The following is a 70240-nucleotide window of genomic DNA, read 5'->3' on the forward strand; positions in this document are numbered from 1 at the left end:
TGGAGCCGAGGGGACAGCAGGTGCTGGGGAGGCAGGGGAGAGGCACGGGGGTGTACTGAGACAAGGTCACACCCAGTTGCACAGTTTCTCCTCTCAAGGCTCAAGGATTCATCAGCTGCAGGGATCTAGCGTGAAAAGACGTGGGTGCGTGTCTGGAAACAGCCTGAATGTCTCTTCACTGACTGTGGGAAGTGAAGGCTCCTCTCCTCGGGGTGGTTCCTGGCTTGATGGGACTGGACCCACGAGGCTTTTAAGTGGCCAGACTGTGTTTCTCAGGCTCTGAAGAATTTCACCATTCCTATGAATAGTTACTTCCGAATGTAATGAGCTGTCACAGGAAATTCAAGGCAATGGATGTCATTTGCTCTCAAGCGTCTGTCCTAATTTCTAGATCTTCCTTAACTTTTTAAGATGCATTAGAACCAAGTCATTACAATCAATTCTGCACTTTCTAATTTATGGGCACTTAAAATAATTCATTGTACTCTGCCTGGTACATAAGCATTTATAAACACAATTCCCACATGATAACATTAAAGGGTAAAAGGATACTAAAACACTTTATATTCAGAACTGGAAAGATTTAACTCGTTGCTGGAGACTGGGCAAACAACAGCATTTTCTAATTCCTTTACTTAAGCCTAAAATCAAATAAAGGAAAGGCGCTATTCAGATTAAATCCTGGACTTAGACATGAAGAGTCATCCAGCTGGCTTCTATAGCTTTATGTGTTTGTCCTTTAGTCATACGAAGTATTCATCATTTGACCCCTAGGGGCCCTCTCACCTTCCTTCCACTCGCCGCGATATTCCTCCCCACTAGAGTAGGTGAAGGAACCTTTTGTGAGGGTCATGATGCCAGCTTATGGAAGAAAAGTATGAAAACTGCAGGGAACAAGCAGAGGAGAATCGGAGTCACAGGATGGCTGGAGGAAAGGCCAGCAAAGCAATTTTACAGATATATTCTATATACTTACCAGCCTGGTAAGTATATAGATATTACCTTAGATACATTTAACAAATATACCCACCTCTCCAAACCCCACCCGCAACCATCCCCTCTGTTCAAGCAGTCTTATCCTCCTACTGATCTTAAAAGTTATCAGCCAGGGGGCACCTGGGTGGCTCAGTCAGTTAAGCCTCCGACTTCGGCTCAGGTCATGATCTCGCAGTTCATGAGTTCGAGCTTCACGTCGGGCTCTGTGCTGACAGCTCAGAGCCTGGAGCCTGCTTCGGATTCTGTGTCTCCCTCTCCCTCTCTGACCCTCCCGTGCTCTCTCTGTCAGGAACTGAATAAACATAAAAAAAAATATATTAAAAAAAAAAAGTTATCAGCCAGTTCCAATTTTCTATGACCTGGGATAGAAACTGAGGATTAATCTACAAATATTGGCTTGATACCTACTATGTGTTTAGTTGATGTATAAAATATAGTCTCTTCCCTCAATGAGTGTGCAATCTAGTTGCTGAGGCTAATAACTGAACCACTGAACAAGACGAGAGATCATGTAATTAAGCATCAGACTGGATGGCAGAGATGAACAAAGACAAGATGGCATGGACCACAAACAAGCAGTGAAGAGGGCAAAGGGCAGCTGCAGATAGAGAAAAGCTGGGCAATGAACGCACAAGGAGCAATGATGCCTGTATGTTCGGTGGAAAAATATTAATGTGGGTTTTACTGCAGTTGAAGGTTTATTTAAGGAGTAACAGGAAACAAGTTTGTCTTAGGTACTCAGCCGAAATCTGAAATCTGAAAAAACCTTTCAGATTTCATCCAAACGCCCTCATTTTATAGATGGAGAGACAGAAGCCCAGAGAAGTTATAAGCAAGTCTGTGCCCGAGCTGGAACGAGTGCCCTGGCTTCCCCTGACTGCTGCTGGTTCTTTCTCTCTTGTATTGCATGCTCTGCTTTCAGGGCCAGGCTACCTTAAGGAGACCTTCGAAAGCTAGGCAGAAGAGTCTACAGCTAATAAGACGGGGGAAAGGGGAAGGTTCTGGGGGTTTGTGAACAGGGATGTTAATATGAAAGCGGCGCTCATGGAAAATGAATGTGGCAGCGGGAAGCAGGATGCTTTGGAGCAGCAAAAGCCTACAGCCAGAAAAGCTTGCAAGGCGGGAGATGTGCTAATTCGGTAGACTGTGAACATGAGCACAAATTACTCCCCCTCTGCTCGTGCCCTTGTGATGTGACATGGCAGCACCTCCATTAACAGGCAGTTTGTTCCTCCACGCACTGGGTCTGGGTGGGTTCTATGACTTGCTCTGGCTAATGGAACGCGGACAAACGTGATACAGCAGAGGTCTGCAAAGCGCCTACACACTGGGCTTGCCTTCTCACTGCACTTGGAACTGTTCTGCCCCCATGTGGACAAGCCCGGGCTAGCCGGCCGGTGACAAGGGGTCACGTGGAGCTGTTGTACCAACTGACCACAGATGCAGGGTGAGCTCGGGCATGACCAGGGGAGCTGCTCTCGAGCCCAGCTCCAAATTAATGACCCACAGAATCACGGACTAAATACATGGTTGTTATTTTAAGCCATGGTGTGTTATTACCCAGAAAAAGCTAACTGATACACCCAGGTACAAGATCATAAGACCTTAACAGCATAATGGGAGCAGAAGGAAGGAATAAGTAGGACAGAGAAGCTGGCTAGGTATGGCTTCACGGGTGTAGTAAAAGAATGCTTGTATTCGATTCAAAGATATCCAATAAGAAGGGGGTTAAGGCAAACCATAAGAGACTCTTAAATACAGAGAACAAACCGAGGGTTGCTGGAGGGGTGCTAGGTGGGGGATGGGCTAAATGGGTGATGGGCATTAAAGAGAGCACTTGCTGGGATGAGCACTGGGTGTTATATGTAAGTGATGAATCACTAAATTCTACTCCTGAAATCATTATTACACTCTGTGTTAACTAACTTGGATTTAAACAAAATTTAAAAATTAAAAAAAAAAAGAAGGGGGTTAAGATAACCCAAAATATCATTAAATGCATAGACAAACAGAATCATCTGACATATTTTTTAAAAATGCAATCCCTAGTCCTTTTATAATTTCCTATATCTTTTTACTCACCTCATCTTTTCCAGATCTAAGCAATAAAACATTTTTGCAAGTGACTGTGACAATGCAGAGTCCTAGGCCCACAACCAGATCTACTGAATCAGATTTTGTAAGTTAGAGCCTGGGAATCTGCAGTTTCAACAAGCACATCGTTAGACTGTTAAACATTTGAAAGCATGGGAACTACTACTCCAATAAACAGCTATACTATGTGTGAAAGTTCCTTGACCTAGAAATCATCATTGAAAGGTCCCCTGTTATTAACAGCGAAGCTAGAGTCTGACCCTCAAGCATCTGATTGAGTTACGACAGGACAAGTGCACCCCTTCTTCACAACATGGGGGCCAGACCTGGAGGACCAAACAGGAGTGAGATTTTAAATCCCTGCAGGCCTGGCACCAATGGCTAGCTTCTTTCAAGTCCCAGAAAAGCTCAAATCACACACAACATTAAGGGTTGTATTGCTGTCTCCATTATGGAACATCAAGATGGGGTCGCCAAAAGTAGGTTCCACAGTACAAGAGGGATCTGGCATGTTTGATACTAAAATGCTTTAAATGTTCAACTTGGAGGGGCACCTGAGTAGCTCAGTTGGTTAAGCGTCTGACTTTGGCTCAGGTCATGATCTCGCGGTTTGTGACTTTGAGCCTTGCATTGGGCTCTGTGCTGACAGCTCAGAGTCTGGAGCCTGCTTCGGATTCTGTGTCTCCCTCTCTCTCTCTGCCCCTCCCCTGCTCATGCTCTGTCTCTCTCTCTCTGTCTCTCTCTCTCTCTCTCAAAAAATAAATAAACATTAAAGAAATTTTTTTGAAGATAAAAAATAAAAAAGCAAACAAAAAACAGACACCTAAACTCACACATTCACATCGACTGTAATGGAAATTTCTTTAAAGTCTCATTATAAAAATGCTACCAACGTGATTCAAATAACATTTTGGAAAAAAAAAATCAGCCAATGTTGACTAATGAGGTGAAAATTCTAAGGTGAGGAAAAGTAAACTACAATTGCCACTCGTGTATTCTTTATCACCACCCTATGGGATATTTTAATTTTGGCCTCTGTCATGATGCTTTTTGATACAGATGCCGCAAGCCCAGAAATGGTGTGATGTGCAAACAGCTGGGCCTGAACAGAGTGGGGCTCAGTGACATCTTCTGGGCCCTGGCCCTGTCTCAAAGCTCGCGTTTCTTCCCAGCTATGAGGACAGATGAGTTTTGAGAATCCCTTGCTCTCACCCAAACCTGGAGCCGCATTTGTTTCTACCTCCTTAATGAGGCCAGCTTCGGAAGCTCTTCCAGTGATGTCTGGGAGCCCCTTCCACAGCGTCCCCAGGGATTTTCTCGCTGTTGTGGCGACTTGGGAGCTCCATGTCCAGGGTCTCTCACACAGCAGAAGATATCCTGAGACAGGGGCCATTTTCTTCGTGTGTTAAAGCCCCTCAAAACCTCTGGGGCTATCTTCTCTGAGAGATGACGCTGGTTCCTGGTGTGCCATCTCTGTCCCATCAACGTTCCACAAGGTCAGCGTCCAATTTCAGGTCCACAAGCCTCTTGTTGTCAGCCCGGCATCAGTGTGCCTGGGGTAGAGGCCAGCATGACTGTGCTGCAAATACAACATTAATGAGAGGAAGAGAAGCAGTTTCCCACTGAAACTGCCAGAGGAAAACTTTCCAGTCCAGATAGGCTTTGATAACTACAGGCCGTCTTCAGCTCTTCCCAGAACTAGTGAGGTCAGCACGCTGAAAACGCAGCTTATGGCACAAAGCTGAAATATTTCATTCCTTCAAAACAAGTCAGAATCTTAAGGGCCATATCTTATAATAAATCTTATAACTAAACCACCGTTCCAAAACATAAAACACAAAATCATTATTCAGGCAGTAAGATGATAAGATAAAGGCATTTCCTTTTGATGTTTGGCAGCTGTTAACTTGTCTTCACTCAGAGGTCTGGAAGGAGTTCTTGTGGTGTCATGTGAGGAGTCAGTTTGACTGCCCAATGGCTCATGGGGAGAGAGAATCCCAAGCCAGCTCTGCGCTGACAGCACAGAGCCCAGTGCGGAGCTCAAACCCACGAACTGGGAGATCATGACCTGAGCCAAAGTCAGATGCCTAACTGACTGAGCCATCCAGATGCCCCTATTTTTTTTATTTTATTTTATTTTAAGTAGGCTCCATGCCCAACGTGGGGCTTGAACTCAAGACCCTGAGATTAAGAGTTGCATGCTCTACCAACCGAGCCAGCCAGGCACCCCTGTTTGCTTTTTCTCAAGGCTACATGAAATTTCCACATAGTGGCATCCCACTCCTTTCAGATGGACCAGTAGACGGTCCCTGAAAGAAAGTGAACAGTGTTTCTCCAGTTTGAAGACTATCTTTGGACAAAGTATTAGCCGGCCACTCAAACTGTAAACTTTGCCACTCTTTTGGTATGCTGTTAGCTCTTAGGGAATATATCCTAAATTTTCCAGTGAAACTTGAGAGATCATCCTCTACCCAATGGGGCAGGTTGTATTTTCCAAAGACGTTTGCAATCATATCTCTTGTATTACATGTTCTACAATTTGACCTTGCCACTGTTCCATGATAAAGATGGAGTGTAACTCTTCTTCTCTGAATCTGGGCAGGCTTATGAATGCTTCAACTGACAGAACACGATGGAAGCAATGGTGTGTTCTAAGGTCAGATCAGAAAAGGTGATGCATCGGGCGCCTGGGTGGCTCAATGGGTTAAGCGTCTGACTCTTGTTTGTAGCTCACGTCAAGATCTCACGGTTTGTGGGATCAAGCCCTGAGTCGGGCTCTGCACAGACAGTTTGGAGCCTGCTTGGGATTCTCTCTCTCCCTCTCTCTTTGCCTCTCCCCCAATTTGTGCACGCTCACTCTCTCTCTCAAAATAAATAAAACTGAAAGAAAGAAAGAAAGAAAGAAAGAAAGAAAGAAAGAAAGAAAGAAAGAAAGAAAAAGAAAGAAAGAAAAGGTGATACATCTACCCTCTTGCTCAATGGGACACTTATGCTTAGAGACCTGAGCCACCACATGAGAAGTCTGACTACCTGGAGGCTAATGTGCTGTGAGGAAGCTAAGCCACAAAGAGCCACGTGTTGGTGCTCTAGTTGGCTGCTCTCAACTTTGAATCAGCCCAGCCCAGGCGCCAGCTGTGAGCAAAGGAGCGTTCAGATGATTCTAGCTCCCGGCCATTAAGTCAGCGTCCCATCTAAGGTATCATGGAGCAGAAGGAGGTCATCCCCATGATGCCCTGTACAAATTCCTGACTCACAGAACCTGTGAGCATCATATGGTTGTTCTAAGCAGCTAGATTTGGGGTAATATATTATATGGCTATATAGTAAGTGGAACATCATCTCTCCACGTAACCCTGCCACCATCATCTCTCATTTGTTTTTCAAAAATATATTTCCATTCCTTTTTTTACCTAGGGAGACAAACTCCCTTCAACAGCTGGTCAAAATGACGCCCATCCCCAAGAACATAATCAGCAGTGCTAATTAAGGAAACACATGTAGACTCTATGGCCTCAGGCCATGGTTGAACACATTTGACTAGAAACTTCTACCTAGTCCAAATAGTTGATACTGTCACCACCTGGGACAGTGTCGGGATCTTCATTTATAACTTCTGTAACTAGCCATGCTAAGTAATAGTCACTTTGCATATCCAATGACCCCAAAAGAAATCATGGTCATTGAGACAAATCTAGTTCAATACAGTATAGCCAGTGCTAATGAAGACTGAAAACCCAACACTTTAATAAGCATGTAAACCAGTATTCGTGTCAGTTACCATAAAAGTCTTTTTAAAGAGAACAGGTGGCCTAGGAGTTTAGGCTTCAGCTATGCATATGGAATCTAGTCACAAAAGCAAGAAGATTCATGCCTCTAAACAGATACCCACCCTTTCTGCTCTTTTGGTAGATGCGTTGCAAAGGATCAATCCAAACATTTATCTAAAAGAAAATAACTATTTTGTCCCTGAAATGAATACACGATTGGTCTGCACAACAGACTACCTCCCTGCTATCTTTATTTTCTCTTGACCCTGACATTTCCAAATAGAACTTGGAGACAGGAATGTAACTTTTATTTGTATTCCATTTGTCTTTTTTCAGATTTTAGAAATCAAACTTGTTAAAAAAATACTTATGCATTCACAATAACTTGTGTCCAAATTCAGAGGATTAAAAACTAACTAACATAAAAAGGAACAGATTTTCAGTTTAAGAATACTGTTTTGAGGCAGCCAGCTTTTCCCACATATACCTTTACATGGTTCCTCCAAAGCCTCCCCAGAGTATGAACGTCTTGTCAAAGTTCTCTTAATTATAAAGGAAGCAGTCTTAGGCTTTCAGAATCCTAAAGAGAAGAGGAAGAGCTTGATGAACAAAACTTAGGCTTGTAAGAAACCTAGAACAAAAAGTCAAACATTCTTTTTTAAATGTTTTAAATGAGCTTGAAAAAACTGTTTTTTTCTTATAAGTCTGCAAGTCTTTTTACTGTAAATCTCCCTTGAACTCGAAAAGTAAAAAAAAAAAAAAATTTAATAAAAATGTGTTGCTACTAGATAAAGGTCTTATTTAGGAAGACCGGTGTGGCGATTAGATCGAAGAAAGTGGGAAGAAAATCCTGACACTAGAACTGAGGGTAGTAAAAAACGAAACAAAACAAAACAAAACAACCTGGGGGTGATGGGGACGGCCACGATACTATTCTGTTTCATGGAAAAGAAAATGCCTGGACCGGGTTTTAATAAAGCCGAGTTACGCCCGCGGATATCTAAGCAGTTTGGAGGTGCCACTCAGCAGGGGTGCCACCATGAATTGAGGCATCTCATTCCCCAAGCCTCGTTGTGTGGGACGTCTCTCCACCAGAGTGTGAGAGGCGGACCCAGGGCAAACAAAGCCCTAGACCCAACTAACACTTCCTAGTCGATTTCCCACCCCGTTCTTGCATCCCAGCACCGATCCTTCCCTCTACCCGAGCTCTGCTCTCCCGCCTGGGTCAGGTCTCTGCTCACACTGGTCTGCCACCCACTCCGGACGCAGCCCCCACCCACCCGCTAAGCCGGGTACCGTGGGCTCTCTCGGACCTCGGCCCCAGCGGTAGAGACTGGAGGTCTGGGTTTGACACCCTATGGACCCCGCCCTCTGGTCAGCGCGTCCTGGGTGGAGTCACGATCCCCAGCCGGTTATCTCGGGATGGTCTCCTCAGTCCCTTCCTCACCGACCACATTCTCCTGGCCCCCTCCCTCCTGCGCTGCCAGCCAACCTGAGCTCCGCCTTTCGGGATGACAGTCACGCCCCGACGCAGGGATCCAGCTGCCGGGACCGCCGCTCCGCCGGGATCGCCCCTGCCACCTGCCTCTCCACCACCTCCACCAGCGCCTGCCCCACTTGACGCCGCCATCCCCGGCGGCCGCACTGGGCGCAATTCCCGCTGCCCATTGGCTGTTACCTAGGCAACCGGGAGCAACGCCACTCTCCATTGGTCCGGCCCGAACTCTGCGCCATCTTTGTGCGGGGCGGAGTGTCTCTGGATCTCTGGACAAACATCCGAGAGAGGGGTGGGGCTGAACCCATGATCCCACCTTGGCCACCCTGGTGAAGACCTCAGGTCTTACCTACCCAGAGACAGCCTAGCCGAAATGTCACACACACAACAAAACAAAACAAAACCTGGGTCAGAAGCAACAGTGACCACCATCTCAAGGGGCTCCGATCCTGTGCGGACCTTCAGAGTTGTAAATGGCCCCTCCCTGGAGTTTAAGGGCAGAACCCAAATCTGGCTTTTGAGGTTCGGTTTTGTAGATGGTAACATGCTAGACTAGGCAACTGCAGTTGAATGAGCGTCAACCCTGTGCCAGCATTGTGATATCAGGACACTTCCGCATTCATTCGTTGTTAGGATTTGTGTTGTCATTACTCAGATCCTTTGTATTTAAAATATAGTGTTGGGGTGTCTGTGTGGCTCAGTCCTTAAGCTCAGACTCTTGATTTCGGCTTCAGGTCAGGATCTCAGACGATGAGATGGAGTCCCGCCTGTGACTCTGCGCTGAGAGCACGGATCCTGCTTGGAATTCTCCCCCCACCCCCCGGCTCTCTCTCTGTGCCCCCACCCTCAAAAAATAAATAAACATTAAATAAATAAATAAATATAGTGTCAATATTGGAGCAAATCCTCCAAATACCGTGCACACCAATCCGTTTATCCGTATACAGTATTTATTTACTGAACAAAGTGAATGCAGCTAGAAAAGACACAGATCGTTGCCCTCCTGGAACTTACTGCCTCCATGTGGAGAAGAAAAGATTCATGTACATGTAAAATTCAAGATTATATTTCATTATTAAAAGAAGGCAAACGCATGAAGAGAATAAGCAAACTGCTTCTCTGAATTGGGGTTTTCCTCATCTGTGGAATAGAAAATGAAAATGATAATAATAATGATAAAGACTCCCCAGGACTTGCATGACAGTACAGTGTATAAGTGCTCAATAAACACCATTTTTACATTATTTTAAAAGACTTGGATTCTGTGTTCAAATCCCATGCCTGCCACCAAACGTGTGGGGCTTCAAACAAGTTATTAAGCTCTCCAGCCTGTAAAATGAGATTGGACAAGCAGACCTATAAGATTCCACCAGCTCTAACATTCAATGGTTAAACATGCTAAACTGTGTGGTACCGAATATAGATATAATTAGTTGTTGAGAGAATGGAGTGTCAAGAAAATAGATCTTATTGCATTGAAGAATATATATATCGAAATTTGATGAAATAAGGATGGATTGTGGTTAAACTATGGAGAAAAATTAGGGGGAAGATATGTTTTGCAAAATGTAGTGTTTTGAATGGGAAAATTCATAGATACACAAAGTAGAATAGAGGTTACCAGGAACTAGAGGAGGAGGGAGTTACTGTTCAATGGATATGGAGTTTTTGTTGGGATGATGAAAAAGTTTTGGGTATAGGCAGTGGTGATGGTTACACAACGTTGTGAATGTATTTAATGTTAACGAATTGTACACTTGTGAAATGGTTAAAATGATAAATATTATGCATATTTTACTGCAATGAAAATGTTTTCTTTTCAAGAGACCTCATGATCAGGGGAGAGGAGCAAAGGGAGAGAGAGAGAGACAGAGAGAGAGAGAAAGACAGAGAGAGAGAGAATCCTAAGCAGGTTCCAAGCTCATCTCAGAGCTTGATTTGGGGCTTGATTCCATGACTCTGGGATCATGGCCTGAGCAGAAATCAAGAATCCGATGCTCAACTGACTGAGCCACCCAGACGTCCCAAAAATGTAGTTTCTTTTTTCCCCCAAAAAATGTAGTTTCTCTTTTTTTTTTTTAATTTTTTTTTCAACGTTTATTTATTTTTGGGACAGAGAGAGACAGAGCATGAACGGGGGAGGGGCAGAGAGAGAGGGAGACACAGAATCGGAAACAGGCTCCAGGCTCTGAGCCATCGGCCCAGAGCCTGATGCGGGGCTTGAACTCACAGACCGCGAGATGGTGACCTGGCTGAAGTCGGACGCTTAACCGACTGCGCCACCCAGGCGCCCCCCAAAAATGTAGTTTCTTGATCAGAGCAGTGACACAAGGAAACCAGTGTTGTTGTTTTTAATCTTTTAGCTCAGTCTCCTCATTTTTCCTGTTTGTTTATTTTTGAGAGAGAGAGAATGGGGGAGGGGCAGAAAGAGAGGGAGACAGAGGATCCGAAGTGTGTGCTCTGTGCTGACAGCAGAGAGCCCTATGCAGGGCTTGAACTCATAAACCGTGAGACCATGACCTGGGCTGAAGTTGGATGCTTAACCAACTGAGCCACCCGGGAGCCCAAAGGAAACCAGTATTTTAAGAAAATTAATCTGGTAGTGATACTCAGAGATAATCAGAGAGATTGGAAGCAGAGAAACAAATTCATAAGCTATTTTAATAATATAGCTAAGACATCTTGAGAGTCTCAAAAGTAATGTGGCATCCATGAAAATGGACAGAAAGGGGGTTCATATGAGACACATCCCATAGAGATATTTAATAAGAAGCAATATAGTGTTAAAAGCACTGAGTTGGTGTGCCTGGATTTGGATCCAGCTCTGCCACCGACCAGCTGCATACATTACTCAGTTTCGAACATCATAGGAGCTGTAATGCCAGTTACATGTAGTCCATTTACATCCATGGAATATACAAAAAATAATGCCTGGCACGTGTGTAGCATTTGGTGAGTGCTAGCTCTTCATAGGTAATAGGGAATGTATTGATCCCCCCTCCTTTTTTTTCAGTAAAAGGAAAATCAAGTTCTAAGGGGTAGACTCAGAAATAAATTCTGAGAGTTTTCCATAGAGAAGACCCAGAATTCAAAGGAGAACTCTAAATCTTGCAGCTTTCCTTGACAATTTGAAGCTTAGGGGCTAAATGAGATCAATACCAAGAGATCATCTCTGTGACTATGATCCCTCGGACACAAGGGCAAGTACTACTGAATTATTTGATATCTGTATAGGGAAGGGAAATATATGTCTTGTAACTGAAAGGGGAAACTGTACGGACCTTTGCCTAAAATGGGTTACATGCCAAAAAAACATTAAGACATTGTCATACATGTAATTAAATAATAAGTTGTTTCGGGGTGGCTGGGTGGCTTACTTGGTTGAGCATTTGACTCTTGGTTTTGGCTCAGGTCACAATCTCAAGGTTCATGGGTTTGAGCCCCACATCAGGGGCTGAGCTGGCAGTGTGGAGCCTGCTTGGGATTCTCTCACTCCTCTCTCTGCCCTTTCCCCGCCTCAAAATAAATAAATAAACTTAATAAAACAAAAAACAAAAACAAAATAAACAATAAGTTGTTTCGAATCAGTACTTTTACTAGCTGTGGCAATAATTTGATTCAAGAAAGAATGATTATGAAATATTGGTTACTATTTGGCTGGTCATCTCTTGCGAAAACCCATAGTCTAGTCTGCTGGTTATTTTAAGCACAAAACAAATACAGCACCAACAATAAAAAAGCTACCATTTGTTGAGTGTACTAACCACTATGCTAAGTGTTTTACATACCTTCTCTTAATTTTTATTTAATTGAGGAAGGGATAATTCCCATTTTACAGATGAGAAAACACACTCTTAAGTGTTCAGATGGGGTTCAAACTCAAATGACTCTCATTCTCTCTTTTTTCTCTTTTCCTCCAGTAATATAATTACATTATTCCTTCATAGCACACACCCCCTTTAAGGCCTTTGCTGAAGGCCTACCCCCAAATCGTTGAACTTCTATTATGGAGTTTTCAGTTTTCATTGTTGGCTCCTTTTCTGCTGCCTCAGAGGGCTGTGTGTCTTCAGCTTGATCTTCCTTCTCTTTTCCACTACTAAAAATATACTGAGTCCCTATTGTGTCTAGACACTGAGGTTTTACAGCGGTGAATAAAACAGTCATGGACTTTTACCTCATGGAACTTTTTAGTCTAAGACCGTATCTTCCATCAATTAACAAATAAGCATTAAGCATCCGGGCCAGACACTGTGTAAATTGCATTAAGGCTGTGATTTTTAAAAACCTTTTTATTTAGGCAGATTAGGTATTTTTCTTTGCTTCATTTTTGTCTCGCTAGCACTTTAGAACATAGTAGGTACTCAATAAATATTTTATGAATGAGTGCATGATTGAATGAATGCAGATACAAAGACTAGATCTCTCCAGTTTCACAGCTGGTTGGTTCATAGCAGGCACTCAACAAATGACTGATTAGGTAGGCTACTTTATTGAAAGCTCCCAGAGACAGGTCAGCAACAGGAAGCTAGGGGCGGGGCGGGGCTGGTAAGAGCAAGGGGCGTGTCTGACCTGGGGCTGGCTCCTGGAGCATGCGCGGTCTTCATCGACGGTGACGGGCGAAAAATGCGGAGGGCGCGATTACGTAGACAGTGGTTCTGATTGGCTACCGTTCGCGCGCGAGGGGTCGTGCCTACGCGTCGCCAAGTAAACAGGCTAGGTAGGGGCGGGGCTGGCAAGGCGCCGCGACCTGGTTGGTCAGGAGGGGGTTGGGGGTGTCTCCGATTGGTCCCTGCCCGGGGCTCAGCTGTGTGGAGCGCACCGCGACCCGGAGCCGGCGGCCTGAGGGATGGACGAAACGAGCCCACTGGTGTCCCCCGAGCGGGCCCAACCCCCGGACTACACCTTCCCGTCCGGCTCGGGCGCTCACTTTCCGCAGGTGCCGGGGGGCGCGGTCCGAGTGGCGGCGGCGGCCGGCCCGGCCCCCTCTCCGCCGGGCTCGCCAGGCCACGACCGGGAGCGGCAGCCACTGCTGGATCGGGCTCGGGGCGCGGCGGCCCAGGGCCAGACCCAAACCGTGGCGGCGCAGGCCCAAGCCCTGGCCGCTCAGGCGGCGGCGGCGGCGCACGCCGCGCAGGCCCACCGCGAGCGGAATGAGTTTCCGGAGGACCCCGAGTTCGAGACGGTGGTGCGGCAGGCGGAGCTGGCCATCGAACGCTGCATCTTCCCCGAACGCATCTACCAGGGCTCCAGCGGAAGCTACTTCGTCAAGGACCCTCAGGGGGTGAGAGCGGGGTGGGGGCTGCCGCCGCTGCCTTCGGGGAGGGTGGGCCTGTCCGAGGGAATTAGCCGCTTCGCACAGCCACGGGGAAAAGGGGGGTTGAAAGGCTGCAAAAGGGAGAAACTTCACAGTGCAGAGCCCCTTGGCAAGATTTTGGAATGCCCCTGAGGACTGGAAATGGAGAAGCTCTGCGGAATGAAGAAATATATCAGAACCTATTTGGTGGGGGAGGAGTGAGCGGAGAATGAAAAAGAGAAATTGACCAGATACAGGCGAGGGGCCCAGCGGTGTGGTGGGACAATCGGCTTCTCGACAGAGACGCGCGGGGAGATGCTGCTTTCTAGTAGGTTCCTTAGCTTTAAACTACAGAGACTGCTATTCGGCCATTGTCCTGCAGATTTGAGCTTTGGTCTATTTCCTCTTTTTGGACTTAACCAGCGTTGTCCATTGTACTACAGATTTGAGATTTGGGCCCATTTCCTTTTTTTGGACCGAACCAGCGTTGTCGCTGTTTATTGAGAAGGACGGGTGACCCATCAGGGCCTCTGAGGGTTCAGTTCCAGCCTTCTGTGTCGTGGGGATGTCTACCACTGCCCCAGGTCTCTTACTGGCAAACGTCGGTGATGAAGTGGGTGGACTTACCAGTTTCATCTGCCTTGATTATTGCTCACTTCTGGGAAATTGTTCAAATTCTTTTTCATGTCTTCTCAGTAAAGAATGTGGAGTTTTAGAAACACAGGACTACCTGCTACATTTTACTTTCATTTCTCTCCTAGGACTATCAGCAGTTCGCTTTTTAGCTAAGGCAAAGTGTTTGCTGGCCTTTATTTTGTCCCCTGCATGTGTATAAATAGGGGGATGGGGATGAGATGGGTTGGGATGGGACATGGGGTGACCAGGGCAGCTGAGCGGTGACCTTTATTCTTTTGATAGCTGCAGAAGAATTTAAGGCATTTATATAAGACCAGAGGGATCAGAGGAATATCAGTGGGTCAAAAAGTATTAACTTTTCCCTGTCAGAGTTCTTGGATAGATCAGAATGGTTTCTTGGAAAAATGTATTATTGTTATACTTATTAAAATGATGATTGTCAAATCTCCCACAGATTTTCCCTGCATCTCTCCTGTGTGAACTCTTTACATGGCTGGCGTGCTGTTCTGATAGGAGTGCCGAGTGGCCAGGATGGACTGACTTGTAGCTCTTGGTTAGGTTCATTTAATGATCTGGTCATTCTTCCAGATGTTGTCCCTGAATTCTCAAGAACCAGAAAGCAATATACCGTCAACTCAGTTACCATAAACTGAGCTGGGGAAAAGGTGGGGAAAACTTTGAGAATAGTAAGTCTTTGCAAGCCCCTCAAGTAAGGGGAGGAGTGAGTTAAACTGAAAGCTCAAAGGGGAACCATTACTTCTAGAAAAAAAGTGGGTCTCCTGAGGTCTAAATGCTAGCAAGATGCTTTCATCTTTTATATAAGTGGTTTTTATTTTTTGTTTATTTTACTTTTTCTTTTCTTTTTTTTTTAGCTTGTTGGCTGATGTAAGGAGTTGCTGAGTATCTTTGATAGGTATAGGAGCAGTAGGAAGGTTTTTATTTTTCTTTCATGACATTGTTACAGTTTTTTGGAAGTGTGTCAGGTCAGCTGAGAAGTGACCTGGTGCTCTGACAGGTGGGAGTAATAAGATCTTTCACTTCTCCCTGGCAGGTAAAGTATTACCGCCTCTGTGCATGGGCCATGGAGAATAACAGACTGTGGGTATGTTTCTTGGTGATTTGCAGGATCCCAAGGTCTAAAATTTCCTGGCCACTGTCCTTTCGTAGAGAGGAAGTCAAAACACATATGCCCTGGCAAAACTTATTAATATAACCATCTTAGTCCCACTGAGTAAAATATGGTTCAGAGCAGAGGATCACTTCCTCGACGCTGTGGTGGGTCAGGTTAGGGACCACAGACTCACTGTAGTTGTTCGTGTGGTCTTTGGCCCTGTTCCAAATTAGTTTATTTATTTTATTAAACAAATACATAGGTAGCACTTACTATATGCTAGATACTATTTAAAAAAATTTTTTTTTTCAACGTTTATTTATTTTTGGGACAGAGAGAGACAGAGCATGAACAGGGGAGGGGCAGAGAGAGAGGGAGACACAGAATCGGAAACAGGCTCCAGGCTCTGAGCCATCAGCCCAGAGCCCGACGCGGGGCTCGAACTCACGGACCGCGAGATCGTGACCTGGCTGAAGTCGGACGCCCAACCGACTGCGCCACCCAGGCGCCCCGCTAGATACTATTTTAAATGCTTTACAAATAATAATTCACTTAGTACTTATAACACCTTTGAAGGTAGGTACTATTATTATTCCGACAGATGACACTGAGACACACAGTATAACTAATTTTCTTCGGGTCCTAACATCTAGTGAGTGGGAGGCAGGATTCAGGCCTACTGAGTCCAAAATTCATGCTCCTAACCTCTATGCTGGGCTACCTCGAAGTCAGTCATCTGAATTTTTGGTTTCTTTTTGTTTACCATATTGGTTAGGATTAAATTGGGCTATGTGTGACAAAATTTAAAACAACAATGCCTTGAATAAAAGTATGCCTAACTCTCATAAAGAAGTCTATAGGCTGCTTAGGGTTGGCATGGCAGTATGAACAATGTGCCTCCTTCCATCCAGCTGATGGGCCATCCCTAGAATGTGGCTTCCACTACATAATCCAAGATGGCTACTCAGACTGCAGACAACTGGTCTGTTTTTCAGCCAGTTGGAAGAAGGAAAGGATGAGGGAGAGTATGCCCTCTTCCTTCAAGACGTTTCATAGAAGTTGCACCAGACTCTTTTTACATCCCATTGTCCAGAACTTAACTGCAGTAGTGGCTGGGAAGTATAGTCTTTATTTTGCCCCACTAAAAATCAGGAGTCCTATGTCCAAGGAAGAAGGGGGAACAGAGTTTGGGGAAACCAGCTGTTTCTGCCAGAGCTGCTTTTGGAGCTAGAGAGGCTAGAAGGTTCTTGGAGATAATAACCCTGCTTCCCTTTCCCAATTTAGGATGGTTTCTCCCTCAGGGCGAGCAAATGGGGACCTAGAACAGTAAGATGGAAAAGGCTAGATCAGAAGGCCTGATAGAGAACGCTCATATTACCCTTCTCACTTGTATTATTGTGCCTCTGGTCTTAAGCTCAATCACCTGTGAAAATATTTTTAAAGCTTTTTATTTTGCGAGGCTAGTAATATTAGATGTTCATATTCCAAGAATCATAGAATAGCATGTGATTCACGAGTTTACTAAGAAGATTAAATGCGATATCCCACATGAAAGCCCCTGGCGTGGTTCCTGTTGCTTAGCAGGGGTTCAGAGTATTTTGGTTTTTATTAAGTTGTATGCCCACTGACCCCTGGATTAGGCTTTGTTGGACACATGGCATTGAATAAAGCAAAAGTAGTATAATTTTGAGAAGATTTTATGACCACTGAGAATAGTAATTTATTAGCTAACGCTAATTTGTATCTGCTTCAGAATTTTACAGATACTGATCACATGTGCTAGGACCTAGGCCTTGTATCAGTAATATTCAATCTTTTAAACAAACTTATCGACCAAGAGTTTGTCATAAAATGATACAGGTTTTTCTTTTTTCATTTTTCAAATATAAAATTAAGTTATAATATTGAATGTGCTTCTTCCAACTACCTGTGCCCTCCCAAGAAATTCTGATGTCCTTACACGTGGTTGAGAGTAACACTGATAGCCTGATAAAGAATAAAGGTCTCATACAGGATAATTATTGTTTTTTACCTAAATGTTAAGAGGCAGTCAAGTTTCTATGTCATCTTTAGATGTAGTTCCTGAGATTTTTTTTTTTAATGTTTATTTTTGAGAGAGACAGACAGAGCACGAGTTGGGGAGGGGTAGAGAGGGAGGGAGACACTGAATCCAAAGCAGGCTCCAGGCTCTGAGCTGTCAGCACAGAGCCCGACGTGAGGCTAGAACTCATGAACCGGGAAATCATGACCTGAGCTGAAGTCAGATGCTCAACTGACTGAGCCACCCAGGTGCCCCTGAGATTTTGAAGCATCATTACTGTCTGTTCTAGGGACCTGTCCCAGACCACAAGTTGTAATGGATGAGAAAGGTTGGGTCAATGGCAGTGGACAGGAAAATAAATACAGGCTAAATCTCTTTTATTGCCTTCTATTTGGATCCCATCTTCTTTTAGGGTCTCATACATTTAGAGTAGCCCATCCCTCTCTTTTCTGAGAGTTAGCATGTAAATAAGGCTTCTTTGCCTAAATAGCCAAGTCAGGCAGTGCTATTTCTATCCAACTGCTAATACAGAATGCAGCAGTTCTCAGAGTGGGGCCAAAGGACCTATAGGAATCCTATTAGATGTCCACAGGTCAAAATTATTTTTAATACAATTTTAAGACTATTTGCCATTTTCATTCTCACTTCTGTATAAGTATACAGTGGAGATTTCCAGAGGCTACATGATGTGTGATATTGAAACAGACTGAATATTAAGGAAGATGTTAAGAATACAGTTGCCTTTTATTAAGCCAGACACTAGAGAGATTTGCAAAAATGTAAAATAGTGCCTGCCTTCTCACTAAAAATTGTTTCTGAAAATAGTTATTTTTCATAAAAACATATCACTTAGGTCAACATGTAACAGGTCTATTTTTATTATTAAGTTGAATTAATAGTCATAACATTTCAGTTTTAATTTCTAATACAGCAAATGTAGATTTTACATTACCCCCAAAAGTTTTGGGAGTCTTTACTAATTTTTAAGAGTTTAGAGGGATCTTGAGACCAAAATTGTTTGAGAACCATCAGCTTCATGTTTAACAAATTAAACAAAAACTTTTAAAAGTTGTGTCTGTATATTTCACCGTGCAACAGTGAGTGATATGCTTAAACTATCTTTTCTTTTTTTTAATGTTTATTTATTTTTGAGACAGAGACAACACGAACAGGGGAGGGGCAGAGAGAGAGGGAGACACAGGATCCGAAGCAGGCTCCAGGCTCTGAGCTGTTAGCACAGAGCTTGACGCAGGGCTGGAACTCACCAACCATAAGATCATGACCTGAGCCGAAGTCAGATGCTCAACTGACTGAGCCACCCAGGCACCCCAAAACTATCTTAAATGTTAGCACAGTATAATACCCTCCTTTTTAGGGCTGCTGGACAGATGGGAGAAACCTGTGAGTTCCAGGTCTCTTAGTATTTGTTGTGGGTTCTGACACTAGCCGGTGAGTGGTCTCTTCCTGTGCAGTTCTGTTTTTATCCCTAGCTTCACTGACTGCTGTTGCTTAAACTACCTGTACTTCACCCTCTTTATTAAAGAGGGTTAGTAAGGGGATGTTAAGGAAAGCCTTTTTAAAAATAATGGCATCGGGGTGCCTGGGTGGCTCAGTCAGTTAAGTATCTGACTTTGGCTCAGGTCATGATCTCAGTTTGTGAGTTCGAGCCCCGCATCAGGCTCTGTGCTGACAGCTCAGAGCCTGGAGCCTGCTCCAGATTCTGTGTCTCCCTCTCTCTCTCTCTGCCCCTCCCCTGCTAGTACTCTGTCTCTCTCTCTCAAAAATAAATAAAACATCAAAAAAATATATATTGGCATCAGGGGCTCCTGGGTGGCTGAGTTGGTTGAGCATCCCCGACTCTTGATTTTGGCTCAGGTCATGATCCCAAGGTCGTGGAATCGAGCCCCGCGTCAGGCTCTGTGCTGAGCGTGTATCCTGCTTAAGATTCTCTCTCTCTCCCCACCTCTGCCCCTCCCCTGCTCTCTCTGTCTCTCTCTCTGTCTGTCTTTCTAAAGTAAGATAAGATAAAATTACAATAAAATAAAATGAAATAAAATAAAATAAAATAAAATAAAAATAGCATCAAACCAAAGCTTACTACTAAATGTAATAAAGAAATTGAAGTTATAGTAGGGAAGAGAGAAGACAGAAAAATTAGGCAGTAGTCATTTTCTTTCTCAACCAAATAATGGTGGGTATCTTTCTAATTTGAATGGTTCTAGAGTTTGTTTTCTGTGAATAGGAGATATCCTTGAGTATTCAGGAACACAGTTGAAAATGTGAAGTTCACATTAGCTTTGGAAATTAGGCCCAATGCTGTTATGTATCATTTGGCAAGCCTGTAGTGCTCACACAAATGAGGTACTGAGCAAACGTTAACAGAATTGAATTGAACTGAGGTCACACTTAGTCCTGAAAGGCACTTGTCTTCCTTTCTGCCTAATGTCCTTTGGTTCCTCCATCCTTCCCACCCACCATTCCTCCTTTATCCAGTCCACACGTCTTCATTTAATGAAACCTGTGTGATTCCGAGATAATGATGATTACTAATGCTTTTAGAGTTGTTGAAATGCTTTCTGATTCTCTTTATGTTGGAAGGAAATTGAGAAGTTTGAGAGGTCAGTCTGTAAATGATGCTTTGGCTGCAATCTTGGCCTTCGAGTTCTGCTCTTCTTGTTTTTTGTTTTTTGTTTTTAATTTACATTATTTCCTTTATTTTTTTATTTTTGAGAGAGAGAGAGTGAGAGAGGGGAACAGAGGATCTGAATCAGGCTCTGCACTGACAGCAGTGAGCCTGACACAGGGCTCAAACTCACCAACCTTGAGATGATGACCTGAAGTCATGACACTCAACTGACTGAGCCACCCAGGCACCCCAGAGTTCTGTTTTCTTTAATGGAAGTATTTAAGCCTCAGTCTGGGTAGCTGAAAAATACTAATAGAAGGAATGTCTCAGTCGTCCTTCCACTGGAGACCAGCTTGCTGAACTCCACTTTGTACCTCAGTTGAACTGACTGTGGAGTTGTAGGGCATGCCTCAAGTTGTCCTGTGGTTTTACTGCCCAGTTCCAGAGAGTTACAGTGGACTCATGAGTCATCCTGTGAGTGACAGGAGCCCCTTGCTATTGCTGCTGTCTGGTTCCGAGCCCAGGGTTCCAGGGGGTACGGAGACAAGAAGATTGCTGTCCCTTAGGCCTTTTGCTAGCCATTTTGGATAAGAATGTAATCCTGAAGACTTAGGATATGAATATATGCACTTGACTTTTCCCACTGAATATGTAAGGTTGTTTGTGTTTAAGAATAAATTGATTTCCTTTGGAGGGAGGAGACTTCTGTGTTTTTCTTGCTCTCAAATTCTTGCAAGGCTTCTTGAAAGAACTGGCCTCCAGATGGACCAATTATTGTTGGAGACACGCATCCAGCCAGTTCCTAATATGAGTACATACTTAATGCAGGCAGATGGGTGTATGTTTTTTGCTGTGACCTGCCTGTCAGGAAGTGACACCCACAGGAAAATGTCTTATGACCCAGACTAGCTTGAGTTGGCTGTGGGGTGAGGGGAGAGGGAGAGTCATATGATATGAAGATGAATCACTGAGATAGCATATTTACTTTTCTTCCTCTTCTTCATATTTACCAGGTTGGGGACTGGAGGGAATGAGGTAAATGTGAAATAACCTTGGAGGGCTCCCTGGTCTGGGGAAGAAAACCTCAGGAGGGAGGTCCATAGTGTATAGATTGCTTCACTGTCCCATATTCCAAGGACCTCTGAGGATTAAGTTACCACCTGCAAGAGAAGGTGGATTTTAATCTTTGGGGACTCTCATGTCCTGGTCTCTTGTTTACCAGAGTTACTTAAAAGAACCCCATTCTAACCAGGTAGCAGATTCTTTTTCCTGTTGTGATTTTTCCCTTCCATTGCTTTCTTGGTTTGTCTTTCCTAAACTTTTTAAGGTTTTGTTAATACCCTGTGAGTGGAATAGTAAGACTGCTAGAGGAAATCAGCCATTGATGGAGTTTCCTTAATCTCATTCCATAATACTTTACTAATTTCCTCTCAACTGATACTTTTTTGAGTCTTTACCTAATTGATGCAGAGCAACAGTTTGTATGAATGTACCTTGGAAGTTGGGCTTTGAGTCCGTTTTACCATGTATACTAGACTTGGCATCTTCTTTGGCCACAGCCCTTTCCGGCACTGGGTCTCTTAGCTGCACACATGAGCTGTAACTTCCCCTTACAAGCTGGGGAGAAGCTAGTGTCTGTCTATAGCTATTGTCTGCCTGTGCCTTCTCATTTCTTTCTAGAGTCTTGCTGACCTGGTCTATGAGCTACTTGAATCAATTGCCTTTGACATCCTATTTTTCTTTTCTCTGTGTAGAAGATCATTGCTGTCTTCAAACCCAAGAATGAAGAGCCATATGGGCACCTTAATCCTAAGTGGACCAAGTGGCTGCAGAAGCTATGCTGTCCCTGCTGCTTTGGCCGTGACTGCCTTGTCCTCAACCAGGGCTATCTGTCAGAGGCAGGGGCCAGTCTGGTGGACCAAAAACTGGAACTCAACATTGTACCCCGTACAAAGGTCAGTGACTTGTCTCTCCAGGGAACCTTACTGCCTATCCAGAGTTTTCCTGGGCCTAAGTCCTGCTACATGTTAATGGGGCTTAGGTCCAGGGAGGGCTGTTTATGTTCTGAGTCTAGGGTTCCCAGCCTTTTGGGGGGGGGGGCAGATAGTAGATTTAGGCTCATGAGTTGATCATCTGATGGAAGCCATCCTGAGAAGGATACGCATAAAATTTTTGCACACAATTTCAGGAAATTCACTGACTCTCTGATGCACACTTATGGGTTCCCTGTGTTTTTCAATCCCTGGTAACTGTAAACTGGTTAGAAACCTAGCTACTTTTATAGCTCATTCTTTTAGATTTCTGAGCTATTCCATGATTTAGAGATAGTCTAGAATGGACTAGCTTATGTCAGCTAATCACTTATACAAGGTCTGGCAAGGAGGAATCTAGGATGGGATGAGAGTCTGGCTTGAACCTGTGCAGGGAACTGACCTGGAATTCTCATCCATCTTTTTGCTGTGAAATTCTTGTACTTATCTGAACATAGTAAAATCAGGGTCCCAGATCCAGGCAAATCCACACTTAGAATGGATTTGCACATCCCCTATGTTTGTTATAGACTTAGCTGAGGTTCTAAGGGAATAATGATTCCCTCCCCCTCCCCCCAATATGCTGAAATACAGAATTGTTTGCTTGCATTTTCAGGACATTTACCGATGCCAGGCTAAGAATCCCTGTACTGCGGGGTGTTACATGAAACTTTCCAAGAGTTAGGAGGGGAAGGAATCTGCTGGTCAGCACATGAACATTCAAGGACACATCATCACCCATTTAGTATGTGGCTACCTCAGGTTTAGTAACAAGGTGGAGCTCTGATCTGATATGCCCTGAGGCTGCAGGAGCATCTTTGTAGCTATGGGCTTTAATCCTCTGAGAATCTGATGAAAGCTATACATCTTGTTCCCAGAAAAAAAATCATATATTTGCAGTTGTTGTTTGCATAGAATTTCAGGGGGATGGTTCATGGACCAGTTGCAATCTACTCATTTACCTTGTAAGGAGCATGCCTCTAGCTTAAAAACCCCTGCTTAAGATTTTCTTTGAAGGTTTAGATAGTAGACTGTGGGCAGAGATAGAAGATAGAAGCTTTCCTTCAAACCTGTTTTTTTCTGTTTCCCAGGGTGTTTTAGAAGAAATTGTGATTGTTGTGGTTGTTTAACTGTCTGCTCCTTTGCCAGCGAACTCCAAACAATAAGCCAGCTGGTTTGTAAGTTTGTAGAGGTCAGGGACCATTTCTTGAAATTTCCTCTTATATTCAGCACCTAGCAAAGTGCTGTTTTTATAGGAAGTATTCCATAAGTGCCAGTTGAGTCAGTGAGCAAGTATCAAACCAGGAGGGACAATTCTCGAGATCCCCCCGACTCAGGTCCGTGGGGAGAGCGTATGCTTGTAGCTCCCGTGGACATCTGATTCATTGCCTGGTCTTGTACAGTTCATTCCTTCCCTCTATGCTTTAGTTCTCTCTGTACACAGAGTTAAATAGCACACTTTGAACATCTTGTATGATAATTAATGCTTTAAAGATCTCCTGCCTAACCAGAATTCCTCCTATTAGGCCCCTCCTAGATTCTAGAAATTGTTTTAAATACTCCTTGCTCAGCACTGTCATTCCCTTTCTTCACTAGGTAAATAGTCAGCGCCTAGCCATGTGCCTGCTCTGCTTGTGCTTCTGGAGTGCAGTGCCTGAGAATCAGAGGTTGAGGCCACATTCTGACTCTGCAGCTTTTTATTGGGTGACCCTTGGCAAGTCACTTAAAACACCCCCATATCCCCTGCTTGCTCAGTTTCCTTACTATAAAAATAGGGATATAAATAGTTCCTACTTTATGGGGCAGCTATTAAGATTACACAGGATAATCCATGTAAAACACGTAGCCTAGTGCCTTTGCACAATATAAACACTCCACACGTCCTAGCCTGTAGTATTTTTATGTCAGTGCTAATCATAATAGAATGTCACCCCCCAAAATCCCATTCTTCCCCATCTCTGGTGTGGCCTGATGATCTTTTGCATGAGAAAGTCAGCAACAATAAAAAAAATACTTGTCTTCCATGAGACTGAGATGAGCTAGAACGTTGCAAGTTTAACAAAGAGTTGCTAAAGAATAATGAGAGGATGTCTCTCCCCTCCCAGCCTACCCACCCTTCTGACAAGATTCTATCCAGTTGATTAGAGCATCTGTCACTATGGAAACGGGGCTCATGTTGTGATGGAGCTTCAAATAGTAAGGCTCTAGTTCTCATTCAGTAGCTGTCTCTGCTCTGTGTTCCTGTGGGGTTTCAGGTTATGATAGCTTCGTTAATCATACGGAAAAAGTGGGTTGTTAAAGAGAACGACAGAAAATAAATCTGACTGGGGGGGGGGGAAGGGTAGTTTATCACTTGAGAAAAGCAAGGGTTGTCACTGTGGAAACTGGCAAGGTGGTCCCTAGGAAAGCCTTTTTTCCCCTTGATTCCTGTGCATGTGTTTCCTCAGCAGAGAATGCCAACTTATAGGAACTTGCACATCCATTTTAGATACTCTGTTAACATTGGATGGACAGATGGATGGGTAAGGAGGGAGGGAATGATTTCGTCCCTAAGGTTCATAGGCACAATATTTAGTTATTTGTAATGAGTTCTGCAAGGCTTAGGAAAAGAAAGAATTTTCTTTTAAATTTAATTTTATTTAATTTAGGTATTTATATGCTGAAACTCACTTGTTGCTATCTCTGAAAGAATATGCATCTACTTAATAAATATTACATTCACTTAATAAATATTTAATGAGCATGTACCAATCACTTTGTTAGGTACCAAGGATGCTAATGTGAATAATATGATCTCTTTTTCCCCAAATCTCTTTAATCTTAAGAGAGAGGTTAGATAAATGAATGGATAATCGCAAGACAGTGTGATAAAGGGTGATAATGGACACATACGGATTGTAGTGATATTACTATAATTTGACAATCAATCATAGTTATCTTTTTTTTGTTGTTTCATGTTTATTTATTTCTGAGGGAGGTGGGAGGGAGGGGCAGAGGGAGAGGGAGATAAAGAATCTGAAGCAGGCTCTGCACTGTCAGCTCAGAGCTTGGCGTGGGGCTCGAACTCAAGAACTGTGAGATCGTGACGTGAGCCAAAGTCAGAGGCTTAACCAACTGAACCACCCAGGCACCCTAACAACCAAGTGTAATATTGGTGGCCCATTAAAAAATGTTTTTTTGAATAGGCAATGCATACATCTAGTGTAGAGATCAGAAGGCACAGTAGGGTAAACAGAGTAGTTCAGCCTCTCTCCCACCTCTTGTCTTCCAGCCACTCTGTTCCTTCCTTGGAGGCAGCTATTAGTACTAGTTTCTTGTATAATATTCCAGATACAGTCTGCATAAATATGCCTATATATAGTAATCTACTAAAAATTAAAACAAGTTTTAATGTTTATATTTATTTATTTATTTTTATCATTATTATTATTTTTTAAAGTAGGCTCCATGCCCAGTATAGAGCCTAACACGGGACCTGAACTCATGACCCTGAGACCAAGACCTGAGCTGAGATCTAGAGGCAGACGCTTAACCTACTGAGCCACCCAGGCACCCCTAGTGTTTATTTTTTATTTTTTAATTTTTTATTTTACTTTTAACGTTTATTTATTTTTGAGACAGAGAGAGACAGAGCATGAATGGGGGAGGGTCAGAGAGAGAGGGAGACACAGAATCTGAAACAGGCTCCAGTCTCTGAGCTGTCAGCACAGAGCCCGACACGGGGCTCGAACTCACAGAGCGTGAGATCGTGACCTGAGCCAAAGTCGGCCGCTTAACCAACTGAGCCACCCAGGTGGCCCTAGTGTTTATTTTTTAAATGTGAATAATTGTACATAGTACAAAATTCAAAATTAAATATAAGGGTATGGAGTAAATTACAATTTGTTTTTATGTGGACAGAAATTAGGTGTTGGGCCCTCTTCTCCTAACCCAGGTGGTGGCTGTATTAGAGGAATTCATGCTAGCTGCTATAACAAACCCTGGGTCTCAGTGGTTTAATGGATCTTGCTCACATAATAGATCCATGCCAGTTAGTCAGCTCTCCTAGATCCCTTGTCACTCCACGTAGTAACGAGAGATCTAAAATCCTTCCATGATGTGTTTTTGCCATCTCAGAGCCCTTTGTTTCCAGCTGCACAGATGGGAGAGTATGAACTAAGGATCATGGGAGATTTTAGGGGCCAGCCCTGCAGGTGATGTATATATATCACTTTGTCAACATTCCATTGGCCTGAACTAGTCCTTAGAAAGGCTGAGAAGTGCATTCTTCCTGCATGCCCTGGGAGAGGAGCAGCACTGGTGAGCGTCCAGCTGTTCCCTTCCAATGGTGTAGTTCTTTTTTTTTAAATCTTTTTTTTTTTTTTAATTTTTTTTTTCAACATTTATTTATTTTTGGGACAGAGAGAGACAGAGCATGAACGGGCGAGGGGCAGAGAGAGAGGGAGACACAGAATCGGAAACAGGCTCCAGGCTCTGAGCCATCAGCCCAGAGCCCGACGCGGGGCTCGAAGTCACGGACCGCGAGATCGTGACCTGGCTGAAGTCGGACGCTTAACCGACTGCGCCACCCAGGCGCCCCTCCAATGGTATAGTTCTTATACTCGATTGTAACCTAGATATCTCTTCTCTTTCCACTATAGGTAGTGTATCTGGCCAGCGATACCTTCAACTATAGTGCCATTGACCGAGTGAAGTCCAGGGGCAAGCGGCTTGCACTAGAGAAAGTGCCAAAAGTTGGGCAGCGGTTTAATCGCATCGGGCTACCGCCAAAGGTATAAACTGCACCTGCAAAGGTGATGATTTATGGTGGCATAACCATCCAACTGGTGAAACAAGGCACCTAGAGACTTGCATGTAGACATGCGAATAGCCTGCCTTGAGGCTCCTGTCTTCCTCATTTTTAAGGTTTGGGGAATAATTTTCCAGAGAACAGAGCTCCTAACTTCTCACTTTACTCCTCTGGCCCATTTAGATAGGCTTCTTGAATTTGGATTGGGCAAGCACTCCCATGACCTTTTTCTGATATAAACTCCACAGTGCCTTGTGGGTGACCTGGCTTACTCCTGGGCTCTTTGGACTTGAGCTACAGGGAAGTCTCTTTATTCCTCCTCTTTGGCTGCAGGTTGGTTCATTCCAGCTCTTTGTTGAAGGCTACAAAGACGCAGACTACTGGCTACGGCGTTTTGAAGCAGAACCTCTCCCTGAGAACACTAACCGGCAACTACTGCTGCAGTTCGAGCGGTTGGTGGTGCTGGACTACATCATCCGCAACACTGGTGAGCAGCTGTGGGCGGTCCCGGTGTGCTAGATGGCTGGGAGGCGCGGGGAGGCCTGGAGGCCTGCCGAGCTCCATACCTGAGTGCCTTCTCGGGATGAGGTTTGTCTGTGAGTCAGAAGGGCCTCGAAAATAGGTTGCCAAGACACGCTTTGTCCAGTTGTGCAGTCATCAGAGGTAATGAGTCCTGGAGCCAGTAGTGCATTTTATCTTAGCCTGTTTCCCAGTCCCAGACAGAAGACACATTGGCCCTTCCGAAGCAACATCGAGAGTACTTTTGTCCTTGATCCCTAGTCACTCAGAGTAGCAAGACCTATCGTAGGACAGTTTTGTCTTTGAGTAGCTCATGTGCATAGACTCATATGGTAGTTGTCATTTGGTGACTGACTTATTTCACTTAGCATATGCCCCTAAGGTTCATTCATGTTGCGGCATGCATCAGAATTTCTTTCCTTTTTAGGGCTGAATAATATTCCATTGTGTGCATATACCATATTTTGCTTATCTATCCATCGATGGACACTGGGGTTGCTTCCATGTTTTAGCTATTGTGAATGATGCTGCTATGAACGTGGGTGAACAAATATCTTTGAGACACTACTTTCAGTTATTTTATATATATACCCAGAAGTGGAATTACTGGATCACATGGCAGTTCTGTTGAATTGTTTAGTTTTCCTCCTTTTTTTTTTCTTTTGAGAGAGTGTACATGTGTAAGAGGGGGAGGTGCAGAGGGAGAGGGAGAGAGAGAATCTTAAGCAGGCTCCATGCCCAGCTCAGAGCCTGACACAGGGCTCAATCTCATGACTGTGACATCATGACCTGAGCTGAAATCCAGAGTCAGATGCTCAACCAGCTGAGTCACCCTGGTGCCCCTGTTTAACTTTTTTTAAATTGAAGTATAGTGACCTATGCTTAGTCTTTGGAGGAGCTGCCATACTGCTTTCCATTCCAGTGCACCATTTTACATTACCTCCAGTGTTGGACAGCGTTCCAGTTTCTCCACCTTTTCATCACTGTGTCATTTTCCGGGTTTTGTTTCCTTTTGTTTTTATCTTTATTTATTTATTTATTTTTAATTTTTAATTTAATTTAATTTAATTTAATTTAATTTTATTTTATTTTATTTTTTTGAGAGACAGAGCATGAGCAGGGGAAGGGCAGAGAGAGAGGGAGACACAGAACCCAAAGCAGGCTCCAGGCTCTGAGCTGTCAGCACAGAGTCCGATCCAGCACTCAAACCCACAAACCGTGAGACCATGACCTGAGCCGAAGTCAGACTCTTAACCTACTAAGCCACCCAGACACCACTCCTTTTGCTTTTAGATCACAGTCATCCTAATAGGTATAAAGGTGGCATATCATTGTAGTTTTGATTTGCGTTTCCTAATGATTAGTGATGTTGTGAACATCTTTTCATGTACTTTTTGGCCATTTGCCTGTCTTTGGAGAAATAACTATTCAAGTTCTTTACCCATCTTTGAGTCAGGTTGTTTTGTTGTTGAGTTGTAGGAATTCTTTATATATTCTGGACATTAATTCCATCTCAAATACATGACTTGCAAATATTTCCTCACATTCTGTGGGTTGCCTTTTTATTCTGTTGGTAGAATCTTTTGATGTAACTAATTTTTATTTTTTTAATTATTTTTTTTTAAGTTTGTTTATTTTGAGAGAGAGAGGGACAGAGCACAAGCGGGGAAGGGGCAGAGAGAGAGGGAGAGAGAGAATCCCAAGTAGGCTCTGTGCTATCAGTGCAGAGCCCAACTCAGGGCTCAGTCTCACGAACCATGAGATCATGACCTGAGCCAAGATCAAGAGTCAGACACTTAACCAACTGAACCACCTCAATGAAATTAATTTTAAAGTTTTCATGAAGTCCAGTTTGTCCATTTCTTAATTTTTGTCTGTGCCTTTGGTGTCACATGTAGGAAATTACTGCCAGATCTAATGCCATGAAGCTTTTGTCTTATGTTTTTGTCTTAAGAATTTTATAGTTTTTGGTCTTAGATTTAGGTAATGGATGAATTTTGAGTTAATTTTTTGTGTATGATGTGAGGTAAGGGTCCAACTTCATTTTCTGTGTGTGGATATCCAGTTCTCCCAGCACCATTTGTTTAAAAGACTGATTTTCCCTGCTGAAGGGTCCTGTCACCCTTGTTGAAAACCATTTGATCACATATGCAAAGGTTTATGTCTAGAATCTGTTGTTTTACATTTATCTATTTAATTTACCTATATGTTTGTCTTTATGCTAGTACTACACTATTTTGATTACTATAGCTTTGTAGTAAGTTTTGTAATAAATATAGTTTATCGTAAGCTTGAAAGTTTTGGAGGAAGTATGAGTCCCCCAGCTTTCTTCTTCTCTTTCTGGATTGCTTTGTCTATTTGGGGTCCCTTGAGATTCCATATGAATTTTAGGATGAGTTTTTCTGTTTCTGCAAAAAACATCATTGGGATTTTGATAGTAATTGCCTTAGATCTCTAGATTGCTTTGAGTAATATTGACGTTTTAACAATATTGAGTCTTCCAGTGTATAAACATGGGGTGTCTTTCCATTTATTTATGTCTTCTTTAATTTCTTTCAGCAATGTTTGTAGTTTTGTTTTTTATTTTTTGTTTTTTGTTTTTGAGAGAGAGCAAGTGGGGGAAGTGGCAAAGAGAGGGAGACAGAATCTCAAGGCAGGCCCCGAGCTGCCAGTGCAGAGCCTGTCACAGGGCTCGTACCCACGAACCATGAGATCATGACCTGAGCCAGAAGTCAAGAGTGAGCACCCCGGCGCCCCTTGTAGTTTTTATTATACAAGTCTTTCACCTCCTTGCTTAAATTAATTCTTAAGTATTTTATTCTTTTTGATGCTAAGTGGAATTGTTTTCTTAATTTGCTTTTTTGGATTGTTCATTGTTGGTAAATAGAAATGCAAATGATTTTTGTGTGTTGACTTTGTATTCTGATACTTTGCTGAGTTTATTTATTAGTTCTGGTGTTTTTCTGGTATGTCATCTTTAGACTTTTCTATATATAACATCATATTACCTGCAAACAGATAATTTTACCTCTTTCAAATGTGGATGCCTTTTATTTCTTTTTCTTGCATAATTACTGTGGTCTTCCAGTATTGGACAGAAATGTTGAAAGTGAGCATCCTTGCCTTGTCTAGATCTTAGAGAAAAAGCTTTTAGTCTTTTACCATTGAGTATGATGTTTGCTGTGAGCTTTTCATTTATGACTTATATTGAGGTAATTTTCTTCTATTCCATTTTAAGTGTTTTTATTATGAAAAGATATTGAATTTTGTCAAATGCTTTTTCTGCATCAGTTGAGATGATCATGTGTGATTTTTATCCTTCATTCTGTTAATGTGGTATATCACACTGATCAATTTTCATATGTTGAACCATATTTACTTTCCAGCAATAAAACCCACTTGGTCATGGTATATAATCCTTCTAATAATGTTGCTGATTTCAGTTTGCTAGTATTCTGTTGAGGATTTTTGCATCAATATTTTTAAGAGATATTGGTCTGCAGTTTTCTTGTAGTATCTTTGTTGGGTGTTGGTACCAAGGTAAGGCTGGTCTCATAGAATGAGTTTAGAATGTTGCCTCCTCTTCAAATTTTTGAAAGTTTTGAGGAGAATTGGTGTTAGTTCTTCTTTAAGTGTTTGGTAGACTTTACCAATGAAGCCATCAAGTCCAGGGCTATTGTTTGTCAGGAGACTGGTTACAGATTCAGTCTCCTTACTGGTTATAGGTCTATTCTGATATTCTATTTCTGCATGATGTAGTCTTGGTAGATTTTGTGTTTCTAGGAATTTGTCCATTTCATCTAGGTTTTCCAGTTTGTTGGCATACAGTTTCCTATAGTTCTCTCTCTCTCTCTTTTTAATTTAGAAAGAGCGTAATGGGGACGGGTAGAGGGAGAGGTAGAGAATCTTAAGCAGGCTCTGTACCTAATGCAGAGTCCCATGTGGGGCTCTATCTCATGACCTTGAGATCATGACCTGAGCCAAAATCAAGAGTCTGACATCTAACTGACTAAGCCATCCAGGCTCCCCTATTATAGTACTCACTTATAATCCTTTTTATTTTGGTAGAATTGGTAGTAATGTCCCTACTTTTGTTTCTGATTTTAGCAATTTCAGTCTTGTGTATTTTTTTCTTAATCTAAATAGCTAAACGTTTATCAGTTTTATTCATTCAGTGAAACAATTGTTACATTTTAGTTTTAGAACATTTAGTTTATGTATAATGTACATATAGATGAAAATCTACCATCTTATGTGCTTTCTATGTTTGTGCCTATCTTTTTTTCTTCCCCTTCTTCCACTGATCTTTTTTCCCCTCTTTCTTGCTTTCTTTTAAATTATTTTGTACTTATTTCATTTCTCCCCTCTTTTAGCTCAGAAGCTGTATACTCTTTTCTTTTTTTTTCTTTTCTTTTTTTTTTTGGTGGTTACTCTAAAGATTACCATGTGAATCCTTGATTTCCCAAAATCTAGTACTAATTGGTAGAAACCCTTAGCTTCATTTACTTATCTCCAGACTTTTATACTATAAATGTCATATGTTTTAATCGTATATGCATATATATGTGTATGTGTCTGCATGTATGTGCATATGTAAAACCACATTTCTATAAAACTATTAAGATGGTATTGTCATTATTATTACTGTTATTAATATAATTATGGAGACTTTTGAGCATATACAAATAAGCAGAATAGTGAACCTGCATGAACTGGTTATTCCGGCCTTAACAATCGTTGGTCCATGACTAATCCTGTCCCACTCACACTTCCATTTAGTTACCTTCTTTTATTATTTTAAGGTAATTTCAGGTATAAATTTATTCCTAATTATTTCAGTATGTGTCTAAAAGACAACTCTTTTAAAAAAATACTATTACACTCCAACAAAACTAATAATATTTATCTAGATTTACTAATATATTTACCCATTTTATTGCTCTTTAAATCTTCCTGTATCTCCAAGGTTCTATTTGGGATAATTTTCTTTTGACTTAGAGAATATTTTAGCACTAGTCTGCTGGTGATGAATTTTGGTTTTGTTTGTCTGAAAATGTCATTATTTCACCTTCATTTTTTGAAGGCTATTTTTGCTGGGTATAGAATTTGGGATTGGCAGCTATTTTCTTTCAGTAGTTAAAAAAACAAATATTCCATTGTCGTCTTACTCCCATGATTTCTGTGGAGAAGTCACTTGTCCTTGTATTATTGCTGTTTATTTGAAGGTAATCTCTCTTTTTCTCTAGCTCTTTGTGAGATGTCCCCTGTAGTTGGTTTTCAAAATTTTTACTACAATATGCTTGGTATAGTTTTATTTGTATTTATCCTATTAGGGATTCAGTTTTCCTTGAATCAACAGTTTGACCTTTTGTCACTTTTGGAAGATTCTCAGCTATTCTCTCTTTAAATAATTATTTCTGCCCATTTTTTCCTCCACTCCTTCTGAGAATCCAGTCACATTTTTCCTGGGTGCTTTGTTTTGCTCTTTTCTTATGACCCGCCTTTCAGATCATTACTTCTGTCTTTGGCACAGTCTAATGGTAAACTCATCTATTGAGTTCTCAATTTGGTAACCATATTTTTCAGTTCTTGAATTTCTATTTGATTCTTTTTTATGGTCTTGTTTTCTACTAATATTAATCTTGCCTTTTATCTTCTTAAATAGTAAGGATTTTATGTTAAATATTTAAGAGTCTGTATCTTCATTGTTTGGAGCCCCTCTAGGTTTGTTTTAATTTTCTGTTTCCTTTGTTTTTAGCCATGTCATCCTGTCTCTTTACCTAGTTATTTTGATTGTCAGATATTATATATCAAAAATGGTAAAAATATTTGGAGGCCTAGGATGCAGAAAGTAGTAGAAGATGTGTAGTGCATCTGTGTAGAAGATGATGTTTGTTTTGGCAAGCAGCTAAGGGTACCAGCAATCCAGATTCACTTTAATTTCAGGTATTAAAGGGAAACTCTGCTTAGTTCCAAGGTGTAGTCCTTCAGGTTTCAACCCAAAGCATGGGTGATTTACGAGGGTCTCCTCCCTGTATCAGTCACTGGACTATGATTTTTTCTCCCTAGCTTCACAAGACTATTAGAACACTGTTCTTCTACCTCTCAACCTCTTAGCCACCTCTTCCCAAATCAGCAGGTGCTCTAGGAGAAAAGAAGCCATAAATGCTAGACTCTTCTGTCTGAATTTCCTTTCTCTCCCAGATCTTGACATTTTAACTCTTAATGAACTTATTCAAACCTCTGATATCTTAAAGAGATCTAAAAATATTTTATTGGGACGCCTGGGTATCTTAGTTGGTTGAGCGTCTGACTCTTGATTTCGGCTTGGGTCATGGTCCCAAGGTCATGGGGTTGAGCCCTGTGTCCACACCTAGCATGGTGCCTGCTTAAAATTCATTCTTTCTTTCTTCTCTCCCTCTCTCCCCCTCTGCCCCCTTCCCCTGCTCACACACTCTACAAAATAAAAATTAAAAAAATAAAAATACTTTATCAATGTTTTCTAGTTGTTCTCAGTAGAATGATTGGTCCAAGTGTCCAAAATATGTAGTCCATTATTACTGAAAGTGAAAATCACCCCAGTTTTTTCTAACATCATGTTTCTGTTCACAGATCGAGGCAATGACAACTGGCTGATTAAATATGACTGTCCAATGGATAGTTCTAGCTCTCGGGTAAGAGGTTGATCTATGTCTTGAAGAAGAAGATGAGGTAGTGTATATGCATAATGTAGAAGCATATAATAATCAGAAATTAGGTCATATAAGTTGAGAAGAATCAGGATAGCACATGTGTTTAAAATTGATAGGTTAATATTTGATAGAGGTTTTCTCAATCTGTTTTTTTAATTTAAATTTTTTTAATGTTTATTCATTTTTGAGAGACAGAGTGTGAGGGGGGAGGGGCAGAGAGAGAGAAAGACAGACAGACAGAATCTGAAGCAGGCTCCAGGCTCTGAGCTGTCAGCAGAGTCCGATGTGCGGCTCAAACCCACGAATTGTGAGATCATGACCTGAGCCAACGTCAGATGCTTAACTGACTGAGCCACCCAGGCACCCCTCTCAATCTGTTTTTTAAGGAATATCCTATTGAATAATGTTAATAGAGGTAGAAGAAAATTCAAAATAAGTTTGGAATATATTACATACTTTATGCTTTTCTTGGAGATTCACATTGCATAGTAGTGTAGTAAAGGTCTGAGAAGTAGTCCATTAAATGAACCTATTTAATTTTGTTTGGCCCATGATTTCTAAACTTTTTTAGAATACTTTTCTCACAATAGACCATAATTCCACAGAACCATCAGTTTAGAAAAAGCTGCTTCCTGCAATTTCCCTTACTCTCTCATTGCTTTCATATTCTACCATGCTTTTCTAGTCCTGCTTAGGTTACACATTAAAAAAAAAAAAAATTAGTGGAATAGGAGAATGAGGTTGACTTCTATCCTTAGAGTAGTTTTTTTGTCTAGCTTTTATTTTTTATTTTTTTTTTAATGTTTATTTATTTTCGAGACAGAGAGAGACACAGCATGAACGGGGGAGGGGCAGAGAGAGAGGGAGACACAGAATCGGAAGCAGGCTCCAGGCTCTGAGCCATCAGCCCAGAGCCCGACGCGGGGCTCGAACTCGCAGACCGCGAGATCATGACCTGAGCTGAAGTCGGACGCTTAACCGACTGAGCCACCCAGGTGCCCCTGTCTAGCTTTTACTATAATTGACATATAACATTGAACAGGTTTAAGATGTACAACGTAGTGATTTGATGAATGTATATTTTGCAAAATGTTTATTTACCACAGCAAGTTTAGTTAACACATCCTCATAGTGTTTTTACTTTCTTCTCTAATAGTGGTTTTCATATTTTGTACATATCAGAATTACCTGGAAGCCTTATTAAAAATAGCACAGATTCTTCAAGGCTTTCCCCCACTAGGTCTGGAGTAAAACTTAGGATTCCGCACTTTTAATAAGGTACCCTAGGGGATTCTGATGCCAGTATCCTGGACCCACAATCCCTGTTTCTGTGATGGCACCTGTGGGCCTGAGGCATGGAGCCAGGTAGACAGTCATGGGAGTGTCTGACAGGCCATCATAGGTAGCCCGCCCACTCTTTGCATTCGGCTCTTGTCCTTTTCCTTTTCACCTGTCCCTGAAATGGCAAGAAACTCTCTTGTGCAAGAGTAACCAACTGTTATCTTCCATGGTCCTCTTATCTCATGGCAAAATGTGGTCACCAGTAAAGTAGCATCTGGTCCAGGTCTACAGAAAAGGATCTTGGCTGGCTGAATTTGATTTTTCTTTTTCCTTTTCATACTCTCAGGACTCTCACTGCCTTTTCCTAGGAAGAAAGGCTTAGAGTTACCTTTTGTTATTGTCAGTTTCCTTCTTAAGGAGGGCTGTGGCAACTCCTGGGGAAGTGTACCTTTTCTTAGATAAGGAACTCTGAGAACCTTAAATAAGCCAAGTCAGAGGTGCCATAAATGTACTAAGTTCAGGTAACTATGGAAGCCAGTTCAGAGGTTGAATAAGGATTGGTGCCTGAGGGGGTTGGGTTGGGCTACTTTGCTACTACTTTAAAGGGCCTGAGACAGGTGGGACCCTAAGTATTTTGTCTTTCCTTGTTCTTCAGGACACAGACTGGGTGGTGGTGAAGGAGCCTGTTATCAAGGTGGCTGCTATCGACAATGGGCTGGCTTTCCCTCTGAAACACCCTGACTCCTGGAGGGCATGTAAGTCTCAAGACCATTGTGGTCTGGCTTTTTCTTGCTCTTCTCAATTTTTTCATCTATGGGGTGAAGATAATAATACCTCTACCACAGGATTGTTCTAAGAATTTGTAGAATGACGCAGCTCATGCATTTAGCACAGTAGCTGACACGTGGGGCAAGTACTACAAAACGCAAGCTACTCTTGTCATTTTTGCCTGACATTAGTCCTGTTAGAAGCACAGAGTTGAATGCTTTGCATTTTCTCATTTTTTCTGAGGACTATCTTATTATAATTTATTCTATTTGTGTTTCTTTTTTTTTTTTTTTTAATTTTTTTTTTCAACGTTTATTTATTTTTGGGACAGAGAGAGACAGAGCATGAACGGGTGAGGGGCAGAGAGAGAGGGAGACACAGAATCAGAAACAGGCTCCAGGCTCTGAGCCATCAGCCCAGAGCCTGACGCGGGGCTCAAACTCACAGACCGCGAGATCGTGACCTGACTGAAGTCGGACGCTTAACCGACTGCGCCACCCAGGCGCCCCTCTATTTGTGTTTCTAAATATAAGCTATCGTCAATGTTTTCTGTCTTCCTTGGTGACATCCTCGAAGCCAGCCCCTGCCCTGGTAATAACTGAGAAACTCTTAGAAAAAGAAAGGGAGATACAAGTAGAAGGTCACTAGCCCCTTTGCAGTACCAGTGTGTCTTTTCAGAAGGCCGATCTCAATGTCTCGTTGGTAGATAACTAGAAGTAACTAGAAGGTCTTGTGATGTCTGGGAAAGAGTACAAGCTCTGTGATTTTTGGGTTTGAATCCTAATTCCTTTGCTTACTCTTTAGGCTTTAGGATTAACAGCCCTGGTAACATTTCTTTTCTGTCCTATGTCAAGTAAGAGGGCTGTTCTACCTTTGGCAGTGCTCTGATAGGTGGAGGACAGAGATGGGCAGCTTTGTTTTTTGCTTTTCTTTTTTTCAGATCCCTTTTACTGGGCCTGGTTGCCCCAGGCAAAAGTCCCGTTCTCTCAGGAGATCAAAGATCTGATTCTTCCAAAGATATCGGACCCTAACTTCGTCAAGGACCTGGAGGAGGACCTATATGAACTCTTCAAGGTTAGCCCTGGGAACCTCAACCTTGTAACTATATGGAAGAAGGAATTTCTAATGGCTTTTCTAATGGGTCCTGATACAAGCCAAGAGAGAATGGCTAACACTCTTCTGACTTGTGTCGGCCAATGAAGAGCAAACAAAATTCCCACATGTGGGCATCAAGACCTAGTTCGGGTTGGTTTGAAAAAAATTGACAGCCGTGATGAATCAACATGGGTTTGTCTTGTGTGTCACGGGGCTGCAGTGTATCTGTAGAGCTTGCCTTTTCCAATGGAGCACTAGAGGCCGGAATTCTACACAGTTCATAATGAGACTCGGGACAAGATATTCACTTGTTGTTTCTTTCCTCACCCGTGAGACAGAGAGTTCTTAGGGTGGTAGTTAACCTCACTAAACCTCATAAACCTCATGTAAGTTTTCTTTACTAGAAAGTTTTTAATCGGGGGAAGAATGTGGGTTCTTCTGAGAGATTCACGCAGGTTCCGTCTCCTGCCCTTTTGCAGAAAGATCCTGGTTTCGACAGGGGCCAGTTCCATAAGCAGATTGCTGTCATGCGAGGACAGGTAAGCCTGGGACTTCCTCCTGTTGTCATCCCTGGACTCTCTCCGGGAGGGTTATATGCTCATGCTGAGTAAATGTAAAGCTTGTGTTTTACACCCTTTTAGTCTATGCTGTACATATTTGTGACTCTGACTTAGCACTTGGGTGAGGAAAGGTAGCCCTTTCAAATCTCCCACTTCTTCCACGGTGTCCAGTGCTTGGTGAGGCATTTATTATGAGCTCAGCTCTGTGCCTGTTGCTGGCTAGTTCATTGGTAAATTTACCCAGCGGCCCCTGTCTTCAGGTTGCTCAAGGCAGGCCATAGGCCTTGGTGGTTAAGAGCCAGCCTCTGGAGTCCGACTTCTTCACTACTTACAACCCCTGTGGCCTTGGGCCAGAGCCTCGGTTTCCTTGTTTATAAAATGTGACAATAATAATTCCTTGCAGAGTTGGCCAAAGGATTACATAAGATAAATGCATATCAAGTGTTCAGTAAAAATAATTACCTAGGGTTAGCACTCATATATTGATTGTGGTTATAATTTTTGTTATCGTTATAAGTTGTATTATTTCTTCTTTCTCCACTTTACCTTCAAAGAGAGCTAAGGAAACCCCTAGGGCATTCATTGTTGATCTTCAAAAGTAAAGACTGTGCCTGAAAAACTGTTTTAAAGCTCTGTAGAGCACTGACATTCTGCTTATCACTTTGATATTTTCTTTCTTTCTTTTTAATGTTTATTTATTTTTGGGGGGACAGAGAGAGAGAGAGTGTAAGTGGGGCAGAGAGGCAGAGGGAGAGAGAGGATCCCAAGTAGTCTCCGTGCCCAGCGCAGAACCCAACATGGGACTCAAACCCACGAACCATGACCTGAGCGAATATCAAGAGTCAGATGCTCAACCAACCAAGCTGCCCAGGCGCCCCAACTTTAAAGTCTTAAAGACATCTGGGATGGCATAGTGGGATGACTTAGTGGACACAGTGCCTGTGTTTGAATCCTGGCTCTGTCATTTATTGGCTCTGTCATTTATTGGTGAGGTCTTGGAGAAGTTGTTTAGTCTCTCCTCCTTTTAGTGTGTCCATGTGTAACATGGGGTTAATAATAGCTCCTATCTCATAGGGTTATTATGAGATCCATGGTTTAGAGTAGTACGTGGTGTATTGAAGTGATCAATAAGTATTAGCGGTTTTGATTATGATTTTGTGTGCAGAAAAGGTAGGTTCTCACATCTTTAAAGGTCAAGAAGGTCTTTCCAGTCATAATTATGCATTTACCTCTACCTACCATTTAGGTAAAGGCTTCTTGTGAGAGCAACTCTTGGGCTTCCTGAGTTCATGTTTCCTTGGAAGTGGGATGTACAGAGGTTTCAAGAGCTGCAGTTATTATAGCTGCCTGAATACCAGTGACGTGTTCTTCCTCCATTTCCCAAATAATGTAAGGGCCCAGTTAAGCTGGCAGAATTTTTGGAGACCTTAAAAGCCACATGATGTACTGTGGTATTATGGAACTCAGCATAAAGGAATGAACTTCTCAACCTTGTGTAGGCTATGCCTCTGTCCCTATTATACTATCTTCTCTAATCCCTTTCCAGCTCAGTCCCTTGCCAAAACCATAGCAACCCTCCTCTCATCATATCGGTCAGGGCCATTATCTAGAGTGGCAAAAGGGGGGGTGGGGTGGGAGAGTACAATTTTATCTTTCTCTCTGTCTTGTGCCCTTAATGTCCTTTGAGGGCCTTTTGGCCTCTTCCGACTTAGAGTGCCTCCCTGTCAACACTGTAAGTTTCCATGAGCATCCAGCTCATTTCAGCAGGTAGGTGGCCAATATATCGGTCACATCCTTACTTGCTTACCAGTCACACACAATGAGGCAAGACGAGCCGCCACCTTGCAGAAATCTGACATACTACAGGGAAAGGAGGTCACAACCCTTTCCGTACCTGAGCTGTAATCACAGAGTGCCTATATGAGGGCCCTCAGCCAAAGGGGAAGAGTAAAGACCTTCCAGAGAGCTGGAGTTGGATGCCAGTTGTTACTCAAAGACTTTGCACCAGATGTTAGATCTACTGCGGGGTCTGAGGGAAAGCCTCTTTAAATGGCACTTTCAAAGATTTTATCCTTTAGCTTTATGTGCTACAGAATATGTGCTATCAATTTCTTGTCAGCTTTTTAATTTGAAGAATTTCAAACCTTAGTAAAGTAGGATCTTCTCCTAGATTCACCGGTTATTATAGTTAGCCACGCTTACTTTATCTCTGTTATCTATTTGCTTGTATCTCTATAGGTTATCTATCTGAGGAATATCTCTCTCTACAAATGTATCTAATTTCTCTCTTTAATATAACTGTATAATTTGTCTCTCTCTAGATAGATAGATATATACATTTTATTTTTGGCCAAATCTTTTGAAAGTAAGCTGTAGATAATTTGACATTTTACCCCAAATAACTTCAGCATGCATAAAAGGCAGCTTGTAACCCAGAGAATAATAGGGGAAGCACAGGAAGAACCAGCCAGGGCAGGTTTAAAATTCTCTGTCTCTTGGGGCGCCTGGGTGGCTCTGTGAGTTAAAGTGTCCAACTCTTGATTTCGGTTCAGGTCATGATCTCATGGTTCATGGGTTCAAGCCCCTCATTGGGCTCTGTGCTAACAGCATGGAGTCTGCTTGGGATTCTCTCTGCATCTCTCTCTGCCCCTCCCTCCCCAAATAAAGTAAAGAAACTTAAAAAAAAAATCCTGCCTCTTAAGTTGGGTGGTTTCCTGCATAATTCACTCCAATTCCATTTGAAACTCCTTTTCAGGGGCGCCTGGGTGGCGCAGTCGGTTAAGCGTCCGACTTCAGCCAGGTCACGATCTCGCGGTCCGTGAGTTCCAGCCCCGCGTCGGGCTCTGGGCTGATGGCTCAGAGCCTGGAGCCTGTTTCCGATTCTGTGTCTCCCTCTCTCTCTGCCCCTCGCCTGTTCATGCTCTGTCTCTCTCTGTCCCAAAAATAAATAAACGTTGAAAAAAAAAATTAAAAAAAAAAAAAAAAAAAAGAAACTCCTTTTCATTCTCTACCCAGAGTTTGTGCTCAAGGCTCTTTGAAGCAGTGGAGGATGCTGACAGATACTACAACAATGAAGTAAAACAGAATTAATTACAGATAGGATCCACTTCTGACTTCTCACCTCTGTTTCAGGTGTATCTCTGCCTCTTCATGGGCAGCGTTTGCAGGCCAGGGATATTTGTGGCTTAAAGGCCGTGTGTCTCTGTGATTTGAGGGTCCAGCCTTTCTTACCCTCCCCTCTGTCTGTGGCCTGGCCATGAAAATCTTCGATATCTGGCGGTTTAAAGAAGGCTATCATAGGGGTGCCTGGCTGGCTCAGTTAGTAGAACGTGTGACTCTTGATCTCGGGGTTGTGAGTTCAAGCCCCATATTGGTTACAGAGATTATTTAAAATAAAATCTTTTTATTTGTTTAACTTTTTAAAGAGACAGTGTGTGAGCAGGGGAGATTGGCAGAGGGAGAGAGAGAGAATCTCAAGCAGGCTCCGTGCTCAGCATAGAGCCCAATGCGGGGCTTCATCGCACTACCCTGGGATGGTGACCTGAGTTGAAATCAAGAGTTGGGCCGTCAACTGACTGAGCCACCCAGATGCCCCATACTTAAAAATAAAAGCTTTTTTTTTTAATTTGTTTTTAATGTTTATTCATTTTTGAGAGACAGAGAGAGACAGAGTGTGAGCAGGGAGGGGGAGGAAGGGAGACAGAATCCGAAGTAGGCTCCAGGCTCTGAGCTGTTAGCACAGAGCCTGACGCGGGACTCAAACTCACAAACCGTGAGATCATGACCTGAGCTGAAGTCGGATGCTTAACCGACTGAGCCACCCAGGCGCCTCTTAAAAATAAAATCTTAAGGGGCTTCTGGGTGGCTCGGTCGGTTGAGTGCCTGATTTTTTTTTTTTTTTTTTTTTTTTTTTGCGTCTGAGTCTTGATTTGAGCTCAGGTCATGATCTCATAGTTTGTGAGTTCAAGCCCCACGCTGGGCTCTGTGCTGGCAAGGTGGAGCCTGCTTGGGATTCTCTCTCTCTCTCTCTCTCTCTCTCTCTCTCTCTTTCTATCTTTCTTTCTCTCTCTCTCTCTGCCCCACCGTCTCCCACCCCCTCTCTCTACTCAGAATAAACTTAAATAAAATCTTAAAAATAAATTTAAAAAATCTTAAAAAAAATTTTTTTTTAAGGTTTACTTATCTTGAGAGAGAGTGTGTGAGCAGGGGAGGGACCGAGAGAAAGAGAATCCTAAGCAGTCTCTGCGCTGTCAGTGCAGAGCCTGATGCAGGGCTCAAACTCATGCACTGTAAGATCACGACCTGAGCGGAAATCAAGAGTCAGTCACTTGACCAACTGAGCCACCCAGGCGCCCCATAAATAAAATCTTAAAAAAAAAAAAAGAAAAAGAAAAACTGGGGCGCCTGAGTGGCTCAGTGGTTAAGCCACTTCGGCTCAAGTCATGATCTCACTGCTCGCGAGTTCGAGCCCTGCATCGGGCTCTGTGCTGACAGCTCACAGCCTGGAGCCTGCATCCGATTCCATCTCCATCTCTCTGCCTCTTCCCTGCTCACACTCTGTCTCTCTCTCTTTCTCTCAAATATTAAACAAACAAACAAATAAATAAAAACATAAAAAAAAAAGAAACTGTTTTAGAAAGCAAGCAAGCAAGCAAGCAGGCTATTATCAGACTACTTCCACTTTTGTACTCTCCTATCAGAGAAGATAGATGGTGGTGATTCTAATTTTGGCAAACGTGTCCCCATGGACACATTTCTGAAATATCTGTAAAAAACAGACTAAAGTTGGTAAAGAGCTATGTTGTATCCTGAATGGGATCCTGAAATCAAAAAAGAACTGTACTGGAAAAGCTAATGAAATCCAAATTAAGTCTGGCGTTTGGTTAATAGTAATGTTCCACTGTTAATTTCTTAGTTTTGGTAAATGTGCCGTAGTTCTATAAAAATTTAACATTAGGAAAAACTGGTAAATGGTGTACAGGAACTCTCTGTACTATCTTTGTAACTTTTCTGTAAGTCTAAAGTTATTCCAAAGTAAAAATTTTACTCAAAAAGACTCACAAAAACGATGATAAAGAGACAGCATTAGGGGTGCCTGGGGGTTTAGTCAGTTAAGCACCTGACTCTTGATCTTGGCTCAGGTCATGATCTCATGGTTTGTGAGATCGAGCCTCATGTTGGGCTCTGCGCTGACAGTGCGGAGCCTGCTGGGGAGTCTCTCTCTCTCTCCCTCTGCCCCTCTCCTGCTCGTGCTCTGTCTCCCTCAAAATAAATAAATAACCTTAAAAAAAAAAAAAAAAGATAGCAGTAGAGGGAGAAGCCAACTGAAATGTTGGCTTTTTCCCAAATATATGGTCTTTGTAGGAAAATCAGAAAATAAGTATAAACAACCATGAACAAATAAAAATCACCTATAATTCCTTGACCCAGAGATAATCAGTGCCAAGTTCCAGAATTTTTTTCTCTGCAGATAGGTAGATAGAATTTTAGAAAATGAAGGTAGAGTCTTTACATCATAATACTGGCTCCTGTCTCGGTCCTTTGCTATCTAATGACATTGTGATCAGCTTTCCATGTCAATAAAATCTATCTTTTAATTGCTGTTTCTTAGCCCTTACATTATTAACTGTTCCCATACTCTGAGGCATTTATACCATTTTTACCGCTAAAAACAATACTGCACTGTATTAGTTGAAACTAAGTGTTTTGTGCCTATCCATGATTGTTTCTTTAGTTCCTAAAAGTGGAATTGCTGAGTCAGAGGGCCTGTTCACTCTTAAGCCTTTACCGTCTGCTTCCCTTTCTGAAAAACTGGCCCAGGGTCCAGCCCCACAGCTTGGCTCTGAACTGTCCCCACCTCTGAGGCATCTTCTTCTTCTGTATCCTTACTAATGGGAAGGAGAAAAAATGGGAGGTTTTTGTTTTAATTTGTATTTTTTAAATGACTGGAGAGGTTTCCATTTTTCGTATTTTGCCCGTTTATATTCCTACTTCTGGAAATACCCTAGGTGTATAGTTTTTCATTTATGTGTTGTTTATTTTTGTATTGATTTATGGGAGCACTCTATCAGCAGGTCTCTCTTCAGAGGCAGACCAGGATGCCTTGGTCTTTTCCTCACTGCTCTTATTTTTCCTACTGCAGATCCTAAATCTGACCCAGGCCCTGAAAGACAACAAGAGTCCCCTGCACCTTGTCCAGATGCCACCCGTGATTGTCGAGACGGCCCGTTCCCACCAGCGGTCTTCTAGCGAGTCCTACACACAGAGCTTTCAGAGTCGGAAGCCCTTCTTTTCATGGTGGTAGCCTGAGAGTCAGACAGAGACCTACTGTTCGAGACTCGGGCTGGGAGGAAGCCTGGGGGTGGGTTGCAGGAAAAGCCTGAGAAGCCGGTGGAGAGCAGTGCCCTTGAGAGCCCTTCTTCTCTGCTCGTCACCCCCCTCAGGGCTTTCCCAAGCACAGGGAGAAGCACAATCAGAGGGACAGTGTGTGCCTGTGGGCCCTTCTGAGTGCTAGGGAGGGCTGGAGCCTCCGCGCAGGTAGTCCAGATGCCCAGGAAGGAGCAGCTCCCTTCCAGCATCCCCTGGGGCAGGCTGGGAAATTCCCTTCCCTCCCTGACACCCTGCTCTGTGGCAATTCCTCATTATATTCTGCATCAGAAAACAGACAGACAAATACACATTTAAATATTAGTAGCAAAACCGAGGCAGATTCCCAGATCCTCTTAGGTCAGAAACCTCTGATCCAGACCTAAATTTGCATGGACCCAGAAGCTCAGGTGCCTCACAGTTCCTTACTCCCATGGACCAAGGCAGCTGGGTGATTCAGAGGGCAACTGGGTGACTCACCAGTTGGGACAGACAGAAGCCACACCTTTCCTTTGGGTTTTTGCCAAGTTTTCTTCCCCTTCTCCCACCAGTGCAATAGGGTGACTGAAAGCCTCCCAACCCAGTTCTCGCAGCGGGGACACTTTTGCTCCAGAACTCTTAGTGGTTGTGCATATGATTGTAGAGATTGGCTCTGCTCTCTGCCCTTCTAGGGACACAGTGTCTCTAGTCCAGGCTTGCAGTTTGCCCGTCATTCAGGCAAAGGCAAGAGGGCAGAAGCGGCTCCCCCAGTATGCACAAGCCATCCATTTGGCCTGAGTACATGCCGGGGGCCGTAACTGGTCTGTGGGCAAACATCCCAGCCTTGCTTCCCCAGTCTTGGTGACAGACACCCCGGTCCTCTTATTTGTTTCTGTTGTTTCAGATATTTTTTTTTCTCGACACTTTTCCCTCAGGGGGTTCAATTTTGGGTTCTGGAATGGGTCTCAATGAGGATTCTGGGATGCATCTCAGCTCATAGGAGGACAGGATATTAGGTCCCTGGACTTCTTTTTATGCTACCACTGCTGCTGCTTGGCGGAGGTAATGGGACTCATATTCTCTTCCTAGTTGGCAGCTTCCCTTTGCTCCCTGACTTCTTGTTCTAGGCCAGTTTTTCCATGGCTTCTTGAGAAAGGCAGGGCCCAAAGGAGAAGGGCCTTCAAACTGTCCCCTAGAGCCTGCCCAGTTCAATGTGCATCTTCCTGCTTCCCTGTCTCTTTTCCCTCAGCTGTCCCCCTTGCCAGGTGTCCGAGCCCTTTCTACACCAAAGCAAAGAATGGCCTCAGGAGAGAGTAGAGAGGGTGCCATCTGTGGCTAAGGGGCAGTTCTGTGCTACTGGACACTTCAAGATTCTGGCACCCTGCGATTGGTCAATCAGTCTTGGAAAGAAACGATCTTGAAGGTTTGAAAAACAACCAAAGAAAGGGAGCGAGGACTATGGCTGCGTGCCCTCTGCCTGCCCAGCTCCCACTGCCCAGGAGGCAGAGCAGAGATGTGCAGCCCTCTCGTCAGCTGGGCCAAGCTGGTCCCTTTGCATCCTAGCCCCCAGGGTCCAGCTTGTGCCGGGGGGGGCCCCCCAGCTGACAGGAGGAGTCTCTGGGAGCTGGGTACGCATGCCCTGTGGACAAAGGCACAGCTCCTAACCCTGACAATCTCATTCAGCTGGCCTGGAATCTAACCTTGGGGACCATGTTTGTGACAGTGCCTGCCCCCAGACTGTAGGAGCAGCAGGGCTCCCAGAGGCCAGAAGGGACCCAGGTGTGCTTGGCTCTCCAAAGATCTCTCTCCACAAACCTGTCGGTAAAGCTTCCCACCTGGGCGTCGAGAGAGCCTAAGCTGTCTTAGAGGAGGCTGGGGGAAGCCAGCCTGTGCAAGTAGGTCTGCACATCGCCCTCATCTAGACCAGCTCTGTGATGAGAAGGAAATCGAATCCAACGTACGAGGGGGCTGGCCCCAGTCCTGGCAGGCGGGAGCGTGGGCCATCCTTTCCTGGCATGTTTCCATTCTCCTTGAAGCCTGGACTCAGGTTGCCTTGAATGTGGACTAGGGAGAGCCAGGAGCCTCAAAGTGCCAGGGCAGGCTTCTGGGCGGCACTCACAGAACAGCCGGGCCCTCTGTCAGCCGCAGGCCCTGTCCCCATGTCAGGGAGGAGAGGCCGGGCTGGAAGAGTACTGCTGCCTGTGTTCTTCCAACGCACTGTAGAACTTGTATGTAATGTATTTAAATCAATGCAAATGTATGAATAACAAGTCCAATTCTGACCTTTTTTGTCTAGTTTTCTTGGGTGAAAGGAAGACAAGGTAGAATGCAGTTTTAAGGACAAAGAACCATGTGTTTCCATGGAATCGCTGAGATACAGCCCCAAAGTTATACAGGTCCTCATTTCCAAGGTCCCAGTGCTCTAAAAACCAGAAATATTTTCATTGACTCATTTGATACCAAAACCTGACCTGACCCTACACTGGTGTGAATTGAAGCTATTTGTAACCATGATGTTTTCCTCTTAGTGTATTTGTTGCAGAAATACTCATGTTTTGTTATGAGATATTTCCCTACTAGGGATTATGCAGTATTTGCACTGAGTACTTCCTACAAGCTGAAAAAATTCTGAGTAACAAAATCCTCTAGCCCTATGGGTTTGGGATGAGGAATGCGCTCTGCTTCTCTTCTTGGCCACAAGAGGGCAGCGTATCCTTTGTGCGCATCACTGCCTGCTTGAAGCACTTTGAACCCTGGGTCCTTTAAAGGGTGGGTAATGGGACAGATAGGATGCCTGGGAAACAGAGGTGAATGCTAATGAGCACATAATATGCTGTTGAGGTGAAGCCAGTAGAAGTAGTCAAAAATCCTCCCCTTAAAGGTTATCAGGCCACAGGGAATCTCAGATAATGCTGGAGGCTCAAGAACGATTGGTCCAACTGTTGACCCACCTCAGGATGGTTGGCCCATGGGGATAAAGATGCCATCTGAGGAGCTGGCAGCCACTCCTTTGCAGGCTCACTGCCCACTGTGCAAGGCGGACTGGAATAGTCTTTCCCCTTCTAGAACTGGCCAGAGGCCAAGAACCCTCTCTCTCCTGTGGATCAGGACTGCCTACGGAAATGCTTCCATCTCCCGATCTCTGGAAACGGAGGCTTTAGCACAGAGGATCTAGGGGATGGGGGGTGGTGGGTGTTGCTCTCGGGGGAAAAGGAGGCCTGGCCTATTTTCTCCTTCCCGGGAACACCCCTTCCCTGCAATAAGTGCAAGCCCTTACCCCCTGGCTCCAGAATGTCCATTGAAGAAGCCTCCCTTTCTGTGACAGACTCACACAGTTCTTGATGCAAATGTTTTTATTTTGCCACTTAAACCACGGTTTCCTCGCACTAGCCTGACAGGCAGGGGTGTGGGCAGGTGGCTGGACCATGGGTTACAGTAGTAGCAGGAGGGTTAGTAGCAGGAGTGGTGAGATGCTCAGTCTCCGTGCCCATCGCTGGACTCCCAGGGGAATATCATGCAGCCCGAGTATACTGTCGGGTGGGAAGAGCTGAGGCAGGAATGGGTCCCACATGGTGTAGAGCTCAGGGGACACCTCCAGTCCTGTTCTGAACGGAGCAGGCCAGTGGTAGTGGCCTTCCATTTACCACTGTGGGGCTGTCTGCCTCCAGTCTGTCTTCCTTCTTCACTTCCTGGGCCCTTTGGCAAAAGTCCCTGTGATTCCTGGGGAAGTTACTGCCGTTCCCAGCCCCTTCCCTGGATCAGTGTCTGATCTGATGGAGGTAGCTTGTGGGGCCTGGCTTCTTCCAGTTCCGGCGGATCCTGGCACTTGTCCTCCTGGAGTTCAGATACTGATTGCCAGAGGCCATCTCTGTGGCACCACTCTGTGGGTCGGCCAGTGGAGCACGGGGCTCGGGGATTCTGCAGGGAACAAGTGTGTGATAGGCCCAAATCAATAGGAAGAACAAAATGCAGGCTAAAGAGATTTTGGTCAGGATGAACTAAACACACCGTTTGGGGCAAAATGAGACTGGGGCTCTGGACTCGTCTGCCCCCCTGATTGCTAAAGACTAGGCAAAGCTTTCAGATTTCTTTTCTGTAAAGAGAGCTGGACTAGATCGGGGTGTGTGACAACTCAGCCTTTCTCCAGCTTCATGCTGTACTTGTGGCAGCCATCATTAGTCAGCCGTGATACGAGACTGGAGGAACCAAGAATCCTCCTTAGCAAGATGTTTTAAATTGGGATTGCAAGTCAGCTAAAGTTCATATGAGCAAGAGGCTGATTTGCTCCCCCTGGACCTGATGACTCGGAAGACCTATCCAGGACTAATATTCTGACTCTGGGGCCTGAGAAGGCAGCGGGAAGAATGGAGGGCAGAGGGCAGAGTGTAACCCACAGTGATTGGCTAGGCTGTGTGGCTCCGCTCAACCCTGTGGGGCTCGCTGTTCCTAGGCTGTCAGTGACCTAGGCAAAGAGGGGGATGACTAGGGGAAGTTGGAAGTTCCTCAACAATTTTTAACCCTCAGTGCCTCTACCGAACCTTCCTACGCTATATTCTCTGTAATTCCACAGGCAAGATCTTAACCAGGTTTACTCTTGATTTGTTACCTCTTCTGCAACAGGGAAACACGTTTTTTTCCTCCCAAACAATAGTCCCTCCCACTTGGCTGAGAATCACTGCAAAATGAGGTGGCACTGATAGGACCCAGGCATTCCCTTCTGTGGAAGTTCACAAGATCCTACAGGACTCCAACAGTAACAGCAATCGTAGGCACTGTGTACCTCCCCCCCGGCCCCCCCCCCCGGGATGGCAGATACTTGACGGTGAGGCCAAGTCAGTAGCTCCAGGTCATACAGCCAGAAAATGGTGGAAGGAGCATCAGTAGTGCCCCCCTTCCCTCAGGCCTCCAGTTCCAGGAACCCACCTGAGCCGGCTGCAGTGGTGCAGTGAGTGGCCCAGGGGTTTTGGCCGGGGGGGCCTCTTCCTACGCAGCCTCCTCAAGGCCTCTGCCACACGGTGGTCTCCCGCACACTCCCAGATGATCTGTGCCCGCTCTTCGGCCAGCTGGTCCCCACTGCGCTGAAACAGGCCCTGGATCTGCAGCAGCTCGGCGTCCTGGAAGATGTTGGCTGTGGCCTGCTTGCGGCCCCGGGCCTCAGCCGGGGCCTGCCAGGGGGGCGGCTCGCTCACCACAGAGGCAGGCGTTCCCATCCTGGGTGCTCTGGGGAAGGAAAGCACGGAGAGGCATCAGCTCAGCAGGCCCTTCCCAAACCTGGGGTCCTGATGGATACAAGGGCTTCTGGTGTTTCTGTTCTCCAGTAAGTCTGTGCAGTAAGTCTTGACTTAAAATCACTCCAATTGCCAGGGCACCTGGGGGAAATTATATGCATAAGGATAGCCAGACTTTATTATAAAGTGCTTATGAGTGCGACACATGTACTACCTCCCTGAAGAGGCCCGGCAACCAGTGAAGTAAGACTTGTTTATCCCCACCGTGCAGATGAAGTACAGCTCAGTTGAAACGATCCTTCCACAGACACGAAGCCTTGGTTAAGTGCAGAGCCAGGAGTAGCACCCAGGTCTGTGGTTCTAAAGCCCAGGCAGACCCCAGGACATCCAGGTCGTAAGGACGACGCAGCAGCAGCCACGGAAATGTGTCGAGCATTTCACATGTACTGGGCACCGCTGTAAGAGTCGTAGTCACGTCACGTCATTGAAATGTGAGCACGACAGCCATATGCGGTAGGGGCTGTACCCTCGTTTCACAAATGAAGAAACTGAAGGACAGATCCAGATACTGCTGATGCCAAGGCCCAGGCTCTTAGCACAGAAGTGAGAAAGGGGTATGACGTTGGGCTACCCAGGCTGGAATCCCACTTATAGCCACCTCCGCCACTTACTGGCTCAGCTGCTTCCTGTGTAAACTTCTCAAACGATACCAATTTTGGCCTGAGTTGCAGTGAGGACTGAGTGAAGGCAGCGTTAAGAACAGTGTTCAGTGTTCTACTATTCTGCTTTTCCATCTGTAAAATTGAGAACAGTCATCCCACCTATTTTCAAGACCCTCAGAGACAAACCAAGTCCGTACAGTTTAACAAACACAGTATGAAACAGACCAGTCAGATCTAACTGTAGTCCAAAAGGCCATGGAGAGGAACGTAGGGATGAAGACGCAGCTACAGGGTTAGAATATACAACCATGGGCAGAGGCTGAAATCTTAGAAGTTTAATTAAAAGGAAGACTTATGTCCAAGTCCTCCCCCACCTTGCCGAAAATGAAAATTAAATGGTCTTCCTCAGTTCGAGAGAGTTCCACCTTGAATAATAAAGGCATAAGAGGCTCACTCACCCTACCCTTGTCTAGTACAGCCTGAAAAAGTTATGAGATTGGAAGGCAGACTAGAGACAAGGAGGACCAAGGACTCTGGCACAACACAGAACTGGGCTTGAATCCCAGCCCTGCCACCTTCTTAGGTATGACCCTAGGCAAGTTACCCAACCTCTCTGAGCCTCTTTGCTCAGCTGTAAAATGGGGCTCATAACCGCTTCCCAGGATTGTTGTAAGGATTGAATGAGTCTAGTGTGGTATCAGGTATCTGATAAGAGCCAAATAAACGAAATGCCCACCCACTGCCCTTTTGACACTAGCTTAAAAGGGGGCGGGGGGAGCAAAAATTAAAGCATTTAAACACAAAAAGTCCATGCTCACCGTGACAAACCTACACAGAATGGAAATCATAAAAAACGCGTTCCCAGCTTCCAGTGCTCAGCCTGCTTGCAGAGTGGCCCTGGCTGGCACCTGCCTTTACTCTCCTGAGAGTTTGAACCATCTCTCCATCCCGTTTAGACTCCTCAAATGTAACTGGCCCTCCCTTTCCCTGGCTTTCCCTCCTCACCTCAACAGCCACCCTCCTCATTCCAGTAATTTCCACACTCCCCCTGTCCCAGTGTCTAGGCCTATTAGAACCTCACTCTCTTCAAAAGATTTAATAACTAAAACCTGTAGAAGATTTTCAGGTAAATTAATTTCATAAAAATTGTGCTTTTTATCTGGAAATGGGAATTTTAAAATCTACCTCTCCTTGGGCACTATTATGGAATCCAGTTAACAACCTTGTATGTGTGGTAATTAAATCCCCTGAGCTGGATAATAAAAATACACTGTGACCAGAAAACAGTCACCAAGTAACACTGTCAGGCTGATAAAGGAAAAAAGCTAACTATGGGGCATTTACTCTGCACCAGGCAACGTGGCAATATGCATGATATCATCTGATCCTCAAAAGCATTCTAGGAGTGGACGCTGTTACCCTCACCCCAGCGCACAGTGGGGCAAAGGAAGGCAAGATACAGATGAAATTCCGGTGGCTCAGCCAAGGTCAGGACCTGGTGTAAGGGGACTGCAACCGTGTACGAAAACCACAGCTGCCTTCACAGCCAAGCAGCTCAGAGCGTATTTCTTCCCATCGCTCCTGTGGGGGTGTCTCACTGTTCTTACCTGATTCACAAAGGAGGAAACCTCCAGTGGGAAAGGAAGAACAATGAACACATGCACACGAGGCAGGGGCGGGGTGGTAGAATTTATTTTGATCTTTTTGTTAACGTCAGAGCTGTTTACTGTTTGACCAGCTGTTCTAGCCTTAACCTGCGGCACCCTGAAGAGGAAGATCCCCAGCTCCCACAAAAGAAATCTGGAACTGCAACCCAGCCCAGTGCACAGAGTACTGGCTCATGAGTCAGAGGACTACGTCCGGGCCCTAGTTCTGCCACTCAGCGGCCAAGGGGCCTCAGGCACTTCACGTCACCTCCATGGGCCTCGGTTTCCCTCTACATCTGTAAGAAGAACAGGATGATTATGCTCTCAGAGGGCGTGTGCAGAGTCCCTGATTCTGGGGAGACTAGGTCTGTACAGAAGCAGCAGTTGGATTTGCTTGTCTGCCAAGGCCATGTGTGGACAGGTCTGGCTAATATCAGGTGCCAGGAAATTCCCCAACCAATAGTTCCCCTTTTCTGCCCTCCTCAATCTTCCATGGAGACAACACACTGTTTTGCCGCTGTGGGATGTGGGGTTAGGGCGTGGGAGAAGGCAGAGAGATCACTGCTGTAAAGCACTCCAGTGACCCAGGCTGGCTGTGGCGTAGCCCGGGGCAGACTCCTCCTCTGGTCTGTGTGGTGGGACAAGGGGCGATCCTGCTTCTCTCAGACTCAGGCCCTCTTACCCTCCCTTCAGGGAAAATGGCAACAGGATGAAGCAGCAGCGGCCTCAGGGATGGCTTGGAGCCTGACTTCCCAGATGGCCCCGGCCACCTCTGCCAGGCTGCAAGGGCCTACAAGGCCCTGCCTCCAGCCTTTAGCCTCCACGTTACAGTGAGTTACACACACCAACAAACCATCTGGGTGAGTCTGGGCCAGTTTCCACCGTACCCTCCATGCACCGTGGGGTGGGGAGACTTGGCACCCCCAGATTTTGAGATCCTCACTCTTGGCTCTGCCTCCCACCCTGGGATTCAGCCAGCAGTGAGACTGGGAATAAAAATCCATGTATTTCACATAGGATTAGATGTAAACTTGGGGAAAACTGAGTCAGAACTTTTATTATCAAAAGGAACTTTTAAAAAAGATTTTATTTTTACTTATACACTTAACTGACTGAGCCACCCAGGCGCCCCTACTTTTTTAAAGATTTTATTTTATTTTTTTAAAGGAATCCTAACCTCTCTCTTTTTTTAAGTTTATTTTTATTTATTTTGAGAGAGAGAGAAAGAGAGCATGAGAGAGGGAGGGGCAGAGAGAGAGGGAGAGAGAGAGAATCCCAAGAAGGCTCCACACCGTCAGTGCAGAGCCCGACGTGGGGCTTGATCCCAGGAACCGTGACATCATGACCTGAGCTGAAATCAAGAGCTCAACACTTAACCAAATAAGCCACCCAGGCACCCCAAAGATTTTATATTTAAGTAATCTCTACACCCAATGTGGGGCTCGAACTTTCAACCCTGAGATCAAGAGTGGCTTGCTCTACTGACTGAGCCAGCCAGCCTCCCCAGAAAAAACATTTCCTATCTTATTCAATGTGTGATTTCCCCCCTCCCCCCAATTTCTTAGATAAGACCTGAATCCAGGAAAGTCAGTGTATGCTTGAACCATGGTACTTTTCTACACTAGAAAATGACACCACAGGGCTATTAAAAGATTACAAATGGATCTTTCATTCCAGAGTTGATATGAAAGAATATAAACATGGGTCTGTAAGCAAATGAGTAAAAACTCATTTGCAAATTGCAATTTGACACAAGCCAGCTTAAAAAATGAACCCCCAAAGTAAATACCAAATGTTGAAAATGACAAAGTTCAACTTGCTTTGAAATAGGCAATAAATGAACTATAGAGCTTTAACAAAGACATATATTTAAAAAGTGACTCACCACGCAATGAATTTGCAACATATGTAGTGCGCAATTGAGCATCTTTTGTGGTATATGAAGCTCAGTTCAGACAGCTATTCTGACTGGTCTCAGGGAGGCACAGGTATCCACAACAGGCAGAGCACACTTTGTGTGAGCCGGGGGGCAACTGCTTCCACGCTCAGCTCACCTCCTTCAGATAACTCTGGTGATGCTAATAATCTGTAATCGGAGGCAAAGGGCCTCTTGGAAGAAGAACTGGAGGCTCTGGCCCAAGGCCCAAATCAACACTTGTGGCCCTGGACTGCTTCCCTGACCCTGGACAGCTGCCAAAATCTGTGGCTCTTCCAGTGGGAGGTCCAGTCCACATGGCAGTGTGAGCCCCGGCCCTTTAGGGCCTAGCCCCGGCCAGGAGCGCCTGAGACAACTGCACACGTTCTGCACACGTTAGGTCTCCAAACCTAATGTGGACGTGGAAAAGGGAACGGGGACCTACCCCCAGACCAGTTCCCAGATATGACCAGAAGAGAAACTCTAGATCTAGCAGTAACTCTTTTCAGTGGTTCAAGAACCCTGAATTCTGGCTGTGCCACTGATAACCGAGTGACGTTGGCAAGCCCGTTTCCCCTGACTCATTTTGCTCATCATTAAAATAGTGAGAAGAGTGAGAACAAATAACCCTCAAGGGAATAAGGGAGATAAAAGTACGTGCAAGCGTCCATCTCGGTACATTATACCATGAATGAGTGATGTTAAGGGAAAGGCTGTTTAACAACCAGACAGTATAGAACCATTTTCATTTTCATGAAACTCCCTCAAAAGGGGACTACACTCTGGGGAAAGAGGGTAAAGGGAGATGGATTCATCTGTGGACTTTTAAGTCACGGCTGCCATTGAGGCAGCTTGCTTTGTGTCAAGCACAGAACATCATTTTCAAATAGGTAATCTCTTTAATCCTCACTCCTACGAGGGGCACTCTGGTTATACCCATTTTACAGATGAGAAACCCGAGCTCAGAAAGGTTAAGTAACTTGCCCAAAGTCAAACAGGAGGTAACTGATGATATACCCAGGTAGTATATGATCCCAGCGCCCAGGCTCTCAACCACTCTTATTTTTGTTCCTGCCAGATGGCTGACGAGGTCTTCGGGGGAAGGAATGACCCAGGAGGCTCTGAAACCTCTCGAGCCTGCTATCTGCTTCTGCGGTTTCGGAAGGCGCAGGGATTGAAAGATCTCCCAAGGCAGCCTCGGCGCCCTCAGCACTCCGCGGCCCCGCGGGGAGTGGGAGCGATTACTCACCACGCTGAAGGGCAGCGTCGACAGACCTCAAATCGGGATGGGGCAAGCTAAGATGTGCCCACCCCAAACCCTTCACGGCCTTTCGAAAGGGCGGGCGTAGCTCTGCGCTTCCTGCTGTGAAGGTGCTCACAAGGACCGGGCGGCGTTCGCCCACAGGACGAGAGCTTGGGAGGGGATATCCTGGCCCAGATCGCTGGGCGAAACCCCCGGCACAGATCGGTCCCCGGGGCTCAGACGTGGCCGCTTCACACAATGCCGTGCCCTAAAGTGGCCCTGCGGGTTCGGGTCCCAGCGGCACCCGGGCTCTGACGGCCAGCCCGCCCGCTCCTACCGCAGCGCGAGCGGGGCCGCCGACCTACGTACCTGGCTGCCCAAGGCGGGCCACCTAGGTCACAGCCGCGACTCCCGGGAGAAAACGCTCCCCAGCCGGGGAAGAGCCAATCCTCGGCCAAGCCCTGGTGAGAGCTCCGGAGAGAGCCTTCCAAAATCGAACGCGGAGACTCTGTGGGCCAATCATCAGCAACAGAGCAGCGAGGGGCGTGTTCAGGCTCCGCCTCCTTCCCTTCGCCGGCCCCGAAACCCGAGTGCGAAGATTCCCCGGGTCCAATCAGCAGCGGAGTAGCGGCGAGGGGCGTGTCCGCCGGGGCCCCTTCCCTCCTCCCTCGGCCGCCCTAGCGCGGCGCCCGGAGGCTCCCCCTTCATTGACGTCAGTCCGCTGGGAGAGCGCGGTTTTGCTGGCGCGGGAGCGGGCGGGGCCGCATTCCAGCCTCCGGGTGCGGCGGCTGCGAGCCCAGCCGGGTACACGTGACGGGTGCCCCCTCTCCTGGGCCCGAGGCCAGCGCTCAAGGCGCCGCGCTCCTTGCCGCGTGTGGCCCTCTGCAAATAGACCTGCAGTTCCTTAAATTCACTTCCCAGACAGACCACTTGCCTTCTGGCTCCTGCTTTGAGGGAAAGGAAGGGATAGTCAGACCTTGAGCTTCAAAGCTGGCATGTCGTGGGTTCGAGTATTACAGCAGCTGTGTCACCTTGGGCCAGTTACCTAAATGACAGTATTAAGAAGGTTTTATACGTTCATTGGGCAATGGTCAGTCCATTAGGGACCCACCCTGTCCAAGTTCCTTAACAGGCAGTGCATAGGAGACCCCTATAAGCCCCTGCCCTGGGAGAATTTACAGCCCAGTAAGGGAGGCAGATATTAAAAAGCTTAAAACATTTTAGCAGTGATTACAATTGTAATAAACATTATAGCTAGAAAAGAGTCAAATGAAGGAATCTCAGCTCCTTGTAGGAGGTCCTGGGAGATAGAAAGAAGCAACATCTAAGCTAAGATGTGAAGGAGGAGTTGAAGTTGGTCAGATGAAAAGGAGTGGGTCTGGGAAGAGTGTTGAAGGAAGAGAGTATGGCATGTGCTAAGTCTAGGAGGTAGCTGGACTCCTGGAGTAAGGCTAGCAAGGGAGAGATTGGTGAGGAAGCAGGAGGCAGAGGGGGGCCGTGAAAAAGTTTCCATTTGATTCTGTGCAGGGAATACCATTACATATATTTGTTTAATAGGCACTTTATTTTATTTTTAAGTTTATTTTTGAGAGAGAGAGAGAGAGAGCACACGACTGCACACAAGTCGGGGAGGGGCAGAGTGGGGAGAGACAGAGAATCTGTCTGAGCGGAGCCAATTCGGGCTCCAACCGTGAGATCAGGACATGAGCATGAGCGAAGTCAGACGCTTAACAGACTGAGCCACCCAGGTGCCCCTTAATAGATATTTTATAGCACTCACCATGTGCTAGTAATGCCAGTCAGCACTTTACAAATGTTAGCTCGTTTCATCCTCCTGACAAATTTGTGTTTTTAGAAGGTCACTTCGGCCATAGGTTGGAACTTGGATTAGAGGGGGCGGGTGTGGATGCAGAGTGCCCGGTAGGTTCTCCATGAATGCTTGTTTACTTGTTTGGAAGATGAGGAGTTGTTTGCTCACTGGTTCAAAAATGGTCAGGAAGGCGCCTAGCAATAGGCAGCTAGGTCTCCCTGACTTCTGAAGACCTGGGGAAATGGCAAAAAGAACAAAGAAATCAGCAATGTTCGTCTCCAATAGAAGGCTGATTGCTGCAACGCCTTTCAGCCAACTGCTTGGCTAAAGAGAGGACTGTGTGGGCTCCTAAATAGGATGGCTGGGCTTCTGAACCAGGGACTGCCTGTACCCTGTATCCTGATGCCAGGAGCTCAGATGAGCCTACCAGGATAGGAACTGGGAACTTGTGGCTTCTGGGTCAGATGTGACTAAGGCTGGGTGGAGAATATCTGGTCTCTCCAAACACTTTGGCAGGCATGTGACCATATGCTTACCACACAATGGAACCATTTCTGTTGTTACAGCTTTATGATTCAGTGTTTCTGATGAGAAGATAGGGCACTAACATCATGCCGGAGTGCAGGGTCTGGGATCCACACCCCGACAGAGCCCTGTTTAGAAGAGAAGGTCGGCTCTGAGGAGTAGAGTCCTGGTGTAATTCAGGCCAAGACTCGGTTTTACGAGGTATCAGATTAAGGTGAGGTGAGTGAGGAATACTCCTTGGGTGCAGTATTTAAGGGGGCACTAAATAATCCAGATAAATATTTTAATGTAGTATTTTTAAAAAGCAAAACGTAAAACATCCACGGTGAACAAGATATCAGCACTTAAAATAAAGACAGACCGTTGTTTGTTTTATGACCTGGTGTCATTTTGCAACAGGAATAGTCATTTCCAATCAGCCCACAGTTCCATGCAGGTCACTATTACGTTCCCTGCCAATTAGCTTTAGGAGGGTTGAAAATAGTGTGTGAACAGATTGGGCAACACAAGGCTTTATGTGTAGTCCTGTTTTTTGATGGTAGGGCTTTCATCAGCTTTTCCCATTTGACTCAAAATGTGGAAGGATATTTCGGTACGTGCATATAGGAGTGCATATGTTTCCTTTTGCCCCGGGCGCCAGTATGGCTCAGCAAGGTGCTAGTTTCTAGGGGAGTAGAGTCTAGGAAAGGGGTTCCAGCTGTTCAGCCTTAAGCAAATACCTAACCTCTCCACTTTTCTATTTTCTCATCTATAGAGTGGGAATAATCATGCCCGTCTCTCTGTTGCTGTGACGATGAAGTGAGGAGTCACAGCACTCAATATAAACCTTGCTACAGACACTAAACCAGCATTTGACTCCTTCCCTCTCTGTCCTGCAGGAGTTGTTCAAGCAACTCTTACCAATGCTTCCCCACTGGGGTTGAGATTTGCTCCAGTGGGTTTGTTGCTCTCTGTCCTGTTCTGGGGAGAGCAGAGAGAATGTTCACCCTCAGCTGACAAGCAGTAGTGTGACTCTTGAGTCAGCTCCGTTTTTCCTTTCCCTTTTTTTAAAGATTTTTTTTTAAATTGTAGAGGTGGGTGGAGAGTATGAGCGGGGAAAGAGGGGCAGAGGGAGGGAGAGAGAGAAAGAATGCCAAGAATGCTATGCTTAGCTCAGTGCAGAGCCTGACGGGGGCTCGATCCCACGACCCTGAGATACGACCTGAGCCGAAATCAAGAGTCAGACACTCAACCCCCTGGGCCACCCAGGCACCCCGACTCTGTTTTTCTTGATAAATGATCCTGGTACTTCTAAACTTTTTAAAAAAGCACCCTTCTTCTTAGGACATTATACAAGGCAACTTACTACAGCCCTCTTCTCTGAACTTAACCAAAACCAGCAAAGTCCTACAGGCAAATAGTACAATATAGAAGCAGTAAAAAACAAAACACAGCAAACGAAAAACCCACACCTAATCTAACCAATGTAGATTATAATTAAAGGTCAGTTTTATATTAGTCTGCTCGGATTGCCATAACAACATACCACAGGCTGGGGGGAGGTTTAACAACAGAAATTTGCTTTCTCACAGTTGTGTGGACGGCAAGTCAAGGTGCCAGGCCATTCAGTTTCTGATCAGAGCTCTCTTCCCGGGTTGCAGACAACAGCCTGCTCACCGTGTCCTCCTATGGTGAAGAGAGAGAGCTCTCTGGTGTCTCTTCTTATAAGGGCACTAATCCTATCAGATCAGGGCTCCACTCCTCATTTAACCTTAATTACTTCCTTACTCCAAACACACTTATATCGGAGGCTGGAGCTTCAACATGTGAATTTTGGGGGGGCACAATTCAGTCCATAGCAAGTATGGACTCACAGTTTTTTGTTTGTATTTTTTTTTAATGCTTATTTATTTAAATGTTTATTTTTGAGAGAGAGAGAGAGAGCAGGGAGAGGCAGAGAGGAAGACACAGAATCTGAAGCAGGCTCCAGGCTCTGAGCTGTCAGCACACAGCCCGATGCAGGGCTCAAACTCACAAATCTGAGTACATGAACTGAGCCGAAGTCAGACACTTAACCGACTGAGCCATCCAGGCGCCCCTGAACTCACGGTTTTTAACAGATAAGTAGGTATAGAAATAAGTGAGTCATAAATGTATGCATATGCTTAAATGTGTATGTGCACATGTGTACGTGTGTATGTATACACACGAACACACACACACACACACATTCCCCAGCTGGGTCTGCTGAGAGGGCCTCGAAGCAATGATGCCGCAGTAGGAATAAGCACATTTACAGCCCACGTACTGAGTTCCCAGTACCATGCTCCACAAAAGGAACCACGGTTCCTTGGAGAAATGAATCAACCACTGGGGCTGAGAAATTTCAAGATGATTCTAGAACATCTGGTGCTGGAAAGTAAGGAAGTACTCAAAGAATGATGGAAACATCAAAAGGACTAGGAGTCAGTTGATGAGGGCTCCCATCAGCAAATGCAGAGCGTCAAAACAAAGCACGACAGTAACAGATTATAACCCAGTGAGTGAAGTAATACCTTCGTCCATAGCAATATATAAATGAATAAATGAGTACACAGAGGAGAAGAAATAGGCCTCCCTTACGGTAGAATGCCAACCAATAAGTGTAGAAGCAATGAAGCAGCTAGAAAATCCTTAATGGTTCTTACAACAGCCCTGTGGCCAATCATAAAAATAAGGATTGTAGTAGTTTTGCATATTTTCTTTCTGTTGTATATACATGGTGGTTTGGTACATAGTAACCTTTTTTCTTTTTCTCTCTCTTCACATTTTCATTTGTAAGTTTCGTAAGTCATCGGAAGTTAACGTTACCAGCTTAGTCTTTAGTTAACAGTACATTCTGAGGGACTCTGGCAAACTCAGAAGTATTGAATACAGACTGTTGGGACTGTGTATCTCCCTATTTTGGAGACAGGATGTGAGAACTTCCAAGAAAGAGAGCTGTATCTCATTCGGTGGAAATAAGGAGTTGTTTCATTGTAGTATGGAAGTCCGAATGTATGTAAAAGTTTGCGTACGGAAGATGCGTCTCCAAAGAGGTAGACTGTGCCAGTTATCTCTGGGATAACGGAGCAAAGGCCTGGAAATATTTCTTTTTCCAGCTGGCACACTGCTCAGCTTTGTCAGTAGAGGGAGCTGGCAAGACACCGTAGGAGGAAGAGTTTCTTTCCTTGGTTCTGGTGTGTCCTGTCCCTGAGCTCCTGCAGCCTTTGAGGCTTCTCCAGGGCCGGCTCCTGGAGTGCACGTGATTTTTCAGGCACCAGGTCCTGCCGTGTGGGCTCCCGCAGTGGGGGCTCCCTCAATGTGCGCGCCTCGTTCAGTGCCTGCAACACACAGTGGCTACTAGCTTCCCTGAGCCACCTGAGTGGCTTTGCAATAACTTTTGAGGTGGCTCCCTGTGAATGATTGCTCCCAGCACCCCACCTTGCTAATTTCTGGCAAGTTCTGCAAGTACGGCACCTCAGTGAGACTTCTTTGCCAGCCACTGAGCCACAGCTACTACGTCCTTTCTAAGGAGATCTGAATCTTGGCCTCGGTGGGAAGGAGGGGGAAGAAACCTCTTCTTAAGGGTCCATCTCAGCTCTAGGGGTAGGGGCTGTTCCTTATATCATCTTTTCCTGTGTTCTTTAGAGTTATCTTTAACTTCTGGTGAGCCAATGCCTCAGCACTCCATTATAGTAAATAATTCCTTGCATTGAGGTTTCCTTATTCAAATGACGTGTGGTTTCCATCTCTCATGATTGGACTTCGGCTGATCCAGTGGACAATGGCGAGACTGGTAGGTTGGCGAGGATAAAGAAGCTCAAGTGGAAAAAACAAAAAAAAAAAAACAAAAAAAACCCCTCAAGTGACAGCAGGCTTCTGTCTTACAATCTAGTGATGCACTGGGAACTAGTGAGCTGGGTGTCCAAGTTCGTTCAGAAAACAATATCGAAAATAAAAGTAACACATGTGAGCGCTAAGCTCTTTACGTCTCATGGAATCCACACAACAGCCCAGTGAAATCATGCTGTTAATCTCGTTAAACCCGTGAAGAAGCTGAGGTTGAGAGATTTGCAAGATGTCAACGTGCCCTCCAGGTACCACAACTGCTTAACAAATCACCCCAACACTGAGGGGTATAAAATGACTATTTTATTATGCTCATGGATTCTGTGGGTCAGGATGTTTTATTTTTTATTTATTTATTTTTTTAATTTTTTTTTCAACGTTTATTTATTTTTGGGACAGAGAGAGACAGAGCATGAACGGGGGAGGGGCAGAGAGAGAGGGAGACACAGAATCGGAAACAGGCTCCAGGCTCCGAGCCATCAGCCCAGAGCCCGACGCGGGGCTCGAACTCACGGACCGCGAGATCGTGACCTGGCTGAAGCCGGACGCTTAACCGACTGCGCCACCCAGGCGCCCCGGGTCAGGATGTTTTAAAATGTACTCAAGCTCGGGGCTCCCGGGTGGCTCAGTCGGTTAACTCTTGGTCAACTCTCGGTTGACTCTTGATTTTGGCTCAGGTCGTGATCTCACGGTTCATGAATTGGAGCCCCACGTCAGGCTCTGTGTTGACAGTGTGGAGCCTGCTTGGGATTCTCTCTCTCTCCCCCCCTCTCTCTGCCCCTTACCTGCTCTCACCTTCTCTCTCAAAATAAATAAGTAAACTTAAAAAAAAAATGTACTCGGGATTTTGGTTTTGTTTAGGAATAGTGAGGCCAACAGATCAGGAGATGGCTGCCAGTGAAAAGACAGTTTGTTACTCACAGTTCCCCAGAGGAAGGGACAGGCCATGCCACGTGGGGCCACATGGTAAAGCACCAGGGTCATTCAGGAGGCAGAAGCAGCAAGAGAAAAGCATGGACATGAACTCTTACTGTAGTTTTTATGGGAAGAAACGGTTGCAGCAAAGTAAGCAGGCTAGGCAGGTTTAGGATAGTTTGAATAATTCCGGCAGGCACGGGGCTGAGGGCTGTCTCCAGTTGTCTGATACCTTCCCCTGGGATGATTAGGGCAGAGGAATGTTGCCTCCTGGAGTGTAAGAACCAAAATAGAGGAGGTGGTTTGGAGTATGGGCTCAGGATTGGTTGGTTTGCATGTCAGAGGCATGCTCAGCATCACATGATCTGCTATCTTTAGGAATTAGCAAAATCTGGGAGGGAGAGTCCCTCCCTGGCTCTGCAAGGTCCCGAGATGTCAAAACATCGTAACACACAGAAAATAAAAAGCACGAATGATACACAGGAATTCAGAGAGTGCACGGAGGAAGCGGCTTGTCTCTACTCTACAATGTCAGGACATCCGCTGGAAGTCTTGAATGCTGACGTTGCCTTGACAGCTGGGGGTTGGAATCATTTGAAAGCTCATTTCTCATGTCTGGTGCCCAGGCTGGGGGAACTTGAAGGCCAGAACTTCTGACTGGAGTGCTTCAGTGGCTTGTCAATGTGACCTAGAACATGGGCTTCTTCCATGGTGGCTCAGGGCTACAAATATGAGTTCTCGTGAATCAGGCAGGAGAGGCTTTGTCTTTTGAACAGAACTTAAAGGTCATACAGTGTGGTTTCTATCATCCTCTTAGTTATAACCGAGTCACAAGCTTACCCAGATTCAGGGGAAGAAGCATAGACCCAACCTCTTGATGGAAGAGGAATCAAGTAATTTGGAGCCATTTTGTTTTTAAACCTCCGCGGAGTGGAACCAGGAGTCAGACCTCAACAGTTAGGATCCGAACCTTCCTTGCTTCATTAAGGTGCCATCATAAGAAACAGAAATCTGTTTGTTATCTCAGGTAAAGAAGTGGGGAAGGAGGTTACTGTAAAGCAACAGTGAGCGCACAGAAATGAAGTCTCGCTGAACAACCTGGAGTAAGTCATAGGCAGCTGTTCTTCCTCATCATCCTTCGTCTCTGCAGAGCTGCCTGTGATGGTTACTTTTTTTTTTTTAATGTTTATTTATTTATTATTTATCTTTGAGCGAGAGTGTGTGCCAGCTGGGCAGTGACAAAGAGAGAGGGAGACAGAGAATCTAAAGCAGGCTCTGCGCTATCAGCTCATGAGGCTTAACCTACAGAACCACCCAGGCACCCCGCTGTACTGGTTAATTCTATGTGTCAATTTGACTGGGCCACAGGGTACCCAGATATCTGGTCAAACATTATTCTGGGTGTGTCTGTGAGGGTGTTTTTGGATGATGTTTTTGGATGAGATTAACATCTGAATTGGTAGACTGAGTAAAGCAGATTGCCCTCTCTAATGTGGGTGGGCCTTGTCCAATCAGTTGAAGGCCTGAATAGAATAAAAAGGCTGACCCTCTCACAAGTAAGAAAGACTTTCTCCTGGGGCATTTGGCTGGCTTAGTCGGAAGACTGCACAACTCTTGATCTCAGGATTGTGAGTTCGAGCCCCATGTTGGCTGTAGAAATTCCTTAAATAAACATAACACTTAAAAAAACAAAAGAATGGGGTGCTTGGGTGGCACAGTTGGTTAAGTGTCTGACACCCGAGCTCGGCTCAGGTCATGATCTCACAGTTCGTGAGTTTGATCCCCGTGTTGGGCTCAACGCTGATGGCACAGAACCTGCTTGGGATTCTGTCTCTCCCTCTCTCTGCCCTTCCCCAGCTTGTGCTCTCTCTCTCTCTCTCTCTCTCAAAATAAACTTAAAAACTTTTTAGAAAGAAAGAAAGAAAGAAAGAAAGAAAGAAAGAAAGAAAGAAAGACTTTCTCCTGCCTGACTGTCTGAGCTGAGACATTGTTTGCTTGTTTTTCCCACCTTTGGACTCTAACTGAAACACTGACTCTTCCTATATCTTGAGTCTGCAGCCTTTAGACTAAACTACACCATGGCTCTCCTGAGTCTCCACATTGTCAACTGCAGATCTTGGAACTTATCAGCCTCCATAACTACACCAACCAATTTCTTGTAATAAATCTGTATGTGTATGTATATCTATATCCATCCATCCATCCTGTTTCTGTAGACAACCCTAATACACTGCCCTTTTCTCTGCAGATCAGCTTCCTCTGCCAACTCAGAATTTCTGTTCCCCCTAAATTTGCCTCATGCACTGACTTTGGTTACTGCAGCACTAGCTCCATTTAGAAATGACCATTTGGCCAAATTCCAAAAGAAGGAATCTGATAGGTCCAGCTTGGGTCAGACGTGGAGGTGGGGAAGTAGAGGCAGAGCTTCATAGCAGAAATATGCCATCCATATCTAGAGCTACCGCTCCGACAGGGGCTGTGGGTACAGGCAGAAGACTGCCATGGGAGAGACAGGCAGGCCTCCTAAAGCATTTCGACGCCACTGAAGACTCTCGCTCTTCTCTTGATTCCTGAATGCCATGACATTAGCTATTTTGGCATCTTCCTGGTGGGTCAGGACAAGGTCCCCTTGGTCTCTAGTGGCTTCTAGTGGGTTTGATCTCTTTCAGCCACGGCAGCCGTGTCCCACTCTGCCTGTCTAGGTTAAGGGGGGTGGGCTTTCTTGGCAGTAGAGCGAAAACCAGAGTTGGAGAAAATCTCCATGATGCTCCCCATCCGTAAGAAGCCCCAGTGGTAATGGGAGTTGGAGACCCAGGGGTAGTGGAGGAGAGACCACATTTGCTTTTGCTCTGTGGTTTCAGTGAATAATGTCTTATAAAGGGTCTTATGAGACTGGACCTAAGGGGCAAGTTCATGGTTAAAGTAGGTTCAGGGAATCTCAGACAGATGTAGTGTTTCCAGTGGTCTACAAATCTAAATTTAGTTCCTACCTTAATCTTTCTGCCTCTCATTTTCCTCAACTGTCAAGTGGAAATAACGAATTACCTATCCCCCATGGCTGTTGCCAGGGCCAAGAAGGAGACGCAGGTGAAACACTCAGCACAAAGCGTCATCTGATGGCAACCCTGGGCTCTAACTCAGCCTTTGGGCCTCATTCTTCTGGCTTTAAAGCTCCAGCTGTGGGTGAGGTAGAGAGTTAGGGGGACAAATCACCCCTTCCTGGAGACCCTTTCACACGGTAGGCAAAGGTATGGAAACAGCATACACAGGCTCCCCAGGTGCAGATGTTGGGACCTGTGACAGCCACACCCACTCTCGCGGCCCCCTGCCTGCTGACCATTCTACAACAGGGATCGGTCTCTTTGTCGCCGTTCAGGGGCAGTCCTCTGATGTGTCCTCCAAGACCAAGGTTGAAGTCCGAGATATATGCACTGATTAAAAGCCCGGATTTAGTGGGGCGCCTGGGTGGCTCGGCCGGTTAAACCTCTGACCTCAGCTCAGGTTATGATCTCACGGTTCGTGGGTTCGAGATCCACATCAGGCTCTATGCTGACAGCTCAGAGCCTGGAGCTGCCTCAGATTCTGTGTCTCTCTCTCTCTCTCTCTCTCTCTGTCCCTCCCCCAACTCCCTCTCTTTCTCAAAAATAAACATTTTTCAAAAATTAAAAAAAAATAAAAAACACCTGGACTTGGGGATCACATATTTGAATTCCATTCTCCATTGGATGTGTGCCATTAGATAAGTCACATAAGCTCCCTGCGCCTCGGTTTCCTCATTTTAAAAGTGGAAGTGGTTTTAATGACCCTCCGTCACAGAGCTATTGTGAGAAGTAAGCGAGACAAGTGTGGACAGCACCTGGCATGGTGCCTGGCACATGGAAGGCACTTTTCAAATGTTGGTTCTTACTATTGAGCCTCTGCCGCTTTTATCCAAGGCTGACTGGCAGGGTGGTGGTGATTGATTCAATCCATCCTGGCTCCAAGTGTCCATCCTCATAGGTGAGGCCCTTCCTTTCCTCAGGAGTGCGGTCTGCTGAGGTCTGCACATCCCCACGACGGGTCCCAGTAGGAGGTCATCTTCGGCACCTCATGGGTGGCGGATTCATGGCGAGGTCTCAGGGGCATCTACCTTGGTCACTCACGGTTACTTAGTCTTACGGACCCAGCCTTGCCAGCCAACGTTCTGGGCGGCTTCACGCAAAGATAAGCCGCAGAGGGTACCTGCGGCTCCTACTCTGGTCCTGGCCAGCTTCTCCTGGAGCGTGAGGGCTGAGCTTTGCCAGAGTCGAATGCCCTTATCACTTCCACCCCCCCGGGGCCCCTTGCTTCCATCTGCCCAAAGGTGCCCAGAATCCAGGCTGCCTCGCAGCTCCAGCAAAGGCCAGGTACTCTGTGGGGGCTGGAATAACAAAGGCAAGAGCCACCCAGATTCCTACCCAACTCCACCCAGAGGGGGCCCCATCCACCATTCCAGAGGCCCCTGTTCCTACAGCCTGGTGGGAGTTCCCTCGGGAACAGGCCTGGAGGTATGAGCCACTTGACTGACAGATGAGAGTTCACGTCCTGGGCTGGCATACAGAGCCCCTGCCCCAAGTAAACAGTGGATTGTGAGTCAGAAGACCTAAGTTCTAAATCTGGCATTCATGTCATCAATCAGCTGTGTGACCTGGGGCAGGTCACTTACCTTCCCCAGGCCTTAGTTACCCCTCCATAAAATGAGAAGCCTGGAGTAAATGATCTTTAAGGCCTCTTCCAACTCAGGTATACGACTGTAGCCTAATGCCAGGTATAGACGTAGTAGGTGTTCAGGAAACGTTTATTTAGTAATTTAACGATAAGATTCAAGGCAAGATTCTGCAGGTCCCAGCACCCATATACTTCCTCACTATGAGTTTTGCCTCTGCTGTTAGTTAATTTGTGTCCAGTGCCAGCTCAACAGGTATTAAACCAAGGTGAGTTGAGTCTATATATGCGGTACATTTCCCGTAGCCCAGAGACTGAAGACAGGACTGACTGAACATTAAGAGCTGGTCATGGGATCTCCGGGTGGCCACGCATTCCTTCTTGTTCTGGGCATACTGAAAGTGCTTTGCTTTGGGGCTTTGAGGATTCAGCCTCAGTACTTCTTGTTCCCCGAACAGCCTAGTCCCTGCTTTTGCTCACACCGTGCCCTCTGCCTACAGCACCTGTCAGGGTCTGGGATTTATCCCGCTTACAAGCCAATAAGCTAGCCTGCTGTTGTTTCATAAATGCTGGCAGAAGACGTGGCTTCCTGAGTCGGACACAAAGAATTTGCCACTCCTGGCACAGGGAGCAGGGTGAGCATCATCAGTATGTCTCTTTCCCTTGTTCCCTAGTTTCACAGGGATGTTACACATGCGAGAGCTTTGTGTCACAGCTGCGGAGCGCTGAGCTTGGGAAACCCACCTCTGTCCCCTCCTACCGCCGCTACTTTTATCGTAAGCAATAAGCAAGCCTGCTCTCTGTCTTGGAGGAGATGTTCCCTCCTCCCTCAAAGTTGCTGGCTGCAGAACACAACACTGAGAAACGGTTGGCAAACGAATAGGCGGCCGTGGCTTTGCATCCTTTGCCGCTCGGGACCCGTGGTAGACTGCCTTGCCCAACAATGCCTAGCCCCCATCTCTGCTTTTCAAAATTCTATCCACCCTCTAAAGGCACTTCATTCTGAAAGCTTTCCCCAGCCGTCTCCCTTTTGTATTTCCTTGCATCTTCCTCCCTCTTGTCTGTCCACAGCTGTCCCTCCACTACCAGAAGAGTGCAAACATTGTGAGGGCATGAGCGGGTGCTCCTTATTCCTACACTCCACACCCAGATCGTTTGCATCCAGCAGGTGCTTAGGCCATATTTGTTTTGGAGGAATCACGATCTGGCGTGCTTACGCTTTTGCAGAGTCTCCCGGACTGCCCCTTGGAATGTCTTCAGGATTCCAGAGGCTAAAAATATCTTCCCAAAGCCACCACTGGCTTCCTTGTAAGGAGCTGGACTTAGCTGTGAGGCGGAAGGTTTGTGCCCACCAGGTGGCGCTCCACCCTTAAGTCTCCAGATGCCTTTTTTAGAAGAGGAAGGACTCTCTTCTCTCACTCTAAATGTTTATTTGGTTAGGTCCCCTGCTCACGGAGATAGTTTGTGCGGCACAACTTCGTCATCAGCCCCGCACCCAGATTCGGCTGCCAGCTGCCCGTCCTCACTCCAGCCCTTCTCAAGACTGGTACCCTGAGAACATTGAGAATGTCCCTCCAGGAGCTGCTGAGGGATGCTGAGAGGAAAGCCCCAGAATTGGCACCAGAAGACCTAGTTTTGAATCTTCACATTGATACTCGCTAGTTCTGTTTCTCTGAGCAAGTTACATAACTTTTCTGGATCCCTGTAATAACAGCTGAGAATAAAATACGGGAAAGTATATATAAGCACTTTGAATATGGACCTGGAGCCAGCCACGCCTGGGCTGCTCCGTCAGCTCCTTGAACATGTTCACCTCCCTTAACCCTCTGAATCCTGGGTTCCCCACCAGCAAATCAGAGTATATAGGAGCACCGGGCTGGCTCAGTTGGTATTGCATGTGACTCTTGATCTTGGGGTCAGTGAGCTCAAGCCCCACACTGGGCGTAGAGCTTACTTAAAAAAAAAAAAAAAAAAAAAAAAGTGCCTAGAGGGGTTCCTTGGTGGCTCAGTCGGTTAAGTGTCCGACTTTGGCTCAGGCCACCATCTCGTGATTCGTGATTCCAGCCCCGCGTCGGGCTCTGTGCTGACAGCTCGGAGCCTGGAGCCTGCTTCAGATTCTGTGTCTCCCTCTCTCACTGCCCCTCCCCTGCTTGCACTCTGTCTCTCTCTCTCAAAAATAAATAAATGTTAAAATAAAATTAAAAAAAAACTGTGCCTACAGTATAGTAGGCATTCAATTAACAATGATTGCATATATATTATGTATCCCTAGACCCTAAAATGGTGCCCAGTGTCTAACAGGTGTTTGACGTCCATGGCTGAAAGGATTTCACAGATGAGGAAACTGAGGCACAAAGCAGTTAAGTACCCCCCCATCCCCCCACCCCCGGCCCAGCACGAGGGAATGGTGGAGCAGTGATGCATAGCCAGGCAGTCTGCCTCCAGGGTTTGCACCTAAGCCTCTATACTATGTCATCTCACACAGATGACAGATGTTTACTTCCCCTTTTATTCACTTAAGATATGCATTCGGAGCTTTCTCAAGTCCCTGGAGGCGTGGCTGTGTTGGCAGGGAGGGGCATTAGCCCCTGAGAAGCCACATAAACTTTCTCCCACCAAAAGTGACAGGCTGCTGGGAGACAGACTGGCTCACCAAGCCAGGGGGCCAGTGGACACGTCCCATGACCAGGAGATGAGGGACTAGTTCTGGAGGTAGGGTCAGCCGGGGGACTGAAGTGTGCGTTGTCCCCAAGGTAAGAGGGCCCTCTCAGTTTCTTTGCGGTTCCCACAACTGAAGAGATGTGGAGGGGATCACGTTAGACCAATGAGGAGGAAACCTCACACGGAGTCTTAAGATCAGCCACGCTAATCACTTAGGTGGCGGTCCCATGCCGAAGACAGACAACTTTGTATGAGGACAGGAATAAAGAGAGGGCATCAAGTTTCTGGGTCTTATTACCATTCTGGCCGGAGTACTAACTTCCAGCCAGATGGCAGGCTTTCTCCTCCCTGTAGAGTTGCCACGGGGGACCGGATTGCAGCCTGAGCAATCCACATAGAAGTGTCCCAATAAGGCCATACTTCTCAAAAAGCCCCTGAAATGAGAGTAAAGGAAGAAAAGAGAAAGTACTCACCAGGTTTGCACTGGTTCAGAGTCCAGATGAAAAGACTCGAAGCCCCCTGTTAAGGGCACCAAATGATGGGTTTTTGGGGTGATGATGGGGGTCTGTAGCCTATGGCCAAGAAAGAATTATTTTGTTTAAAAATTTTTTTCATGTTTATTATTTTTGAGAGAGAGAGAGAGAGAGAGAGAGAGAGAGAGAGAATGAGCAAGGGAGAGGCAGAGAGAAAGAGAGACATAGAATCTGAAGCAGGCTCCAGGCTCTGAGCTGTCAGCACAGAGCCCAACACGGAGCCCGAACTCACAAACCCCGATATCATGACCTGAGCCCCAGTTGGATGCTTAGCCGACCCAGCCACCCAGGCGCCCCAAGAAAGAATTCTTGAAGACATCTTTGGTGCAAAAAAAGGTGATTTCATTAAAGCCCAGGGACAGGACCTGTGGGCAGGAAGAGCTGCACTGGGGTTGTGATGGGTAACTGATTACACACTCTCAGGTTGGGAGG

General features: G+C 45.3%; 3 protein-coding genes across 12 annotated transcripts in view; 1 reads left to right on the top strand and 2 right to left on the bottom strand.

Moving 5' to 3' along the window:
• Positions 1 to 8459, bottom strand: part of MORN4 (MORN repeat containing 4) — an 11594-nt gene extending 3135 nt beyond the window's left edge. The window contains exons 1-4 of one of the 9 annotated variants that reach the window (XM_040486066.1): positions 8350 to 8459; positions 7345 to 7437; positions 3351 to 3416; positions 787 to 884 (exon numbers count right to left, since the gene is read on the bottom strand). In XM_040486066.1, the coding sequence (XP_040342000.1) occupies positions 787 to 853 (67 nt within the window). In that variant the 5' untranslated portion in view covers positions 854 to 884; positions 3351 to 3416; positions 7345 to 7437; positions 8350 to 8459. Of the gene's footprint in view, positions 1 to 786; positions 885 to 1116; positions 1163 to 3350; positions 3417 to 4302; positions 4670 to 6979; positions 7032 to 7344; positions 7438 to 8137; positions 8229 to 8349 lie in introns of those variants that run through there. The other 8 variants (XM_040486063.1, XM_040486064.1, XM_040486065.1 and 5 more) reach the window with 8 other exon arrangements.
• A 4676-nt stretch (positions 8460 to 13135) lies between these two features.
• Positions 13136 to 46650, top strand: PI4K2A (phosphatidylinositol 4-kinase type 2 alpha). Its single transcript, XM_040486070.1, has 9 exons — positions 13136 to 13633; positions 21814 to 22014; positions 26730 to 26861; positions 27212 to 27365; positions 34010 to 34071; positions 36026 to 36125; positions 37079 to 37212; positions 37713 to 37772; positions 43936 to 46650. Exons 1-9 carry the CDS (start codon positions 13199 to 13201, stop codon positions 44095 to 44097), a joined length of 1440 nt encoding a protein of 479 aa, XP_040342004.1. The 5' UTR covers positions 13136 to 13198; the 3' UTR covers positions 44098 to 46650.
• An 823-nt stretch (positions 46651 to 47473) lies between these two features.
• Positions 47474 to 55350, bottom strand: AVPI1 (arginine vasopressin induced 1). 2 transcript variants are annotated; one of them, XM_040486071.1, is made up of 3 exons: positions 55202 to 55350; positions 49062 to 49358; positions 47474 to 48056 (listed from the first exon to the last, which is right to left on the bottom strand). In XM_040486071.1, the coding sequence occupies exons 2-3, from the start codon at positions 49346 to 49348 to the stop codon at positions 47897 to 47899; spliced, it is 447 nt and encodes a 148-aa protein (XP_040342005.1). In that variant the 5' UTR covers positions 49349 to 49358; positions 55202 to 55350; the 3' UTR covers positions 47474 to 47896. The 2 variants fall into 2 exon arrangements, with proteins under 2 accessions (XP_040342005.1, XP_040342006.1); XM_040486072.1 differs by lacking the exon at positions 55202 to 55350 and adding an exon at positions 54839 to 55195.
• Positions 55351 to 70240: the final 14890 nt, after the last annotated feature.

Source organism: Herpailurus yagouaroundi, unplaced genomic scaffold (assembly GCF_014898765.1).
Source record: "Herpailurus yagouaroundi ecotype Mexico unplaced genomic scaffold, PumYag 163, whole genome shotgun sequence".
Taxonomy (NCBI): Eukaryota; Metazoa; Chordata; class Mammalia; order Carnivora; family Felidae; genus Herpailurus; species Herpailurus yagouaroundi.

What these genes read in the sequence shown, in the direction of transcription:
- PI4K2A (XM_040486070.1), top strand. Translation starts at nt 13,199, where the DNA reads ATGGACGAAACGAGCCCACTGGTGTCCCCCGAGCGGGCCCAACCCCCG. An exon ending in GCATCGGGCTACCGCCAAAG is followed by an intron (nt 26,862 to 27,211) that starts GTATAAACTGCA and finishes CTTTGGCTGCAG; the next exon opens with GTTGGTTCATTCCAGCTCTT. An exon ending in TGGATAGTTCTAGCTCTCGG is followed by an intron (nt 34,072 to 36,025) that starts GTAAGAGGTTGA and finishes CTTGTTCTTCAG; the next exon opens with GACACAGACTGGGTGGTGGT.
- AVPI1 (XM_040486071.1), bottom strand. Translation starts at nt 49,348, where the DNA reads ATGGGAACGCCTGCCTCTGTGGTGAGCGAGCCGCCCCCCTGGCAGGCC. An exon ending in CACCACTGCAGCCGGCTCAG is followed by an intron (nt 48,057 to 49,061) that starts GTGGGTTCCTGG and finishes TGTTCCCTGCAG; the next exon opens with AATCCCCGAGCCCCGTGCTC.